The sequence below is a fragment of the Oncorhynchus nerka genome, linkage group LG7 (genome assembly GCF_034236695.1).
Source record: "Oncorhynchus nerka isolate Pitt River linkage group LG7, Oner_Uvic_2.0, whole genome shotgun sequence".
NCBI classification, from domain to species: Eukaryota; Metazoa; Chordata; class Actinopteri; order Salmoniformes; family Salmonidae; genus Oncorhynchus; species Oncorhynchus nerka.
In genome coordinates this window covers 84,960,376-85,031,686 of record NC_088402.1, presented here as the reverse complement: position 1 = coordinate 85,031,686, position 71,311 = coordinate 84,960,376, and the positions used below count along the sequence as shown (strand labels likewise).

General features: G+C 40.4%; 5 protein-coding genes and 1 long non-coding RNA gene across 11 annotated transcripts in view; all 6 read left to right on the top strand.

Moving 5' to 3' along the window:
- Positions 1-2,325: 2,325 nt before the first annotated feature.
- LOC135572591 (uncharacterized) lies at positions 2,326-3,601 on the top strand. The gene is made up of 7 exons (XM_065020921.1): positions 2,326-2,406; positions 2,494-2,670; positions 2,761-2,822; positions 2,905-2,991; positions 3,079-3,120; positions 3,189-3,362; positions 3,441-3,601. The coding sequence occupies exons 1-7, from the start codon at positions 2,343-2,345 to the stop codon at positions 3,474-3,476; spliced, it is 642 nt and encodes a 213-aa protein (XP_064876993.1). The 5' UTR covers positions 2,326-2,342; the 3' UTR covers positions 3,477-3,601.
- Positions 3,602-3,633: 32 nt separating this feature from the next.
- LOC135572590 (uncharacterized) lies at positions 3,634-5,360 on the top strand. The gene is made up of 3 exons (XR_010464432.1): positions 3,634-4,126; positions 4,407-4,518; positions 4,613-5,360. It is a non-coding gene; the product is annotated as an uncharacterized LOC135572590 (long non-coding RNA).
- A 7,604-nt stretch (positions 5,361-12,964) lies between these two features.
- On the top strand, positions 12,965-21,434 carry LOC135572589 (uncharacterized). 5 transcript variants are annotated; one of them, XM_065020919.1, is made up of 3 exons: positions 12,965-13,020; positions 13,176-13,218; positions 13,853-21,434. In XM_065020919.1, the coding sequence occupies exon 3, from the start codon at positions 15,791-15,793 to the stop codon at positions 20,375-20,377; it is 4,587 nt and encodes a 1,528-aa protein (XP_064876991.1). In that variant the 5' UTR covers positions 12,965-13,020; positions 13,176-13,218; positions 13,853-15,790; the 3' UTR covers positions 20,378-21,434. The 5 variants fall into 5 exon arrangements, with proteins under 5 accessions (XP_064876991.1, XP_064876988.1, XP_064876990.1 ...); XM_065020916.1 differs by having other exon boundaries at positions 13,435-21,434; XM_065020918.1 differs by adding an exon at positions 13,435-13,496 and having other exon boundaries at positions 12,967-13,218.
- An 8,629-nt stretch (positions 21,435-30,063) lies between these two features.
- Positions 30,064-40,833, top strand: LOC115126351 (tumor necrosis factor receptor superfamily member 14-like). Its single transcript, XM_065020920.1, has 7 exons — positions 30,064-30,218; positions 38,173-38,306; positions 38,540-38,639; positions 38,736-38,861; positions 38,993-39,148; positions 39,323-39,410; positions 39,537-40,833. Exons 2-7 carry the CDS (start codon positions 38,277-38,279, stop codon positions 39,769-39,771), a joined length of 735 nt encoding a protein of 244 aa, XP_064876992.1. The 5' UTR covers positions 30,064-30,218; positions 38,173-38,276; the 3' UTR covers positions 39,772-40,833.
- A 13,575-nt stretch (positions 40,834-54,408) lies between these two features.
- Positions 54,409-61,040, top strand: LOC115126369 (serine--tRNA ligase, cytoplasmic). The gene is made up of 11 exons (XM_029655975.2): positions 54,409-54,626; positions 55,603-55,673; positions 55,848-55,931; positions 56,031-56,189; positions 56,339-56,482; positions 56,607-56,762; positions 56,950-57,171; positions 57,415-57,544; positions 59,620-59,777; positions 59,890-60,019; positions 60,230-61,040. Exons 1-11 carry the CDS (start codon positions 54,491-54,493, stop codon positions 60,385-60,387), a joined length of 1,548 nt encoding a protein of 515 aa, XP_029511835.1. The 5' UTR covers positions 54,409-54,490; the 3' UTR covers positions 60,388-61,040.
- A 4,570-nt stretch (positions 61,041-65,610) lies between these two features.
- tmem106c (transmembrane protein 106C) overlaps positions 65,611-71,311 on the top strand; it is a 6,520-nt gene continuing 819 nt past the window's right edge. Inside the window, exons 1-8 of one of the 2 annotated variants that reach the window (XM_029655967.2) lie at positions 65,611-65,796; positions 66,567-66,825; positions 66,951-67,014; positions 68,552-68,711; positions 68,831-68,971; positions 69,158-69,207; positions 70,169-70,222; positions 70,335-71,311. The exon at positions 70,335-71,311 is cut by the window's right edge and continues 819 nt beyond it. In XM_029655967.2, the coding sequence (XP_029511827.1) occupies positions 66,615-66,825; positions 66,951-67,014; positions 68,552-68,711; positions 68,831-68,971; positions 69,158-69,207; positions 70,169-70,222; positions 70,335-70,455 (801 nt within the window). In that variant the 5' untranslated portion in view covers positions 65,611-65,796; positions 66,567-66,614 and the 3' untranslated portion in view covers positions 70,456-71,311. Of the gene's footprint in view, positions 65,892-66,566; positions 66,826-66,950; positions 67,015-68,551; positions 68,712-68,830; positions 68,972-69,157; positions 69,208-70,168; positions 70,223-70,334 lie in introns of both variants that reach the window. The other variant, XM_029655966.2, reaches the window with a different exon arrangement.

Here is a 71,311-nt window from a genome sequence, read left to right as displayed (position 1 = left end):
GTCTGGTGATCATTGTCCATTTGGAAGACCCATTTCCTGTCTTGAGATGTTGCTTCAATATATCCACATCATTGTTCTGCCTCATGATGCCATCTATTTTGTGAAGTGCACCAATCCCTCCTGCAGCAAAGCACCCCCACAACATGATGCTGCCACCCTTGTGCTTCACGGTTGGGATGGTGTTCTTCGGCTTGTAAGCCTCCCCTTTCCCTCCAAACATAACGATGGTCCTTATGGCCAAACAGTTCTATTTTGTTTCATCAGACCAGAGGACATTTCTCCAAAAAGTATGATCTATGTCCCCATGTGCAGTTACAAACCGTAGACTGGCTTTTTTATGGCGGTTTTGGAGCTGTGGCTTCTTCTTTGCTGAGCGGCCTTTCAGGTTATGATGATATAGGACTCGTTTTACTGTGGCTATAGATACTTATGTATCGGTTTCCTCCAGCATCTTCATAAGGTCCTTTGCTGTTGTTCTGGTATTGATTTGCACATTTCACACCAAAGTACGTTCATTTCTAGGAGGCAGAACGTGTCTCCTTCCTGAGCGGTATGACGCCTGCGTGGTCTCATGGTGTTTATACTTGCATACTATTGTTTGTTCAGATGAACGTGGTACGTTTGGAAATTGCTCCCAAGGATGAACCATACTTGTGGAGGTCTACATTTTTTTTCTGAGGTCTTGGCTGATTTCTTTTGATTTTCCCATTTTGTCAAGCATAGAGGCACTGAGTTTGAAGGTAGGCCTTGAAATACATCCACAGGTACACCTCCAACTGACTCAAATGATGTCAATTAGCCTATCAGAAGCTTCTAAAGCCATTACATCCTTTTCTGGAATTTTCCAAGTTGTTTAAAGGCACAGTCAACTTAGTGTATGTAAACTTCTGGAATTGTGATACTGTCATGCCCTGACCATAGAGAGCCCTTTGGGGTTCTCTATGGTGCAGCAGGTCAGAGCGTGACTAGAGGGTGTTCTAGTACTATATTTCTATGTTGGTATGAGTATGGTTCCCAATTGGAGGCAGCTGATTATTGTTGCCTCTAATTGGGGATCATACTTAAAAATAGTCCTTTTCCCACCTGCATTTATGAGATATTGTTTTGTTTTCAGTTAGTGCCTTAGTGCGCTCTCTACTGGACGTTCGTTGATTCTTTGTTGTTTTTGTTGTTTCACTTTGTAATAAAGTATGTGGAACTCTATTCACGCTGCGCCTTGGTCCACTCCTTTCCACGAACGTGACAGAATATCCCACCACACAAGGACCAAGCAGCGTGCTATGGAGGCAAAAGTGAGTTGGACATGGGAGGAGTTCCTGGGAGGATGCGAGACCCTTCCTTGGAAGGAGTCGCCAAGGAATCTGGAAGGACAGCGACGATGCCAGGGTCCGCGGCCACAGAAACCCCAAGATCTTTTTTGGTGAGGGGGCACAAGGGGCTGTCGGTCGAGCCGAGGAGAGAGCCAGAGGCAGTTGGTGAGTCAACGGAGCTGTTGGAGGTGTTGGAGCTGCTGCTTATACTCCCCCAGTCTCAGTGTCACGACTTCTACCGAAGGTAACTCCTCTCCCTGTTCGGGCGGTGCTCGGCGTCGCCGGTTTACTAGCCGCCACCGATCCCTTTTTCCTTTTCTGGTTGTTTTGTCTGTGTTCCTTTTCACACCAGGGGCCTGTTGCACAAAAGTAGAATTAAGACATCCGGGATAAATGACTCAGCTGAGCTCAATGAAGCCAAAACATGTGCGTCCAGGTTTAATTGGTTGCACAAAGACCAAGCCAGGATGAGCAGACACGGATTCATTAAGCCAGGTGAAACCAATCCTGGATAGGTGCGCGCTCACGGCTCACTCAAATAGACCCCGCCACAGATCACAGATTAACTGATTTACCATGGCAACTAGAGCCGCGTACTTTTCCCCGTCGGAAGCACAAATCCTCATGGAGGCATACGAGGAGGTAAAAGATATAATTAAGAAGAAAGGCAACACCGCCACAGTGATAAAGCAAAGAGAAAAAGCGTGGCAAAGTATTGCAGACCGCCTGAATGCGTAAGTAGTGCACAATTACACACTCACCGCTCCGCTGAAACATCACAATTACAATTCAAATATTTAATTCACATCTCCAAAAATGCAGTTGTACTGTAATTATGAAACGGTTAAATTTTTAATTGAAATGCACTGCAGATATGAGTGAAATTGTGTAAAGTAACTCCATCACACTGTATAAAGCTATGATAAATTTTTTGATATTTTTACTGAAAACAAGACAAAAATACCAAGTAATTTTTTGCAGTATGACTCCATTAAATGTATGTGTATGTGTGTGTGTGTGTGTAGATTAAACATGAACGGGCCAAAACGGACATGGCAGCAGGTCAAAATCAAATACAAGAACATTCTGCAGAATGGTATGGTCCCTGACTAATATTTAACAAAGCACAAGCATATATTGTACCCAGAAGGTGCCTGCTCACACATTGTCTGTACTGTTTTAGCAGTGAAAAAGAATACCCACAGACAAGGCACGGGTGGTGGCTCACCAAAGGCTGACCTTACCCCAGCAGAGGACATGGCCTTGGAGCTAAATAAAGGCAGGCCCGTCTTAGAGGGGATCCCTGGGGGGAAAGAGACGAGCATAGGTTCCTCCCAAGATGCCACCCGCTTCATTCAAGGTATGTCCTTCCATCTCTACATGGGATACAACCACATTCATATTGAATCAATTTGGACTGTCTGACTTTGGTTTACCTATTGCCTTGCAGTGCCTGGCAGCACTGTGTTCCTGTTAGAGCCACCAGCACAAGCACCAGACGATGCTGATCCAGTGAGTACTCCATCAAAGGCATACTGTAGGCCTGGCATGTCTTGTCTACTAGCTTCAATATGAATCCGATTAAATGTGATAGGGTGAAGGCCCCAGTGCAGCAGCAACAGCACATGATGGAGACGATGATGAGGAGGAGACCATCTCTCTGGATTCCAGAAGGCATGAGGTATCATGTTAAGACTGTGAAAGTACTATTTACTCTACAATGGTGAGGAGTCCTCATCAAAATCAAAAAATCTAATTTCTTTTACAGGACCCAGATGCTATACAGTGGGAAAACCAGCCTGGCAACATAGTGCGTATTAATAAAAGGACACCACATCCTGCCAAATTCCAGCTGCGCTAATTGTATTGTGTTCACAGAGCTCACAAGCTATCAGAAAGTTGTATGGCAACCACCTCCGGCGCCAAATAGAACTGGCAGACATAGACATTCAGTACAAGAAGAAAAAGATGGAAAATCTTGCACTGGAGTCCGAAATAAAAAAGAGGACAATTAGGAAACTGGACCTTGAAATAAAAAAACTTGAGAGGGAGGTGAGATATGCCTTCAATGTACACTGTATGCTAACTGTAACACAAATGTATTAATCATTATTTTTCTTTCCTCCCCAGCTCCAAGAAGATGACACAGCTCAAAATAAAAATTAGGTATATTCTCGTAAAGTCAAGTGAGCCATGACATATGAGCTCTTATTGTGAGCACACAGGACGGTGGCATCTTTCTAAGGTTTTTTTATTTTCCCAGCAATCAGTACAACCAAGTCATCGTTATAAGGCATCGCCCTCTTTTGCCCACCCCCAGCACCAGGTGTGGCCACTAGCCTATATGAAGGCCCAAAATTGTGTGTTCCTTTCTGCTCTGACAATGGCATGCCCATTCGTGCGAGATGTGGTGGATGAAGAAGCACTTGTGCTGAGGAGAGCCTTCAGGCGAGAAAGGGTCTTCAGGGACCGGTTGGACCCACTGGCCTTCCCTGATGACCATCTATATGAAAGATACAGGTTTTCTGCAGATGGCATCAGGTATCTATGCAGACTACTGGGTCCCAGGATTAAGCACCGCACTGCACGGAGCCATGCACTGAGTGTGGAGCAAATGGTTTGTGTGGCCTTGCGCTTTTTTGCTAGTGGAGCCTTCCTGTACTCAGTGGGGGATGCAGAACAGCTGAACAAGGCCACAATTTGACGCACAATAAGGAATGTGTGTCTGGCTATCAAAGCATTAGCAGATGTCTTCATCTCCTTCCCTGGCCACAGAAGACTCTGTGACATCAAAGAGGAGTTCTATAGGATTGCAGGTAAGAGGATCTACAAATTACAGGACAACTGTTAACACATAGTAGGATACTCATTACTTTGTGTGACAGGTTTCCCCAATGTCATTGGTGCAGTGGACTGCACACACATAAGGATAAAAGCCCCCTCAGGTGCCCATGAGGCCGATTTTGTGAATAGGAAATCCTTTCACAGCATTAATGTTCAGGTGAACATAACTTTTGATATTGTCCATTGACGAACACTCTGCATTGCCAGTGATGTGCATTGATTGGTGTAATATTCCTCATCTTATGATTTCAGATGGTCTGCAATGCTGACTGTGTGATCAGCAATGTTGTGGCAAAATGGCCTGGCTCAGTCCATGACTCCAGAATCTTTCGGGCCTCTGAAATCTATCAGTGCCTATCACAAGGTAAGCCACACAACCCCTATTTATAACCATCATGGCTGTGTCAAGAATATCACTGTGTTTATGAGGTAGTAATGATGAGATTTTGTGTTGACAGGTGAATTCTCTGGTGTGTTGCTGGGAGACAGGGGTATGGCTGCCAGCCTTTTCTCCTGACACCTTTCACAGACCCCAGGAAGCACAGCAGGCCTACAACCATGCCCATGCCAGGACCAGGGCCAGAGTTGAAATGACCTTTGGCCTCCTGAAGGCACGCTTTCACTGCCTTCACAAATTAAGGGTCAGCCCTGTTAGGGCATGTGATATTACTGTGGCTTGTGCTGTCCTCCACAATGTGGCCTGCCTGAGGAAGGAGAGGGCCCCCAGAGTGCCACCAGCCATGGACTGGGACAATCCGGCAATCTTCCCTGATGACGACAGTGGTCGGCTGCTGAGGGACCAATATGTGTTGAATTATTTTAGTTTGTATGTGTGCTTTCAATTTTGGTTAAATATGTCCTGCGGTGGCAGAGGAATTTGGTTTTTTGGGTTCGTTTTTTGACGAATTTGGCCTCTTATGATGTTTGTGCGGTATACTGTGTGTAATACAAGGCTGCAGGGAGGCTACTGCATCCATTCATTTGTCTGTTCAGTTGATGTGTATGGAGTTGTCCTGCATTTATTTTAGTGTGCAGACATGCAGGGTGTGTTATATACAGACCTTTGAATGTGTATGTATCATTTTGTATAATATGCTTGGATTCTGTGCTTTCCATCTTGTAGAGTCACTGTGACTTCAGTTTCGAAAGGAGCTGATGGTTTACCTGCTTTGTTTTGTCCTTATTCAATAAAGGAACATAATGTTACACATTGTGTTTTTATATTCATATGGAATGTGTATTTGTTTATATGACAGAGTACTAGGGCCACACTGAAGAAAAAGGATAAAGTCATAAATTTATGAGGCTGGTTCTTTCTGCAGAAAAGCTACATATTGTTTTTACAGTTGATACTTATGACAATGTGATACTTAATATTCTGGCACATCAGCATGTCTTTGTTTATGAAACCATACTGAAGTACAATTTCACGAAATGCCCCACATCTGTCATTTTAACAACTGTCCTCCTTTAAAACAACTGGTTACAATATTATGACTTGTGTTTTTTTCCCCTCTGTGGCCCTAATATTCTATCATTTTATATATATAGCCTTATAGTCTATGGGAAACTGTAAATTATCTAATGATAGCAACATCATCTAAAAATCATTTTTTATCCAAAATCATTGAAATTAATGATCACAAACGTTTAAATAACAGTGGGTCTAGTTATATGTGATAACAATGTATAGTGAGCAGTGAAATAACTATTGGTTTCCATTTGTGGTGACTGCTGACTGACATTAGGGATGAGATTAAATAGATCCTGGAATTTAGCCTGGTCTGGAGCAGGCTAGCTCCACAGAATAAATCTCCATGGTAATTTATACCATAACATATCCTCCTGCCCCCTATCCATCTTTAGTGCAACCGGATTACGGATCAATTGAGCCAGGATCACCAAGATATCCTGGCTTAATCCCTTATCCTAGTTTTGTGCAACAGGCCCCTGGTATCGCAGCCTAGTTATAACAGTTGCTCAGTTCCTGCTATTGTGTTGTTCAGTATTTTTCCATCTCAGTTAAACCTCGTGATGACCACCCCTCCCTATGCCTGCTTAACCGCAACTTTGTAAGATACAGCAAGTCACACCTTGTCCTCAAAATTGTTACATACAAACACAATGACAAAGCATCTGCTGGGCTGTTATCTACAGTATTGCTACATGCAGGTCACACCAGGTTACTCAGTTCTTGTCACACACAAAAACAGGCAAGTAGCAAGCAGTTGTTTAATCTCATAATGATGCTCCAGTGCACAAATGCAGATACCTCACACAACCAACATCAGATAATATTTAATCATATATATGCTAATGGCTATAATGTAAAATACAGAATCCCACATTTGTCATGACAATATAAGCGGATGGATGCGTGGCCATACTATCTATTGGCTGATTTGGCGATCCGGAGTGTAGATCATTGTTTTGAAAGCGTTATGAAATGTGATAGTGTGAAATCCTGTATCTCCAGTGACAATAATTCTATAGCCTAGTTATGATGCGTTCATACACGATGTCCAGATTTTCACAGGCAGACCATTTACAAGTTAAATCATGAGGAGAAATGTATTTTATCATCTGATAAAACAGGCTTTCACCAAATTGATTTGTATTTCTGGGGTAGATTATCCATTTAAACTGTATAGTGGATTATCAGTAGGTTGCCTCCCACTTTTCTCAACGTTATTTGGAAAGTAAGAGTGAAAGTAAAATAGTCCAACTGCGAACCAAGACGGGGTAAGATACAGATGATGTGTGTATATGTAGAAATAGCCTACTTAACATGTACCGTGCAGTAACTGAAAAATAATGACAGATTTGAATTGTGATTAATGACTGTATTTGTAATTTTACGACAAGGCTGATCTCTTCCTTTTGTTTTCAATGTCTGTTCTGCCTCTGGTGACTCAACTGCTTTTTAATTTGAAAGTGTGGTACTAAACACACACAAGTGAGAGGTATAGTCATCTGCACCCAATGCAGCTATAGCCTTCAACATATTCTTACCTCTTTGTTGATTTGATATACAGAATTTTAAAAGGGAGAAAGTGTCAAACAACACCGCCGTTTCTACAAATATGAAAGGATATATGATCATCAAACAATATCAATTTAGATCATACAAGGGAGAAACCTTACCTTATATTCAGGAAATCTTTACATTTTTCAGTTAAGTGCCTGCACCTGCTGTCACCTCAAATTCAAATCCAAATGTTCCAGTTGGGCAGTTCCTGCAAGAACCCCCACAAACTAAGGAGGTTTCTGAGGAGGTCCCACCTCCTTTGGGGTTCTTGGAAGAACATTTGAGGCATTTTTCATAGCCAAGAACTCTGAGGACCTTTTAGGATCTTAGAAGAACGCTTGTTGGAATGCAACATTTTGGAGTGTAGGCATTCATCGTTATTTTGGCCTGCTGCCAGGTGTATGACTGTGCTCCATGCATGGGCATGGTGATGTGTCCACTGTTATGTTTAAGGCTTGGATTCCACCTGCTGGTATGGTGCTAAACTGTTAAGTTACAGACCGGATTCCATAGTTCTATGTGCAGGATATGGACTTTATTACAGGCTGGCTACATGAAACATCCACAACTAAAGGATCATTGTGGTATCTGAAAATACACTTATCCTATAAGTATAATGGTGTACTTACTACGTGCACATGCTAAAAGAAAGTAATGAGGTGGGTAGATAACAAACTGGGCCATTGTAGCAAAGCATTTATAAACTAAAAATCAGATCTCTTAAACATTTCATTCATATTCGTTCTATTATCTATACAATAGGCCATAATTGATTTTGGCCCAATAGGACTGGCATATTCCCACTTTCAAGGAGCTTTCCGTCTTGATTGTGTTGTTTTGCATAAAAACCTTTAGGCCTACCTATAGAAATGTTTGAAAACTCCCACTCTCCCAACCAAGTACATGAGGTGTTACACACACACATCCTGACTCCTGTGATTGCAGACACAATAGGAGTAGTTATGTCTGTTCTCTCTACTAAATAACCTGGCAGTGTTAATTCCAGAGTCCTACCAAAGAATCAATGTGTGGAAAAAAGAGCCTGGACACTCCCACAGACGTCTCTCTCCTATAGGAGAAGCACGCTGGTGGGCCAAGGATGCTGCTCTGAAGAAGGTCTTTGTATTCTTTGGCGACCCACAAAATGCTCTGTTTGTGGATGTAATTCTCACCTTGATGGTTATTGAAGAGATGGCAGGTCAAAGGCCAACTGTACGTGTCAAGGCCAGAGCATTAACAGAGTCTCTGCTCAAGGTACAACACAATCTTCATGCCTCAGAAGAGAACAAAGAAAAGACCATGCCATGATACTATGATAGGGATGCAGAGAGGGTCTACAAGACTACGGTGCACTTCGTCATCATGGATACAGTCACTGAGAGCATCTGTCAGCGCTTGCTGACACCAGGCACGTTGTACACAGACTTTACTCATCTGGACCCCAGCAGGTTCTCAGAGATACAATATAATGGATTGCCCCAGACATCACTTGCAAAACCAAGCAAACTCTTGCTTAAGTATGACAACTGAGCAGCTGTCAGCACTTTGCAGTGTGAGTTGACTAGTCTTGCCAAGGCCCGAGTCCCATCTTTGACATACTGAAACAACATTTTAGTGACACTGTTTTTTCAAGCATGCCCCTTGCTGACTTTTATGCCACATTACCTCTGACTGATGAACAACCATTTGAATATTGGCTCAGACTGAACAGGGCTATGGAGGTTGCTGAAGATTGTATAAAGAGACAGAAAAAAAGTGTTGAAGACCCATCTCGTGAGCTCACAGTCATGTTCATCAGACATTGCCCTAATGCTGAACTGTCGCTTATCTTTAAGTGCAAGCCATTACAGCAGTGGACCGCTGCAGATGTTCATGAGAGGCTGGATGAATACAGGAGGGAGCGGAGGTACTCTCACTTATCTAAGTTGACCCCAGCCATCGCAACAATGAAGCAGGAAGTTGGTGCTGTCATGCCGATCACCATGCCTGCTGTGAGGTCCCACATGGAAGTACCCAATACGTTGCCTTACCCAGCCCAGCCCATTCAGGGCTCAGCTGAGCCCATGGAACGTATCCTTGCCATGCTGGAGCGTGTGCTGGAGCAGAGGCCACAACAGTCTGACCATATGTTCCAAAAAGGGAATAGGAGCAAAGTGAAGTCTAATGGGCCATGTAACGTGTGCGGGGATGCTGGACATGATACTTACTTTCACTGCAGGGCCAATCACCTCTGCTTTCTTTGTCATGTAGCTGGCCACGCACGCTCTCAGTGCCCCAAGGCCGCAGCTCTGAGCACAGCTAGTGGAGTCCCTACAGTAATCACTGCTCAGCTTCCGGAAAACTAGTAGGCCTGCATGTAGAAGGGGAGAGTGTTGGGCCTTTTGTAGAGTCCCCATCAGTGAGAGCTGTTGATTTGGAGTCTGTATATAAAAGTGTTTGTGACGAAATGGAGACTGAGAAGAATATCATAATGCAGAACACACAGAGACTTTCCCCGTATGATGATTTATTCTATGCCAAGGTGTTAATAGGAGGAGAAGTGGAAGTGAGAGCTATGCTTGACAGTGGGTCCATGGCTTGTACCTTGAGCTCTAGGGTCTTACCTGAACTGTTGCATGCAGGAGTGTTGAAAAGTCCATCATTGAGTCCTACAGAGGTAGTCTTGGTTGGTTGTGGTGGGTTGAAGACGAGGCCTTTGGGAGTATGTGAGCTGGAGATGGAGGTGTACGGATGTAGAGTTGCTGTGCCTACACTGGTGGTTGAAGGCCAGAGTGATGACCTCATCAAGGGGAGAGACTGAAAACATCAGCTGTGGAGAAGTACACAACCAGGACTGTGAGAGATACCTGCAGATGGACCTGATGAAGAATAAGTGGAGATGATGAATACAAGTTGTTCAACATGTAAGAACTGTGCTGTATGTTGTTATCAACTTCTACGGTGGTACATCTTGTTGACAGAGGCCTACCATGTTATAGGCCTGGGGTACAAGTTCCTATTCACCCTGTCTGTCACCCAGGTAGCCTGTGTGAGGAGCTTCTCAACTCTCAAATACATACAACATTGACTCAGGAGGACCCTATCCTACAATCTCTTGGAAGCATTTATTCTGATGGCAACTGAAAAGGAAATCCTTATGGTCCTGGATACAGAAGATGTCATTGACAGGGTGACAGAAGAACTGCTGTGACACCTGCTGACAAAAGGGTAGGGAGGGCAGACAGACAGCAGAGGAGAACAAGAAGAGACAGACTGACAAAGTTAGACAGAGTGACAGATCAGAACAAGGAGAATCACAGACAGGCTGACAGACTGTGACAGATCAGAACAAGGTGAATCACAGACAGAGGGACAGTGACAGCAGAGATGCAGAGACAAACAGCACAACAGGGATAAAACAGACCCAGAGTCCCAGTTATAGTGATGAGTTGTATCTCCAGACTCCAGTGGTGTTTTAACATGTAATTGTTTTAAACATGAGCTGGTTAAAAAAGGAGGAAGACCATTTTTCTTCACTCACTGGTACAGTAAAGGTTGGGAATCTCTGTACTATAGTGTCCTACTGATGTTATATGCTGCAGGTTAGGAGTTAGGTTGAGGTTAGGAAAGGGGATAGGTTTAGCGGAAATGCTCTCCTAACCTACTCTGAAAATCATTTACGTTCGTAGTGTCAAAGATGGCAACATTCTCTAATAACTACATGCCTAATTCTGTTTCAAACTTCTCAAAGTTGATAACTAGCTTATTCTTTTTTATTTTATTTGCAAATTGAAGGGATTGTACAGTATTTACATGTACTAAAATACATTAAGTCTACAGGTCAGTTCATCTTGATACTTCAAAACTCCTAAGAACCTCACAAATCCAGTGTGTGGGTCTTCCAGTGAGTTGGGGAGGATTAAGGAACCATGGCACAGTTTGAACGCTTTATTTGGACTGTGAGTGAAACATTTCTGATTTGCGCATTTTGTGGCTTGGCAACTTTAAAACCATCTTCATCTATTCAAAATGTTCCTCCATGAAATATAAATCAGAGTTATTATTATCCTACTAGTTCTGTACATTTTTCTGAAACCTCGTAGAACAAACGTGGTGGAGAAAACGAACTGAAAATGTATTTATCTTGGGACTGGTGTCACACCTTTAAATACAGACTAAACACACCAGGGGGCGCCACCACACTCACAAAAGCCTGTTTAAAATGGTCACACAAAATTACAATAATTATATTTGAAATATGAATATTTGGGTTAGAATTTTGTTACTTACTTCTGTAAGTTTTATGAACACACCATGAGTTCGTGACATTTTCTCTACTTCCAGATACCTATTATATTGGTGCTTGAAAGCATTGGATCCTGTATCACATGTGGTAGAGCTGAGTACAGAAAAGGGGATGAATGTTGTCCCATGTGTTGGCCAGGTAAGAACCATATTTTCTCGTCATATGATTCACCAGACGTTAATACATCATCAACACCAACATATAATTGTTATCCTTCTAAACATTGAACCCTGTTTCACATAATGATCCAACCATCTATAAAATAGGTGATAGAGATTGTATAATGTGTAGGCCTGGTAAGGACCTTGTGTATTTTTATGAGGGGTTAATTATAATAATAACAACAATAATAATTATGATAATAGTAATACCAAAACACAATTATTTTTTGGTTCTCTTTTCAACAGGACATCGTGTACATAGTCATTGTACTAAATCTACATTCACCTCCTGTGTGCCCTGTATTGACTCCACCTTCCTTGATGAGCCCAGTGATAAAACAACATGCAACAACTGTACCACATGTGATCCAGGTGAGAATTCTGTGTTCTGGGCATAAACACTGAGCTACTTTACTATATCAGCTGTTGTTTTAATGAAATACATCAGGCTTTAACTTTAACTTCAGATACCAAGTGACATTTGGTAGCTTTGCTTTATCTTGGCCAGGTCGCAGTTGTAAATGAGAACTTGGTCTCAACTGGCCTACTTGATTAAATTAAGGTGAAATATATATATATATATATACACATTTTTAGAACATGTTTTCTCTATAGGTTTGGGTTTGAAGGTAAAGCAGCCATGTAGACCTTCATCAGACACTGTCTGTGAGACACTGGAGGGGTTCTACTGTCTAGACCCAACTAAGGATGGTTGTAGAGCAGCCCAGAGACACAGCAGCTGTGAACCTGGTCAATACATCAGCCAAACAGGTTGGTCTTCTGTCTCACTCATTATACTAGTGTGTTGTCATAATTCAATTTAGTCAAGTTGGTAACTTCAGTGTGAATAATCATTAACAGTTAATTGAATTCAATTAGTAGGGGGAAAACTAAATGCAATTATGTATTTCTGCAGGAACAACATCTACAGATACTGTTTGTGCTGATTGCACTGGTGATACTTATTCAAATGGGTCATTAACATCCTGTCAGCCACACACACAGTAAGTTCACATATGTTTACATACATCAAAAGTCTAAGGTAAATCAAACAATATACTACAGTACAAATCTACAACAAAACAGAAAGTTGAATGATCAAATTGCTGTTTCAGACTGTTATATTATGTGTTACAGGTGTAAATCCTTAGGTCTTCAAGAACTTAGACCAGGAACTCATTGGTCCAATTCTGAATGTGGACCACAATCCTCAAGAATAGAACCTGGAATCATCATTGGTGTTGTTGTGGCATCAGTCCTAATATCTCCTATTATTATAATAATAAGAATTGTAATTCTAAGGAAGAAAAGAACAACAGTGTATTTTTCTCCAGTGTAGTACAATGAATCAGAAGAAAGTACAGCATCTTGCAGGTGTTAGTTTTGTAAATGGTGAGTTGTCAAGAACTTCAGCCGTATGACTAAAGGTGCTCTATTACTTCACGTTATCAATACAATGATGACAACTAAGATATGATCAAAGTGCTATGAAACTATAGCTTCACTTTCACACGGTCCTTGTTCATTACTGGTTTATTCTCCCACAGATTCAAGCTCTGACCGCACTCATCATTACAAATGCTACCTGAGGTACGTCCATATTCTGTACACTGGTAAATGTGATGTACATTCAATTGCTTCTTGAAGTTGGTTTCTGGCATATTACTGTTGCTAAGTAAGATTTTATGACAGGGTTAAATTGGTGATTCCCCTTGCCACATTATTTGTAAGCCAATGGGTTTTTGGTTTTGAGTTTGTCTTGCCTTCACCTACTCAACATGGCATCTTATTGGCTGGTTTGCGTAGCTTGCTTACGAGGGGGGATGTTCCAGTTAGAATCGTCCCAGTGAACAAGCACCAAACCAGCGGTAAGTTGTTGGTTGCAAAGCACTGTACATCAAAAGTGATTTTTATACCCTCAAGTGATGATTTAAATGTACAATTTCTATCAAATAGTTCGTAAATGTTATTCAAACATCACACATAAGATGCAGCGGTTTTTGGAGAATATTTGTTGTGCATTTTGTTGTAGAGAATTCCCGACAGTATTAGCTAGCAACTTACTGTGTCTGGTGGGGGGGGGTTCATATATTTTGTACAGTGCGTGAGTGCAGAGTTGGATGGTGAGACGGGCATTGCATGACGTGCAATTTTGTGTCGTTCTTATCAGGTACATTGTTAAAGATATTATATTGTAATTGTATTATTTTGGTAACTGCCCCAGTGAACAAGCACCAAACCAGCGAATAAAGCTACATGACTGGTGCTACATATTGGAGTTCCGTGTCGATGACTGATGTACACAACGCCAGAAGAGTACTGTTACAGTGGTGCCGTGACCGTTCTTCTGGATCGGATCATCCTTCGCTGGATTTCCATCCCAGAACTTCGCCGTGGTTGCTGTTGAAGAATCAGATAAGACGTTGCTGGTGCAGTTTGGCGATATCGCATTTCGCCACAAGATGGCGCCACTAGAACGTTTTATTATTGCAATTGATGATTTCTCTTGCTGAGGCTCTTCACAGACAAAGGATAACTTTTGTGTTACTTGTTTATTTGCAATTCTGATGTATATCTGATATAAGTAGGGTGAGTTTTACCAGTGTATTAGATATAGGTTAGATTTTGTCGTGAGGTAAAAAAAAAAATATATATATATATATACACATGTTTTGCTGTTTACATTTTCATTAGGGTGTTGATTTCCCATTGTTAAAATGGAAGGTGTTGGGAGAGGTAGGGGTTTCCTGTCATTTAATCTGTCACCATCTGTGGGTAGGGGTTCAGTCAAAATTCCAGTTAATTCTACACCTATGCCCAAACTGGAGGGTTTTGATGATAGTTTATCCATGGACACGCCCAAGGATGTGTATGAAAGAGGTTTGCCAAATACAGGGAGTGGGGAGGTCTCCATGGATTTTATAGCAGACATAGTCCAACAGATTGGTCATTCCATTGGGGAGAACATTGCCTCCTGTTTGGAGTCAAAGGCAATTGCTGGACATGTTGGGGACAATGTTATGGGGAGTGTATGCAGCTCGAGGGGTATGGATGTGTCAGGCCTGAACCTGGTATTGAAGTCTGATATCAGGGAACCGGTGTATTTTCGGGGGGATGGCTCTGAAAAGTGCACAGTGCATGAGTGGGAGGATATGGTAATGGTTTACATGCGTAAGAGGGGCGTGTCTGTGATGGACCAAGCAGTTGAGTTTATGGGCAGGCTTATGGGAAGAGCCCGCAATGTTGTTAAAGTTGGCATACGCAGCAATCCCTCCATTGAATTATCTAAAGGCCCGAGTCCCATCTTTGACATACTGAAACAACATTTTAGTGACACTGTTTTTTCAAGCATGCCCCTTGCTGACTTTTATGCCACATTACCTCTGACTGATGAACAACCATTTGAATATTGGCTCAGACTGAACAGGGCTATGGAGGTTGCTGAAGATTGTATAAAGAGACAGAAAAAAAGTGTTGAAGACCCATCTCGTGAGCTCACAGTCATGTTCATCAGACATTGCCCTAATGCTGAACTGTCGCTTATCTTTAAGTGCAAGCCATTACAGCAGTGGACCGCTGCAGATGTTCATGAGAGGCTGGATGAATACAGGAGGGAGCGGAGGTACTCTCACTTATCTAAGTTGACCCCAGCCATCGCAACAATGAAGCAGGAAGTTGGTGCTGTCATGCCGATCACCATGCCTGCTGTGAGGTCCCACATGGAAGTACCCAATACGTTGCCTTACCCAGCCCAGCCCATTCAGGGCTCAGCTGAGCCCATGGAACGTATCCTTGCCATGCTGGAGCGTGTGCTGGAGCAGAGGCCACAACAGTCTGACCATAAGTTCCAAAAAGGGAATAGGAGCAAAGTGAAGTCTAATGGGCCATGTAACGTGTGCGGGGATGCTGGACATAATACTTACTTTCACTGCAGGGCCAATCACCTCTGCTTTCTTTGTCATGTAGCTGGCCACGCACGCTCTCAGTGCCCCAAGGCCGCAGCTCTGAGCACAGCTAGTGGAGTCCCTACAGTAATCACTGCTCAGCTTCCGGAAAACTAGTAGGCCTGCATGTAGAAGGGGAGAGTGTTGGGCCTTTTGTAGAGTCCCCATCAGTGAGAGCTGTTGATTTGGAGTCTGTATATAAAAGTGTTTGTGACGAAATGGAGACTGAGAAGAATATCATAATGCAGAACACACAGAGACTTTCCCCGTATGATGATTTATTCTATGCCAAGGTGTTAATAGGAGGAGAAGTGGAAGTGAGAGCTATGCTTGACAGTGGGTCCATGGCTTGTACCTTGAGCTCTAGGGTCTTACCTGAACTGTTGCATGCAGGAGTGTTGAAAAGTCCATCATTGAGTCCTACAGAGGTAGTCTTGGTTGGTTGTGGTGGGTTGAAGACGAGGCCTTTGGGAGTATGTGAGCTGGAGATGGAGGTGTACGGATGTAGAGTTGCTGTGCCTACACTGGTGGTTGAAGGCCAGAGTGATGACCTCATCTTGGGCAGCAATCTCCTAAAGCACTTGATTCGCCACCTGAAGACGGATGGAGATCTCTGGAAGAGGGTTTATACTCCTGTGTGTGACGGGGGTGAGGAGAGCAAGCTAATCAACATGATGGCTAATGTGGAGAGATGGAGAGACAGTGAAGTACCTGACAAAGTTGGAACTGTGAGACTAAAAGGGGCTGTGACTCTAGAGCCTATGCAGGAGCACTTAGTCTGGGGCAGACTACGAAACACTCAGAATCTATCAGCTGGCAGTGCTGTTGTCATTGAGCCCAGCAGTTCAAGGTCAACCCCAAGGTCAATACTGGTAGGGAGGACAGTAGCTCTATTGCGGGGGGATGGGTGGCTCCCTGTTAGAGTGATAAACCCTTCTCAGAAGACCGTGACATTGAGACGAAACGCCACTCTAGCCGATGTCTTTCCTTGCATGGCTCTAGAGGACTTTGACTGTTCGGGTGTGAATGATGGTTCATCAGCAGCTTTACAGCAGCAAGTGCAGAGAACGGCTGATATACTCACTGACTGCCAAGATGACTTGACACTGACTGACGGTTCCAGCCAACTTCACGATACTGACGGACCTGACAGTTCAAGCGAGCCTGAGGTCTTACGTGACTTAGGTTTGACTGATATTGATGTCTCCTCCTGTCAAGCGTCTCCTGCTGGTAAGAAGAAACTCATCCAGCTCATAGCTGAGTACCAGTCTATTTTTTCCAGGCACAAGTTGGATTGTGGAAAAGCTTCCGGATGTCTTCACCGCATTCAACTGAGTGATGAGAAACCCTTTCGGATGCCCTACCGACGCCTTTCACCAAATAATTATGAGAAGCTCAAACAAGCATTGAATGAGATGGAAGAACGTGATATCATAAGGAAGTCTAGTAGTGAGTTCGCCTCTCCCCTTGTCCTTGTATGGAAGAAGTCTGGAGACCTGAGACTCTGTACTGATTTTCGTTTGCTCAATGCTCGCACCATCAAAGACGCCCACCCACTCCCTCACCAGGCTGACGCGCTGGCTGCATTAGGTGGAAATGCCTTTTTCTCGACAATGGACCTTACCTCTGGCTACTACAATGTGGAAGTGCATGAGGATGACCGGAGATTCACAGCTTTTACGTCCCCATTTGGATTGTACGAATACAATCGAATGCCACAGGGGTTATGTAATAGTCCGGCAACCTTTATGAGGATGATGCTAAACATCTTTGGGGATCAGAACTTTCTTAGCCTGCTGTGTTACCTTGACGATGTCTTGGTCTATGCGCCCACTGAAGATCTGGCTATACAGCGCCTGGAAAAGTGTAACTTTCTGCAGAGGTCTGTGAAGTTTCTGGGGCATATCATTAGCGCGGATGGTGTAGCTACAGACCCTGAGAAGGTGAGGGCCATTACAGGAGTAACAGAAGCTGATTTGACGAAAGATGGCACTGACATTCCATCTCAGAAGAAATTGAGGTCATTCCTTGGGATGGTGGTGTATTATCAACAGTTCATTGAAGGTTGCTCGACCATTGCAAAGCCTCTCTTTGGATTGACTACTGGACACAAGGCTCCACGCTGGAAAAAGAAGCGAAGCTCACCTGTCAGGAAGTTGACGGCTGCCGACTGGACAACAGAATGCAGACAGGCCTTATTCCAGCTAAAGCAAGCCTTGCTGGACCAGGTTTTGTTGGCCCACCCCAACTTCGAAAAACCCTTTCTACTCTCGGTGGATGCATCCAGCAATGGATTAGGTGCTGTGTTATCTCAGGTGCAGGAACCGGGAGCTACAGCGAGACCTATAGCCTTCGCGAGCAAGTCCCTCAGTTATGCACAGTCAAGGTATCCTGCGCACAGGCTCGAGTTCTTTGCCATGAAATGGGCTATCTGTGACAAGTTCCACCACTGGCTACGGGGACAGCAGTTCACGGTATGGACGGATAATAATCCCTTGACATACATTCTGACCAAAGCAAAGCTTGATGCTTGTGAACAGAGATGGGTCGCCAAGCTGGCACCGTACGAGTTTGACATTAAATACATCCCTGGAAAAATGAATGTTGTTGCAGATGCTTTGAGCAGAGAGCCCTTCGTACGACCCAGTGCACTCCATCGCCTGACAAGGGTCCCGTACGAGACCTTACTAGCTGAAGCCGACGCTGTGCGCACAGACAGAGTGCAAGATGTGTTTCGCTGGTCCAGCCACCCCTTTGACAAAGCCTCTGACTCCAACGAAGTGGTCATTAGCTGTCAGGCTACTGTTGACCCCCCATCTGGTGCTTTATCAAGACATGAAGTTGCAGCTGTTCTTCATTCACATAGGTGCTGGGTGGGTGAAGTGGGCACACATGCACTGCTGTTGCCACAGCTCCCACAGGCTGTTATGCCATCAGAGCAGACCGATGTCGATGTTCTGCCACACGACCTACTGATGAGTAAGCAGCGTGATGACAACGTGATCAGCAAAGTCATCTTCTTTGTTGAGAGGGGGAGAAGACCATCCCGGAGAGAGCGTGCCCATGAGAGTGTTGAGGTTTTGGGTCTTCTCAGAAGTTGGGACAAGTTGACCATGAAGAGGGGTGTACTGTATCGTGTTTCGAAGAATGTGGTTACAAAGAGGAAAATGTATCTGTATGTGGTTCCAGCCTCCATGAAAGCAATGGTGTTGAAGGGTGTCCATGATGAAGCTGGCCACCAGGGCCAACAGAGAACAGTCTACCTGACAAGACAGAGATTCTTCTGGCATGGCCTGGAGAGGGAGGTAAAAGCCTATGTGAAGTGCTGCAGGAGATGCGTGGTGAGCAAGACTCCTGATCCGGAAGCAAGAGCTCCTCTTGAGAGCATAATAACAACTGAGCCTCTTGAACTAGTGTGCATAGACTTCTGGTCTGCAGAAGATTCTTCAAACAAATCCTTGGATGTGCTCGTTGTTACTGACCATTTTACCAAATTAGCTCATGCCTTCTTGTGTCCGAACCAGTCTGCTAAGTCAGTAGCTCATCAGTTGTGGAACAACTATTTCTGTGTCTATGGGATGCCTCGCCGTATACACTCAGACCAGGGAGCCAACTTTGAGAGCGCTTTAATAGCCGAACTGTTGAGTGTTGCAGGCGTTCAGAAGTCTCACACCACGCCGTACCATCCGATGGGGAACGGGTCCTGCGAAAGGATGAATAGGACTTTGGGAAACATGATCCGGGCCCTGCCAACGAGAGCAAAGCACAGATGGCCTCAGGCGCTGAAGTCCCTTACGTTTGCATACAATTGTACAATCCACGAGACCACAGGCTTTGCCCCTTTCCTGCTAATGTTTGGGAGGACGCCAAGACTGCCTGTTGACATAGTCTTTGGCTCTGTCATAGAGAACCCAGAAGTTGTCGACTATGACCAGTTTGTTCAGTCTTTGAGGAGAGATCTGAAAGAAGCCATGAATGCAGCACAGGCATCTGCAGCGAAGCAGTTGAAGAGGCATGCTGACCTTTATGACAGAAGAGTCAGAGGAGCACCAGTGGAGATTGGGGATCGAGTATTGCTGGCTAACAAGGGGGAGCGGGGAAAGCGGAAGCTCGCTGACCGTTGGGAGGATACTGTCTACCTTGTCACTGGATTGAATGCTGACAGTCATACTTTTAAGATTCAGAACAGCTCCACTGGACGGGAGAAGACGGTACATCGCAACCTGATAATGCCAGTCAACTTTCTTCCTCTTCCTCATGCTGCTGTTGAGGAGGGAACAGACATGTCTGGATTAACAGAGTCTGAGGACATGAATGACAGCCTAGTGGTCTCAGCTGCCATGGACACTGCAGTGGATGATGGTGCTGAGTACAGAACCAGAGTGTGGGTGTCAGAGTTGTCTTCTGAAGGAACAGGTGACACAAGCCTGGAGGGTGATGTGCGATCCTTGGATGCTCAGGATATTCCACCTTTGGTTTCCGTGGATGATATACTGCAGCTGGAAGGTCTGCCTCGATCAGAGAGTCTTCAAGAATCTGACCGAGACTGTAACAGTGTAGTGAGTGAGCTAATTGACCAGTCTGCTTACGATATCCGTACTGACCTACCAAACGCGGACCATTCCTTACCTGATCAGTTACGTACTGACTGTGTTGACGGACACACTATTGCAACAGTACACAACAATGTTACCCCTTATGCAGTTGAAGGTAGTCGGGGTCATATTAAGTCAAGGGCAGGAAGGCTATTTAAACCAGTGTCAAGACTGATTGAGATTATGAATCAGCAGAAAGTTAGCTCTTGAAGGTTAAATATGTGAATAGAGGGTCAATGGTATTGACATCTTTTATTTGTTTTGCTTTTACATCGTTGTGACCATAATTAGAGGTTGCAGGATGGTAATGTGACATATGATAAAGTCTCTTATGGTGGTTTATTTTATTACTTGGATGTTTTAAAGTCACCGAGTGTACTTAACATGTGACAGGCATGTTTACCTATGAGGGCTAAGGGGTTTGATCAACCGCTTTTCACTCTGATTCTCAAGGAGAATAGTCTAATGACTGGAATATTTAGTGACTGATTTAAAGCAGGGTCTGCATCCTTGATATACACAGCTTTACCTTTTAGTTTTCTCTATTATGTAGTATATATTTTTTTTTCTCTGGATTATTCTGTACATATGTTTTGAGTGTCTCTGTATCTGGTATGTTTGCACAGTGCCGTTTTGTATTTTGTTATTTTTCTTGGCAAGTGGAATTCAGTAGGGGGGAGTGTAACAGGGTTAAATTGGTGATTCCCCTTGCCACATTATTTGTAAGCCAATGGGTTTTTGGTTTTGAGTTTGTCTTGCCTTCACCTACTCAACATGGCATCTTATTGGCTGGTTTGCGTAGCTTGCTTACGAGGGGGGATGTTCCAGTTAGAATCGTCCCAGTGAACAAGCACCAAACCAGCGGTAAGTTGTTGGTTGCAAAGCACTGTACATCAAAAGTGATTTTTATACCCTCAAGTGATGATTTAAATGTACAATTTCTATCAAATAGTTCGTAAATGTTATTCAAACATCACACATAAGATGCAGCGGTTTTTGGAGAATATTTGTTGTGCATTTTGTTGTAGAGAATTCCCGACAGTATTAGCTAGCAACTTACTGTGTCTGGTGGGGGGGGGTTCATATATTTTGTACAGTGCGTGAGTGCAGAGTTGGATGGTGAGACGGGCATTGCATGACGTGCAATTTTGTGTCGTTCTTATCAGGTACATTGTTAAAGATATTATATTGTAATTGTATTATTTTGGTAACTGCCCCAGTGAACAAGCACCAAACCAGCGAATAAAGCTACATGACTGGTGCTACATATTGGAGTTCCGTGTCGATGACTGATGTACACAACGCCAGAAGAGTACTGTTACACCAAATTGGAGTAAAATACTGTAATTGTCAGTGGTTTTTGTGCACTAGTATCCCAAAGTATTAAGTGAAAACAAACATAGAAAACAATATTGGCAGCAATGAAAGAAAATGAAAAGGCTACTATTATATTAGAATTATTTCGGTGACAACCTGGTTGATTAATAATATTGGGTTGACAATGCAGATAGTCCGGGTAGCCATTTGATTAGCTGTTCATGAGCCTTTTGGACCAAGACTTGGAGCTCCGGTACTGCTTGCCGTGCGGTAGCAGAGCGAACAGTCTATGACTGGGGTGGCTGGAGTCCTTGACCATTTTTAGGGCCTTCCTCTGACACCGGTTAACCAATGCAAATGAATAGGAAAACATTCAAAGCTTATTAATAGGACAACATTTAGCGTAATTGGGAACACATATGGCGCGGGGAGAAGTCAAAGGATCCTAGTCAGGCTATTGTTTGTGAAATCCAGATTCAATATAGGGCTTCATGTGTATCACACCTCTAGGCGATAGTGGGCTAAATCAATTAGAAATTTTGCTGAAATATGCAGGTTTTGTCATGATCTGTGATCAAAATAGACAGGGGTGTTTTTGGTTCCGTTTAGGCTATAGGTTATGGGTAAGTACGCAGCTGCACTGAAATTAATAGCCTGATTCAATGCGATTCTCCTGAATAAAAATCTGTTCAACTGTTTGGTCTATGGATACCGCTTCTATCTTTTTGGTATTTTTGTATAGGCATAGCCTACCACTAATATTCTAAATTACAGAGACTAACACGGAACCCAAACCGGCTGCGTGCCTGCGCTATCATGCATACATTTAGTACTAATTATTAAGGTGGTTGTCAGCATGACTTTCAACTGCACAATACGCATGAAAACGTTCTGCTGAGTTGGCCCTAGAAAATGTAGCCTAGATAGTATCACTTCTTTATGTCCCTTGTAAAACCGGTTCTACTACCAGCAAGTAAATACACTTCTCTCCACAGTTCTGAGGGAAAAACATTCACCCAAAAGCAACTTTTTACTGAATTACCATAGACATATAATTTACAGTTGACAGTCTTAACATCCCCCACAAAACACATAGTTATAGCATACGACTAGATGCAAATCATCGAACTGAACAAATAAAAGAGCAATAGACTTTTAAACCGTCCTCCTCCCTAACATTCCCTGTCATACAACAGTACATAATGGTTTCCCTCTGAGCTGTAGGCCAAGGTTTCCTTCCTCATAAAACTCCCCCCTCTTCCTGTTTTCAATCTCTACAATCAATGGACAAATGTATTTACAATTAAATTAATCTAACAACAATACAATTATTCGCAGTTTAGCAGTATTATTATGATGAATTTGTCAGACTACTAAAACAGATAGTAAACAATGTAAATCTACGCCTGCAACCATTGGGTACTTTCCACTCTGCCTAACACGTTTCATAAAACAACTGCAGGGACTTTCCTAATCCTTTATCAAACTGAATGGGTGAAAACAAATACCATAATGCTTTCACCTGTCTCCTGTTCAGATCAATGACCATGAAAGAAAGGAGATAGAGGAAGCCACTGTAGACTATTGAGATGCACCCCTACAGTAGGCTGTGGCTGCCTTGTTATCAGTCTTGTGTTTCTCTCCCTCAGGAATGGCTGATCAAGGAGCTGCTCTCACTTATGACTCCACTGTCTGATGAAGTAACAAAGCCGCTTGATGACATTGGATCCTCCTCAAGAGGTCAAAGGGCAGACAAACCTCCCAGGCAGTAACATCCCAGTCTGCTTCAGTGGTCCAGAAATCAGGAGCAAACCAAGACTCAGCTGGATAGGTATGAGATAGCAAACACAGACTCAGAGCTGGATCAGTAAGAGAGTGCATTATCATAATCAACCTCAGACTCAGAGCTGGATCAGTAAGAGATAGCATTATCATAATCAACCTCAGACTCAGAGCTGGATCAGTAAGAGATAGCATTATCATAATCAAACACAGACTCAGAGCTGGATCAGTAAGAGATAGCATTATCATAATCAACCTCAGACTCAGAGCTGGATAGGTAAGAGATAGCATTATCATAATCAACCTCAGACTCAGAGCTGGATAGGTAAGAGATAGCATTATCATAATCAACCCCAGACTCAGAGCTGGATAGGTAAGAGATAGCATTATCATAATCAACCCCAGACTCCGAGCTGGAACACCTCTTGTTATACACTACACTTATGAACATAAGGTTGTCTGTGAGACAGAAGTTTTATATTTAATTCAAACCATCACAACTTAATTAACCTTCCCACAGGCAGTTAAGATGGAATATTCGAGAGCTCACCAGATTGTAGTCCTAAAAAACTGAACTAAGTTACCTCTGGTTTGTTCAGACATTCCTATGGGGAAGGAATAGGGTTTCAGGATAAACGCATAAAATAAGGTCTGAGGTTAAAACAGGCTTAGGAGATCTTATACGTTTTGTTCTATGAGCTAAAATCAGTCAGTTAACATGACCTTCATGGTTTATGAAGCGTTTGTGTGCTTTTTATGGTAACATAAATGCTTAGAAATTCACAAAAAGTGACGTTAGCTGATGATTATCTCATAGAACAAAACTCCTAAGCCTGTGTTTACCACAGACCTTATTTTAGTTTCTCTCCCTTTTTGGCTGTATGACAGTTGATTTCCTCTCAGGAACCCACATTTGTTCTTTGTTATTCTGAAAGTAATTTGTGTAGCGTGTACTTTTCCCCACTCATTCACCCCGTCTCTTTACGTAGTTTATACATATTTGATGGCCTGATTTCATCCAGACTATGTCAAATTCTGAACACAATGCCCATCCTGGCAGATCTGAACCTAATGCGAGCACAATGGCCTCTCACACTAAGTCACCTTTAAGTGCCGGGTGTAACTGAGTCCATAGATGCTCCATATCCATTACTTTGAGGGTTTTATATACATAGCATGACTAAATATGTTTATTTCTGTGTTGCACTGGCAGTCAAGAAATGGAACAGCAAGGCCACAGAACATGGCATATGCAGAGCTGTGGGAGACCACCTGAAGCATAGGTAGAGACAGGGGAATTCCCCTTTACCATGCCACCACCAAACACCTTCAACAGGCTTGGTCTGTTTGATCCATTTGTTTGTTTCAGTTTTCAGTAGTTGAATCATTTGACGTATTGTTGATTTTTTTAAATGAAGAAAAAAAAATGGATTGGTTTAAAGGTGATACTAAACTTATATACCATGCACAATTTTGTCATAGTGGAAGATATCCTGAATTTGTACCATTTTTCATTCTAAGATGGACCAAGATGTACGTAGCTTTTGCAGATATTTGTTCATTAGTTTTGCAAGAGTGTTGATTGGTCGATCATTGGGTTCATTAGTTTCTCAATATGCCATTGATTTAAAAAGTAAGAATTTGATGCAATATCCTACCCAAAATATAAGCTTGTTTTACTCCATTGTTTGCAAACAATACAATTGTAAAAAACAAAAGTCAGTTGGTTGCATAAATAATGACGATTACCAAATGTTACATGAAATATCAAAACCGAATTGAAACGCCTTTGATAAAATGTAATGGCTATAATTCACTTAATGGTAAGGCATGGAATAATGGACGTTTGAAATATGAGCAGGTGATGATTCGAGTCATGGTTATTCAGTAGTGGAATAAAGACAATTAGAACAAATGTTGTACAGAAATACTGTGTGTAAATACTGGAGTGATGTGTGATGTTAATAAAATGTCCATAGACCAAAAAACATTATACTGCGTTCATGTGTATAGGCTGCAAGTACATTGAAATTAAGTTGTTTTCAAGTCGTTGAAACTTTCAACCAAAAACCCAACGGAGATTGGACGTCGGGCATAGTCGTCTTTTCAACTACATTTTTCTAGGTGGGTATAGCCTGCTACATCTTCCATCCTCTCAGGCCAGAGGCATTTTGCTAGGTGGGTATAGCCTGCTACATCTTCCATCCTCTCAGGCCAGAGGCATTTTGCTAGGTGGGTATAGCCTGCTACATCTTCCATCCTCTCAGGCCAGAGGCATTTTGCTAGGTGGGTATAGCCTGCTACATCTTCCATCCTCTCAGGCCAGAGGCATTTTGCTAGGAGGGTATAGCCTGCTACATCTTCCATCCTCTCAGGTCAGAGGCATTTTGCTAGGTGGGTATAGCCTGCTACATCTTCCATCCTCTCAGGCCAGAGGCATTTTGCTAGGTGGGTATAGCCTGCTACATCTTCCATCCTCTCAGGCCAGAGGCATTTTGCTAGGTGGGTATAGCCTGCTACATCTTCCATCCTCTCAGGCCAGAGGCATGATGTATGAATTAATGGTTGGATCAGAATCACAGTTATAATCATTGGCCATTACAGAGAATTAGGTAAAACCACAAGTCTAAATCCTTATCTCCATCCATTACTAATTTAGCAAAGGACTGATTGAGACATGGATTCTGGAATGTCTCACTTGAAGTAACTGGCCAGTGAAATCTTACTTTTAAAAGTTCATATTCTGTTAACTCATACCAAAATAATGATGTTGACTTATCCAAAACTGGTATGTGGCCAAAGAATAAATTGGAGAGAAAAAAAATCTAAAACGCTTGCTATGATGGACGGACTATCACTGAGGATGCACTCCAGTCAATCAGCAGTCCACTTGCATTAATATTTGTAATGACCGGTATGTAACCAACCAACATTACAACATTGAAGAGCTGCTTTTAACATCCTTAATTACCAGGTTTTAGAAACTATTTCACTCAAATTCATATTCATCTGTAAATACTGGGCAGTTACTTTATGAACTAAACATGTTTATATTTCATAAAATAAACAGTAAATCAAAAATCAAATAACAAGCACTGGACAAATACAGTAAGTAAGACATTGAGGAATAAAACAAGTCCAGGACATGGTTTCATTTCAACAATAAGCAAGGTAAGACTGATGAATATAATGAAAAACAAGCAAAGATGCATACGAGTTGGACAACTCCAGTTCAACTACAAATGTACTGTACACCATGTTTACATCCATAAAGCAACCTGTTCAAAGTTGCAATAGGTGACAGTATGGAATCACATACCAAAAATGATTTGATACATAATCAATCGGTAAATCAAATGGTTTATAGTTCAAAATGTCATTGACTATAAGGGCACAAGGCGAGACCCAGATGCAGGGAATGGAGTCCAGAAAACAGGCAAAGGTCAAAACCTGGAGGACTAGTAGAAGAGAATAGAAAAGCAGGAGCACATGGAAAACACGCTGGTTGACTTGAACATACAAGACGAACTGGCACAAAGAGACAGGAAACACAGGGATAAATACACCGGGGCTAATAAGTGACACCTGGAGGGGGTGGAGACAATCACAAGGACAAGTGAAACAGATCAGGGTGTGACATTGACATAAAATACACAGCCCACTTTGCTTCAATACGACTTTGAATACATGGAAATGGTCATCAAAACAAAGAGTTTTAAGGGGTGATCCAACCAATAGAAGTTACTCATCTTTCACAACAATGTTCTTGATTTTGTAAAACAATGGCACGTCGATGATTACTTCAACACATATGATCAAGCCAAGGCGATAGTCAGCACCTTGGTGCTTTAAAACCATTTCACTGAAAGACCATTTGTGTGCACTGAGACATTCAATCTAGTAGCAATCTCAGGACCTTCTGTCATGTCATTGAGCTGTACCATCTTCCCTGGACCTATGGCTAGTCTGTCCTGGCTGAAGGATTCCAATTTAAAGTGTGTTCAGAAACTACACAGACACCTTGACTTCCACATTTGTTACTTCACAGCCTGATTCTAAAATGTATTGTGTTTTTTTCCCCTCACCAATCTACACAGTTCTTTAGACATTTTTGCAAATGTATTAAAAATTAAAAAAAATGGAAATATCACATTTACAAAAGTATTCAGACTCAGTACTATGTTGAAGCACCTTTAGAACCGATTACAGCCTTGACTCTTCTTGGGTATGACACTACGAGCTTGGCCCACCTGTATTTGGGGGGTTTCTCACACTTTCTCTGCAGATCCTCTCAAGCTCTGTCAGATTGGATGGATAGCCTTGCTGCACAGCTATTTTCAGGTCTCTTGAGAGATGTTAGATCGGGTTCAAGTCCGGAATAATCAGATACTTGTACCGAAGCCACCCCTGCGTTGTCTTGGCTGTATGCTTAGGGTCGTTGTCCTGATGGAAGGTGAACCTTTGCCCCAGTCTGACATACTGAGCAGGTTTTTATCAAGGATTTCTCTGTACTTTGCTCCGTTCGTCTTTCCCTCAATCCTGACTAGTCTCCCAGTCCCTGCTGCTAAAAAACATCCCCACAGCATGATGCTGCCACCACCATGCTTCACCGTAGGGATGGTGCCAGGTTTCCTCCAGACGTGACGCTTGGCATTCTGGCCTAAGAGTTCAATCTTGGTTTCATCTAGACCAGGTCATTGTCTGAGAATCCTATAGGTGCCTTTTGGCAAACTCCAAACGGGCTGTCATGTGCCTTTTACTGAGGAGTGGCTTCTGTCTGGCCACTCTACCATAAAGTCCTGATTGGTGCAGAGATGGTTGACCTTCTGGAAGGTTCTCCCAGAGGAACTCTGGAGCTCTGCCAGAGTGACCATCGGGTTCTTGGTCACCTCCCTGACCATGGCCCTTCTCCGCCGATTGCTCAGTTTGTCAGCCAGCTCTAAGAAGAGTCTTGGTGGTTCCCAACTTCTTCCACTTAAGAATGATGGATGCCACTTTGTTCTTCGGGATTTTCAATGCTGCAGAATTGTTTTGGAACACTTCCCCAGATCTGTGCCTCGACACAATCCTGTCTCTGAGCTTTAAGGACAATTCATTCGACCTCATGGCTTGGTTTTTGCTCTGACATGCACTGTCAACTGTGGGACCTTATATAGACAGGTGTGTGCCTTTCCAAATCCTGTCTAATCAATTGAATTTACTACAGGTGGACTCCAATCAAGTTGTAGAAACATCTCATGGATGATCAATGGAAACAGGATGCACCTGAGCTAATGTCTCATAGCAAAGATTTTGCATACTTATGTAAATCAGGTATTTCTCTATATCATGGTTAAAACATTTGTAAACATTCCTACAAACCTGTTTTCGCTTTGTTATTATGGGCTATTGTGTGCAGATTGATAAGGATTTTTATTTATTTTATCCATTTTAGAATAAGGCTGTAACGTAACAAAATGTGGAAAAAGGGAAGGGGTCTGAATACTTTCCCAGTGCACTGTATACATTGTGTTTCCACTAGTTACCCCAGCCACAAAGCTATAGCATAGAAATTCATGAAAACATTAACTTTTTGGTCTTAATTTAACGTTAGGTTTAGGCATTGGGTTAGCAGTACTGTTAAGGTTAGGTTTAAAATCACATTTAAAACACATAAATGTTTTAAATAGGCGAGGTTAATGACTTTGTGGCTGTGGTAACTAGTGACGACCGGTGTTAACTTTCTCATACAATTATTTTAATTTGAAAAAGGAAATCAGCTGTTTTAAACAAATAAGTACATAGGCGACTGCTGCGTGTCATGGGATTAGATCATCTCCCTAAACAAGTGAAAGTGATAGCATTGGCGACTTCGACATGTCATGGGGTAAGTGTATTTTGCAATTCAGCTGTCAATATGTAGCCACGGCTTGTATATGGTGGGACAGATGGAGGTATTTGGGAAGTTCCTCTGAGTACCAGCTCATGTGGGAGTAGAGGGGAACGAGGAAGTGGATGTTATCGCCAAGCAGGCTCTTAAACATCCTAATGTTGACATGGAATTGTCAATCAGTAAAGCAGAAGCCAAGGGGTTGAAAACAAATGACAGGAGTTGTGTATTAAGGAGGGAAAGTGAAGACACCTGTATCATATATAGGAAAAAAGTGGGGGCAGGGAGGTCCTCAGGCTGAGAGAGAAGGGTCACGAACCGGCTCAAAGCCCCGTAACAAAAGGGAGACAACGTGGAGATTTAATTTATTTTTACCTTTATTTAACCAGGCAAGTCAGTTAAGAACAAATTCTTATTTTCAATGATGGCCTAAGAACAGGGGGTTAACTGCCTGTTCAGGGGGAGAATAACAGATTTGTACCTTGTCAGCTCGTGGGTTTGAACTTGCAACCTTCCGGTTACTAGGCCAACGCTCTAACCACTAGGCTACCCTGCCACCGCAATAAGAGAAGGAGATAGAAAACATATTTATTAAATAAGTAACTAAGTACAATATACAATGGTGCGTGTAATCAGTAGTGTAAGTGAGTGTTTTGCATGCATGAATGTGATAATGCAGGGTGTTGAAAGGTGCCAAAGCAAACAACCAAAAGGCCACCAAGATACACAACACAATCTGTAAAGGTGTCTGCATGGAGAGAGTCTCTTCCATGAATCTGGAAGAGGTGTATTTATCCTGGGACACACCTGGCCCAGGTGTTTCCCATGTAGCTGACGACCCTCCCAACTCCGCCCACCGGCATCCTAATAAGGAAACAAGAACAAAGAGAGAATACGGCAGACAGAGTGGGAGGGTCGTCACAGAAGGGAGGAAAGTGTAGTCACAAGGCTACGACTGGGACACACAAGGCTCAACAGTACATATAAATTGGAGGGAAAACATCAGACTGGGAGGTGTGATCATTGTCAGGAGGTGAAGGAGACAGTGGAACACGTTCTATTTCAGTGCTAGAAATATGGGAGGTAAATGGAGCGATTGTTATTAGATTTGAGCAGTAATGGGGTTGGAGAGACAGAATTACGTGAACTGCTGGGGAAATCTTCAGGGAGGTAGTATTTAATTATGTATTTAGCTTCATTGGTGAGATGAAAATATTGGGTAGGATTCATGGTTTCTGGGGTACTTCTAAGAGAGCAATGGAGCATGCGGCTTATTGGCTGAGTCACGTGAGTGAGAGGAGACATTGTTGTTATAGCCTTGTGTCAATTATTATGCAATTATTAATGGCCATGTTAAGTTAATTAAATTGGAAGTTATCAATGCTCTATCAGTATTTAGAACACCATAGGTTGAAGGTAACAGTCAGATTAGGCAACAGGTAAAACAAACAACAGCAAATTAACACGGTCTGTTGTTGACAAGCATATTCAGTTCACATACATTCATATTCATACTTAATTCAGTGATTGAAATTATGACCCCATCCTCAGTAACCAATTCCAGGAGGCTATTGGGGAACACAATTACTTCTTACTTCGAAATTGACAAACTATTCATGTTGAATAAATGAGTCTGTTAATTTGAACTAAGCAAGCTGCTAAATCTTCCAGTTTACATCTTGCCTACATTTTGCCCAGGCTACTGTAGACTATCTGAAGATGTAGTCCTATCAGGGGCTATATGCTACCTGCATCTATCTAAGCAAACCATGGCAACGTTGAATTACAATCATAAACCTAAGCCTTTTAAAATGACAAGCCAATCTCGCAAATGGGCCATTTATAGCTGTTTGTAGTTGTAGTATCGGTGATCAGCTCTGTCTATGTTAGTTACTATGCTGTTACTAAGCAGTAATTTATCACAGCAGTGTTACGACACCTAATATAAAGTGCACATGCTGCTATTGGCCCGGGGGCTGAAGGTCACAAGATGTTTTTACTAAAGACACTAAACTGTACTCCTGTTTCCTGCCTGGTGATATTCTCCAAAACACAAATATTACAGTTGTCTTAACATCTGGCTCATAATAATGGCACAATTGCCAGAAAATAGCTTAAAAGATTTAAAAAAATATTAGTCCAAGTGTTTCTTGCTAAGAGATTTCGAGATCCTCTGTCCAACTTTCATCACTCAAAATCTCCTGTCAGATTTATATATAATTATGCACAAAAGGGATTTATTTACAATTATAAACCGGGTTCAAGCCCTGAATGCTGACTGTCTGAAATCCGTTGTATATCAGACTATATACCATGGGTATGACAAATGTATTTACGTTGGTAAACAGTTTATAATATCAATAAGGCACCCAGGTACTGGGTCATCATGCTAAAGAACAGCCCTTAGCCATGGTATATTGGATAAATACCATACCCCCTCATGCAGTATTGATTAATTATAGCTGTCAAACAAGTTTAACCAACATCCATTGATGGAAAATGATCTGGCAAATTTAATAAGTGCAAATTATATTTTCTCATGCGACATATTCAAATCAGTTTATTACGTCTTTTCATCGTGTTATTATTTTGATGAAAACCCAATTTTGCGTCTAACGTAATTACAAGTTCTGCCGATATTCCTTTGTAATTTGCTCGATAACGTTATGGTGAAAATTTTTTGTTTATTGTATAAATGTGGCAGCACTTGCTGTGAGGTGAAACAATGGGCATGTTTTCAGGCCTCTTGGGCATGTTTTGAGTGGCCATTGGTCTGGAAATGTTTGTGCCCCTCTGTCTCAATAAATAGTACCAACTAACCAGTCTCAACGTTGGCATTGAGGCGACTACGGGATACTGGCTTTCTAGGCAGAGTTCCTCTGACCAGTGTCTGTGTTTTTTTTTTTGCCCGTCTTAATCTTTTATTTTTATTGGCCAGTCTGAGATATGGTTCAGGCCAGCATCCCGGAGTCGCCTCTTCACTGTTGACATTGAGACTGGTGATTTGCGAGAACTAATTAATGAAGCTGCCAGTTGAGGACTTGTGAGGCGTTTCTCAAACTAGACACTCTAATGTACTTGTCCTCTTGCTCAGTTGTGCACCGGGGCCTCCCACTCCTCTTTCTGTTCTGGTTAGAGCCAGTTTGCGCTGTTCTGTGAAGGGAGCAGTAAACAGCATTGTATGAGATCTTGAGTTTCTTGGCAATTTCTTGCATGGAATAGCCTTAATTTCAGAAGAAAGTTTCAGAAGAAAGTTATTTGTTTCTGGCCATTTTGAGCCTGTAATCGAACCCACAAATGCTGATACTCCAGATGCGTAACTAGTCTAAAGAAGGACAGTTTTATTGCTTCTTTAATCAGAACAATAGTTTTCAGCTGTGCTATTATAATTGCAAAACGGTTTTCTAATGATCAATTAGCCTTTAAAATGATAAACTTGGATTAGGTAACACAACATGCCATTGGAACACAGGAGTGAGGGTTGCTGATAACGGGCCTCTGTACGCCTATGTAGATATTCCATACAAAATCAGCCATTTACAGCTACAATAGTCGTTTACAACATTAACAATATCTACACTGTATTTCTGATCAATTTAATGTTATTTTAATGGACCCTTTTTTTGCTTTTATTTCAAAAACAAGGACATTTCTAAGTGATCCCAAACTTTTGAACGGTAGTGTAGATGGAGCCCCATCTGTGCAAAAGCCCACCATTCGATCCCATGAAATCAGTTTTCGTCAATATAGCCACACAGCACATCCCCTGTGCCGTTTCACGCTCAGGAATCGTGAGACAGAACAATATGTCATTGTGAATAGCATCCCCCGAAATGTATAGCGAACAAAAATCAATGCATTGGCAACTCGGGCCTCATAGCCAACATCCATTTGGAGAGCGTAAGCTGGGGAGTTTTTTGTCGTTCAGTCAGTTTCCTCTTGATTGCCTAATAGCATAAATTCTTCACTTCACTTCATTCTTCACTGACAAAGGTATTGATGTCAATTTCTGTGCCTCTGCCTCCCCTCACATTGTTTTCACCATATCAATTGTAATATCAGTCTCTGCAATAGTGTGTGGTTTCATAATGTAACGGGTCTAGAGATTCACCGTAGTAATGATTCAAGTGTAACGGTCAAGTGCGGCCTTTTTCCATGATATTAGGGCGCTCTCTGGTTGAATTTTTATCTTTTGGATTCAAATCATTTTAATTCTGATTTTTAAGGTCAACCACATTACAATCATTTTGAGATACAAAGACAAAATATATATTGATTTTAATTTTTTTGGGGGGGGTTTATGAAATTCTCCCGCGACCCCATTTTAATATCAGGCAAACCCACATGGGGTCACGACCCCTAGTTTAGGGACTCCAGACTCCACACAGACACACAGTGTGCACATGCTGCTCCAGAGCCAGTACTGTTCTAGCTTCACACAAGCATAAGTCAAAACTTTGTTCATTTGTCAATTGTCAAAACTCACCAAATATACCTATATACACTGAACAAAATCATAAATGCAATATGTAAAGTGTTAGTCCCATGTCTCATGAGCTGAAATAAAAATCCCAGACATTTTTCAAACGCACAAACAGCTTATTTCTCACAAATTTGTTTATATCCCGGTTATAGAGCATTTTATCCTTTGTCAAGATACAGTAATCTATCCACCTGATAAGTGTGGCTTATCAAGAAGCTGATTAAACAGCACAATCATTACACAGGTGCACCTTGTGCTGGGGAAAATAATAGGCCGCTCTAAAATGTGCAGTATTGTCACACAACACAATGCCACAGATATCTCAAGTTTTGAGGGAGGGTGCAATTGTCATGATGACTGCAGGAATGTCCACCAGAGCTGTTGCCAGATAACTACATTTTCATTTGCCTACCATAAGCCGCCTCCAATGTTTTTGAGAATTTGACAGTACGTCCAACCGGCCTCACAACTGCAGACCATGCCAGCCCAGGGCCTCCACGTCTGGGGTGCTGGGGAGTGTTTATGTCTGTAATAAAGCCCCTTTTTGGGGAAAAACACATATTTAAATGTAAATATTTATTTATTTTTCTCCCCAGTTTCGGGGTATCCAATTGGTAGTAACAGTCCTGTCCCATTGTAGCAACTCCTGTACGGATTCGGGAGAGGCGAAGGTCGAGAGCCGCGCGTCCTCACAAACACAACCCAGCCAAGCAGCACTGTTTCTTGACACAATGTCCGCTTAACCCAGAAGCCAGCCACACCAATGTGTTGGAGGAAACACCGTACACCTGGCAACCGTGTCAGTGTGCATTGTGCCCGGCCCGCCACAGGAGTCAGTAGTGAGCGATAGGACAGGATATCCCTGCCGGTCAAACCCTCCCCTAACCTGGACAACGCTGGGCCAATTGTGCACCGCCCCATGTGTCTCCCGGTTGCAGCCGGCTGCGACAGAGACTGGACTCAAACCAGGTTCTCCAGTGGCACAGCTAGCATTGCAATGCAGTGCCTTAGACCACTGTACCACTCGGGAGGCCCGAAAAACTAATTCTAATTCGCTTCCTGTTCTTTGACTCCCGCTGGACCGAAGACAATGCAAAGTTTGAAAAATGTCAAAGTATGTGAAGTCCATCTCGCAACGGCGCCTTTGACCACAAGGGGGCTTTGCTATTCCACTCCATTGTGATTGTGAACGTCCCCATTGAAATGCGTTATATCCGGCTCAATTTAACGGAGTGCTTATGGGTAGTTATATAACAAAATGAAAATAAATATATATATATAATTTGCAGAGAACCTCGTTTATCACAAGGCAGCATTTGATTCTATTTGATATTTTGGATGAAAACATTCTAGAACGGGGTGGGCAACTTTGATGGGGGTGGGGGCCACAAAATCTGATAATGAGGCCGCAGTTGCTCGCAGCTCTGTGTACCTACATCCATACCACGCCTCCCCCTCCCATATATTTTTTTAAACGTTTGAGTTAATTTCGTGCAATTCTAATTTAGATATGGGGTGTACAGAACATGCTGCAATTCAGAACAGGTTTGCTGCAATTCTACACATTTTGCCATGGGGCAGAGAGCAAAATGAGCTGTTTTACATCTAATTTCCTGCAATTCTACACATTTTGACATAGGGTGGAGAGAAATGTTTGCAGTTTTGTATATGATATCTGAGTGAGACTGACCAACCAAATCATTGGGAGCCCCCCTGGCCGGAAGAATATTGTTGAATATCTCTGCCATAGCCCTTCTAAGGACAGCCTTTCCACTCCCTATTTAATCTTCTACTTGTGACTGACAGGGATTGAACCAGGTCTCCTACATGTCACAAGAATGTGTTAGCCCACTTAGGGCTAACAAAAAGCCCATAGGGATGATTTGAGGAAGCTAATGCAAGATTTTTTAAAATTTTATTTAACCAGGTAGGCCAGCTGAGAACAAGTTCTCATTTACAACTGCGTCCTGGCCAAGACAAAAACAACAGAGTTACACATGGGATAAACAAACGTACAGTCTGTATACAGTGTGTCTGTCACGGTCTTCCTCCTCTTCATCTGAAGAGGAGAGGCGAGAAGGATCGGAGGACCAAAATGCAGCGTGGTATGTGTTCATGATGAAATTTAATAAAGAAAACACTGAACACTGAAACACACTATACAAAACAATAAACAAATAATGACCGTGACGCTAAACGAGAACTGTGATGACACAAGCAATCAACATAGACAATCACCCACAAACAAACAGTGAAACCCAGGCTACCTAAGTATGATTCTCAATCAGAGACAACTAATGACACCTGCCTCTGATTGAGAACCATACTAGGCCGAAACATACAAATCCCCAAATCATAGAAAAACAAACATAGACTGCCCACCCCAACTCACGCCCTGACCATACTAAATAAATACAAAACAAAGGAAATAAAGGTCAGAACGTGACAGTGTCGAAATGAAGTAAGGAGGTAAGGCAATAAATAGGCCAATAGTGGCAAAGTAATTACAGATTAGCAATTTACACTGGAGGGATGGATGTGCAGATGAGGATGTGCAAGTAGAGATAATAAAACTGTCTTCAATGCCTCGTAACAAAATAGTTAGAAGAAAATAAATTAAGAAATCGCTAAAAGCTTCTGTTTACCTAAGAGAGCACTTTCTTCTATCAGCTCTCCTCTACCTGTCCTGGCTGGCAAAGTACCAGGATGTTGTCTGAATTTTAAAACTGATTCTGAATGCATCTGAGAAGTTGAATATATGAAACATTTGTCAACTTGAAATGATAGTTCTGTAAACTTGATACACAGACTATTAATGCAAAATGTACCATATTGAACCTTAATTTATCAATATGGCAATTGAATATTTAATGTTAAAGCTGAATGCAGTACAGGACTGGAGAAAGCAGGACTTCCCTTCATGTAAACCCACTCATACTATACATGAATATTCACATGCTATGTGCCACTATCATAGAGAAGAGAGAAGTAGCAGGCAGTACTGTGTTCAAGGGTTAGAATAGAGGACAGTGACACCTGCTTTGTTCAGTCTCAAATTCAACTTCATATCATCAGTGAAAAATACACTATATAATCAAAAGTATGAGTGGATCCAGCTATTTCAGCCACACCCGCTGCTGACAGGTGTATAAAATCAAGCACACAGCCAGAGATAAAACATTGGCAGTAGAATAGATTGCAAACCAGGGCTAATCGCCCAACATCAGTGCCTTACCTCACTAATGCTCGTGACTTAATGGAAGCTAGTCCCCACAGCAATATTCCAACATTAGTGGAAAGCCTTCCCAAAAGAGTAGAGGTTGTTATAGCAGCAAAGGTGGACCAACTCCATATTAATGATCATGATTTTGGAATGAGATGATCGAGGTGTAGTTGTCCACATACTTTTGGTCATGTAGTGTACTTTTTGTTTGGTTTTGTCCATCATGAAACACTCCAGCACATTGGCAATCTTGATGCTTCCAACAATTAAATGAATGTGTGCAGTGTGTAGAGTAATTATTTATTCTAAACTTGGAGTTTTTTTATTGTTGACTTTTATTCCATCAACCTGGTAATACATGGTGAGTATTCTAGTTGTCCATCAGTCCAGGTAATAATTAAATGAGGGTATTTTATTAACCTGGTAGCACATGGTGAGTATTCTAGTTGTCCATCAGTCCAGGTAATAATTAAATGAGGGTATTTTATTAACCTGGTAGCACATGGTGAGTATTCTAGTTGTCCATCAGTCCAGGTAATAATTAAATGAGGGTATTATATTAACCTGGTAGCACATGGTGAGTATTCTAGTTGTCCATCAGTCCAGGTAATAATTAAATGAGGGTATTTTATTAACCTGGTAGCACATGGTGAGTTTTCTAGTTGTCCATCAGTCCAGGTAATAATTAAATGAGGGTATTTTATTAACCTGGTAGCACATGGTGAGTATTCTAGTTGTCCAGCTGTCCAGGTAATAATTAAATGAGGGTATTTTATTAACCTGGTAGCACATGGTGAGTATTCTAGTTGTCCAGCTGTCCAGGTAATAATTAAATGAGGGTATTTTATTAACCTGGTAGCACATGGTGAGTATTCTAGTTGTCCATCAGTCCAGGTAATAATTAAATGAGGGTATTTTATTAACCTGGTAGCACATGGTGAGTATTCTAGTTGTCCAGCTGTCCAGGTAATAATTAAATGAGGGTATTTTATTAACCTGGTAGCACATGGTGAGTATTCTAGTTGTCCATCAGTCCAGGTAATAATTAAATGAGGGTATTTTATTAACCTGGTAGCACATGGTGAGTTTTCTAGTTGTCCAGCTGTCCAGGTAATAATTAAATGAGGGTATTTTATAAACCTGCCAGACACTGTTTTAACTTGCAAACAGAGTTTTTGATGAGGCACATTCTATTATTCTTGTTAACCAGTTGTATATCCACCTCGCATGTCTATTTTACGACAACATTTTTGACTATTTCTGTTAAGCACTCATAGATCCACTAATATTCCAATTACTCTTGTAATTAATCTCTCTCTCTGATTCCTAAGGTTTCAATGAAGTCTCCAGTCAGTTCATTATACTTCATCATTCCTAAGAAATTTACAAATCTGGTGTGTGGGTTTTCCAGTGACTTGGTGAGGATTGAGGAACCATGGCACAGTTTGAAAGCTTGATATGGACTGTAAGTGAAACATTTCTGATTTGCACATTTTGTAGTTTGGCATGTTTCACAGAAATATTCCTGACAACACAGTACTTTCAAGTCATTTACACCAATGGGGTGCCACCACTCACAAAATACTGTTTAAAATGGTCCTACATGATTACAATAACTATATTTGAAATGTTAATATTTTGATTAGAATTAGTTAGCTCTGTTTCATTTTTTTTGCTATTTCTTTTCTCTACAACCAGATACCTATTATGTTGGTGCTTGTAAGCATTGGATGCTGTATTGCATGTGGTAGAGCTGAGTACAGAAAAGGGGATGAATGTTGTCCCATGTGTTCACCAGGTAAGGACCCTCTCTTTACATCATATGAATCACCAGACATTAATACATCATCAACACTAACAGAAAAACATGACATTGTGATTCTCTCTTCCCCAGGAAATCATGTACATAAGCATTGTACTGAATTCACCAGCACCAGCTGTGTGCCCTGTGTTGATTCTACATTCCTTGATGAGCCCAATGGTCTCATAAAATGCAAAGTGTGTACCAACTGTGATCCAGGTAAGAGAGGTGCTGTGTGTCTGTACTGAAACCCTGACACAAACACGGATATGTTAGTCTGTGTTGTTATGCTATGAGGATATGTCAGTAGTAATCTGCATCAGATAATAGATGCCATGTTTTCTCTCTAGGTTTGGGTTTGAAGGTAAAGCAGTCATGTAGACCTTCATCAGACACTGTCTGTGGAACACTGGAGGGGTTCTACTGTCTAGACCCAACTAAGGATGGTTGTAGAGCAGCCCAGAGACACAGCAGCTGTAAACCTGGTCAATACATCAGTCACACAGGTTTGCCTCCTTTCAAGTATTCAACATTATTTTGTCATGATTTTTAGTGTGAGTACATCTATAAACAGAGAGTACATGGGGAAAGTTTAAGTACAATGTTTACAAGTTTGTTTTGGGAAGTCTACTTTTTTAATAATTTAAATGTACAGTATGTTTAAACCTCCATTTATGCAGGAACAACATCTACAGATACTGTGTGTTCTGACTGTACCGGTGATACCTATTCAGATGGATCATTAGCAGCCTGCCAGTCACACACTGGGTAAGTGAGGCTTACACAAATAGTTTTTACCCTAAATACAAATTTACCGAACACAAATCTAAAACTGAAAGGTGTATCACCAAGTTATAAATGAATCATTCATGGCCAGTATTTCTCTGTTTATAGATGTGAATCCTTGGGACTTCAGGAAATTAAACCAGGATCTCCTTGGTCGGATTCAGAGTGTGGACCACAACTATCCCATTCCACAGCTAGAAGCAGAATTGGTGCTGTTGCATCCATGACAGTTGTCATGATATTAGCTGGAGCTGTTTTCTTATTATTCATAATAGTGAGAAGAAATGTCTGCATTTTATCTGTTTCTATTGCGTCGGTAAATTATTGTTTAGTGTGTGTGTGAGAATAATTGTTTAGTGTTTGTGTGTGAGTATGAGTGAGTCAGAGAGAGGAGCGTCAAGTAACCTAGCGGGACGGCAGGTAACCTAGCAGTTAGGAGTGCTGTGCCAGTAACCGAATGGTCGCTGGTCGCTGGTTCGAATCCCTAAGTAGACTACCTATTAACACGAATAGCATCTGCTAAATTATTTAAATGTTACAAATTTGAGAGTGCGTGTGTGCATCTATCACTCCAGTGTTTAATTGCTAAATTTGAATTATCTTACCTCATTTGCACACACTGTATATAGACTTTTCTATTGTGTTATTGACTGTATGTTTATTCCATGTGTGACTCTGTGTTGTTGTTTGTGTCGCACTGCTTTGCTTTATCTTGGCCAGGTCCCAGTTGTGAATGAGAACTTGTTCTCAACTGGCCTACCTGGTTAAATAAAGGTGAAATAAGAAAATAGGAATCATCGTCAATCTACACACAATACCCCATAATGGCATACAAAAACAGGATTTAAGATATTTTAGCAAATGTATTATAAAAACTACAGAAATACCTTATTTACATAAGTAGTCAGAGCTCAGGTGCATCTTGTTTCCATTGATCATCCTTCATGTTTATACAACTTGATTGGTAAATTCTGTGGTAAATTCAATTGATTGGACATGATTTGGAAAGACACACACCTATCTATATAAGGTCCCACAGTTGATAGTGCATGTCAGAGGAAGAAGCTGATTAAACAGCATACTCATTACACAGGTGCACCTTGTGCTGGGGACATTAAAAGGCCGCTCTAAAATGTGCAGTTTTGTCACACAACACAATGCCACGGATATCTCAAGTTTTGAGGAAGTGTGCAATTGTCATGATGACTGCAGGAATGTCCACCAGAGCTGTTGCCAGATAACTACATTTTCATTTGTCTACCATAAGCCACCTCCAATGTTGTTTTAGAGAATTTGGCCTCACACCTGTAGACCACGTGTAACCATGCCAGCCCAGGGCCTCCACATCCGGGGTGCTGGGAAGTATTTGTCTGTAATAAAGCCCCTTTTTAGGGAAAAACTCATATTTAAATGTATTTTTTTTTCTCCCAATTTTGTGGTATTCAATTGGTAATAATAGTCCTGTCCCATCGTAGCAACTCCCGTACGGACATGGGAGAGGTGAAGGTCATGAGCCGTGCATCCTCCGAAACACAACCCAGCCAAGCCGCACTGCTTCTGTGGCACAGCCACTGGAGAATTGCGATGCAGTGCCTTAGACCACTGCGCCACTCGGGAGGCCCAAAAAACTCATTCTAATTGGCTTCCTGTTCTTTGACGGACTCTGGCTGGTCTGAAGACAACGCAAAGTTTGAAAAATGCGGCGCCTTCAACTGCAAGGGGGCTTTGCTATTCCACTCCGTGCGAACGTCCCCATTGAAATGCATTCGGCTCGGAGTGCTTCTGGGTAGTTAAATACAGGTTAAATAACAAAATGAAAATAAATATATATATAATTTGCAGAGAACCTGGTTTATCACAAGAAGGCAGCATTTGATTGTATTCGATATTTTGGATGAAAACATTCTAGAACGGGGTGGGCAACTTTGATGGGGGTGGGGGCCACAAAATCTGATAATGAGGGGCCGCAGTTGCTAGCAGCTCTGTGTACCTACATCCATACCACGCCTCCCCCTCCCATATATTTTTTACGTTTTAGAGTTAATTTCGTGCAATTGTAATTATTTAGCAATGGGGTGTACAGAACATGCTACAGTTTTCAAGGAAGTTTGCTGCAATCCTACACATTTTGCCATGGGGCAGAGAGCAAAATTAGCTGTTTTACATCTAATTTCCTGCAATTCTACACATTTTGTTTGCACTCTCCCTAGATAGAATTGTGTGGTTCAGTGGCAGATTTCCAAAAGAAAATTGTCATAATATGAACCACACATACTGTATATCATCAGCAATTCTCACTCAGATGAGATACACAGCTAACTCAAATTGAATTTCATTCATAAATGTGGGCACTAATTATAGTTAATATTCCAATTATCTAGGTCCTCCATTCCCTAACCTGAAGCCTCCTGTCCCCATCAGGAAAGACCAGGACAACATTTTGGCTTTAGGTACAACAGTTTATCTCCTTCTCATGGACTGCACCAGATGTACCAGTTTTTGCTGCGAGATGTTACCCCGCTCTTCCACCAAGACCCTCCGATCCAACAGGTCCCAGGCGTGCTCAATGGGATTGTGATCCAGGCTCTTCGCTGGCCATGGCAGAACACTGACATTCCTGTCTTGCAGGAAATCACGCACAGAACGAATAGTATTGCTGGTGGCATTGTCATGCTGGAGGGTCGTGTCAGGATGAGCCTGCAGGAAGGGTACCACATGAGGGAGGAGGATGTCTTCCTTGTAACGCACAGCGTTGAGATTGCTTGGAGGAATGGGCTAAAATACCAGCAACAGTGTGTGAAAACCTTGTGAAGACTTACAGAAACCGTTTGACCTCTGTCATTGCCAACAAAGGGTATATAACAAAGTATTGAGATAAACTTTTGTTATTGACCAAATACTTATTTTCCACCATAATTTGCAAATAAATTCATAAAAAATTCTACAATGTGATTTTCTGGATTTTTTTCTCATTTTGTCTGAAAATTACAGGCTTCTCTCATCTGCATTTTTAAATGGAAGAAGTTTGGAACCCCCAAAACTCTTCCTAGAGCTGGCCAACCTGAGCAATCGGGGGAGAAGGGCCTTGGTCAGGGAGGTGACCAAGTACCCGATGGTCACTCTGAAAGAGCTCTAGAGTTCCTCTGTGGTGGGAGAACCTTCCAGAAGGACAAACATCTCTGCAGCACTCCAATCAGGCCTTTATGGTAGAGTGGCCAGACAGAAGCCACTCCTCAGTAATAAGCACATGACAGCCCGCTTGTAGTTTGCCAAAAAGCACCTAAAGACTCTCAGACCATGAGAAACAGGATTCTATGGTTTGATGAAACCAAGATTGAATTATTTGGCCAGAATGCCAAGCGTCACATCTGGAAGAAACCTGGCACAATCCCTATGTTGAAGCATGGTGGTGGCAGCATCAAGCTGTGGGGATGTTATTCAGCGGCAGGGTCTGGGAGACTAGTCAGGATCGAGGCAAAGATTAACGGAGCAAAGTACGGAGAGATCCTTGATGAAAACCTGCTCCAGTGCTCAGGACCACAGACTGTGGGCGAAGTTTCACCTTCCAACAGGACAACGACCCTAAGCACACAGCCAAGACAACGTAGGAGTGGCTTCGGAACAAGTCTCTGAATGTCCTTGAGTGGCCCAGCCAGAGACTTGAACCTGATCGAACATCTCTGGAGACCTGAAAATAACTGTGCAGCAATGCTCCCCATCCAACCTGACCGAGCATGAGGATCTGCAGAGAAGAATGGGGAAAAACTCCCCAAGTACAGGTGTGCTGTACTATATCCCGGTTATAGAGCATTTTATCCTTTGTCAAGATACAGTAATCTATCCACCTGATAGGTGTGGAATATCAAGAAGCTGATTAAACAGCATGCTCATTACACAGGTGCACCTTGTGTTGGGGACAATAACAAGCCACCCTAAAATGTGCAGTTTTGTCACACAACATAATGCCACAGATGTCTCAAGTGTTGAGGGAATGTGCAATTGGCATGCTGGCTGCAGGTATGTCCACCAGAGCTGTTGCCAGAGAATTGAATGTTAATTTCTCTACCATAAGCAGTCACAAGTTGTTTTAGAGAATTTGGCAGTACTTCTAACTGGCCTCACAACTGCAGAACACGTGTAACCACACCAGCGCAGGACCTCCACATCTGGCTTCTTCACCTGCGGGATCGTCTGAGACCAGCCACCCCGACAGCTGATGAAACTGAGGAGGATTTCCGCCTGTAATGAAGCCCCTTTGTGGGGAAAAGCTAATTATGATTGGCTGGGCCTGGGTCCCCGGTGTGTGGGTTATGTCATGTTATGCCTAGTCATGTGACATCCTTAGATTAGGGCCTAATACATTTATTTCAATTGACGGAAAGTATTCCGACCCCTTGACTTTTCCCACATTTTCTTATTCTAAAATGGATTAAATTGATATTTTTCCCCATCAATCTACACACAATACAATACATTTTAATTTAATCATTTTTAGAATAACAAAATGTGGAAAAAGTCAAAGGGTCTAAATACATTCCAAAGGCACTGTACAATAAGAAAGGTGTTTGATAGAGATGGATAGAAAGCAGTTGTTTCGCAAGGTATCTCTACCTGAAAATACATGATCTTAGTGATTGATAGTTGGTATTCAGCAGTCATAAAATAATGCCTGATTTACTTTGAAGAACTAAAATAATGATTTCGTCAGACAGCATCTCTATAGAGGTGAGATGACTTGGAATAAAGGCATGAGAAAATATATTAAAGGAAAGTAGCATGAATATTTTGTGCATACACAACATTTATAAATGAGACACCTTAAATCAACGGAATACCAGATAGGGTATGCGCTTTTGAAGAGCTAATGTCACACAGGAGGGGCTGGTGACACAGGCAAACAGGAAAGGGAAAAAGGAATATTTTTTAAACAGCCTTCCTCCATACATTTCAAATGAGAAACAAAGTATTTATCCTTAACCTCATAGAGAAACAGAAAGTATTTATCATTAACCTCATAGAGAAACAGAAAGTATTTATCCTTAACCTCATAGAGAAACAGAAAGTATTTATCCTTAACCTCATAGAGAAACAGAAAGTATTTATCCTTAACCTCATAGAGAAACAGAAAGTATTTATCCTTAACCTCATAGAGAAACAGAAAGTATTTATCATTAACCTCATAGAGAAACAGAAAGTATTTATCCTTAACCTCATAGAGAAACAGAAAGTATTTATCCTTAATAGAGAAACAGAAAGAAACAGAAAGTATTTATCCTTAACCTCATAGAGAAACAGAAAGTATTTATCCTTAACCTCATAGAGAAACAGAAAGTATTTATAACCTCATAGAGAAACAGAAAGTATTTATCCTCATAGAGAAACAGAAAGTATTTATCCTTAACCTCATAGAGAAACAGAAAGTATTTATCCTTAACCTCATAGAGAAACAGAAAGTATTTATCCTTAACCTCATAGAGAAACAGAAAGTATTTATCATTAACCTCATAGAGAAACAGAAAGTATTTATCCTTAACCTCATAGAGAAACAGAAAGTATTTATCCTTAACCTCATAGAGAAACAGAAAGTATTTATCCTTAACCTCATAGAGAAACAGAAAGAAACATAGAGAAACAGAAAGTATTTATCCTTAACCTCATAGAGAAACAGAAAGTATTTATCCTTAACCTCATAGAGAAACAGAAAGTATTTATCCTTAACCTCATAGAGAAACAGAAAGTATTTATCCTTAACCTCATAGAGAAACAGAAAGTATTTATCCTTAACCTCATAGAGAAACAGAAAGTATTTAAACAGAAAGTATTTATCCTTAACCTCATAGAGAAACAGAAAGTATTTATCCTTAACCTCATAGAGAAACAGAAAGTATTTATCCTTAACCTCATAGAGAAACAGAAAGTATTTATCCTTAACCTCATAGAGAAACAGAAAGTATTTATCCTTAACCTCATAGAGAAACAGAAAGTATTTATCCTTAACCTCATAGAGAAACAGAAAGTATTTATTTAATCCTCAGAGAAACAGAAAGTATTTATCCTTAACCTCATAGAGAAACAGAAAGTATTTATCCTTAACCTCATAGAGAAACAGAAAGTATTTATCCTTAACCTCATAGAGAAACAGAAAGTATTTATCCTTAACCTCATAGAGAAACAGAAAGTATTTATCCTTAACCTCATAGAGAAACAGAAAGTATTTATCCTTAACCTCATAGAGAAACAGAAAGTATTTATCCTTAACCTCATAGAGAAAAAGTATTTATCCTTAACCTCATAGAGAAACAGAAAGTATTTATCCTTAACCTCATAGAGAAACAGAAAGTATTTATCCTTAACCTCATAGAGAAAGTATTTAAACCTCAGAAAGTATTTATCCTTAACCTCATAGAGAAACAGAAAGTATTTATCCTTAACCTCATAGAGAAACAGAAAGTATTTATCCTTTCATAGAGAAACAGAAAGTATTTACCTTAACCTCATAGAGAAACAGAAAGTATTTATCCTTAACCTCATAGAGAAACAGAAAGTATTTATCCTTAACCTCATAGAGAAACAGAAAGTATTTATCCTTAACCTCATAGAGAAACAGAAAGTATTTATCCTTAACCTCATAGAGAAACAGAAAGAGAAACAGAAAGTATTTATCCTTAACCTCATAGAGAAACAGAAAGTATTTATCCTTAACCTCATAGAGAAACAGAAAGTATTTATCCTTAACCTCATAGAGAAACAGAAAGTATTTATCCTTAACCTCATAGAGAAACAGAAAGTATTTATCCTTAACCTCATAGAGAAACAGAAAGTATTTATCCTTAACCTCATAGAGAAACAGAAAGTATTTATCCTTAACCTCATAGAGAAACAGAAAGTATTTATCCTTAACCTCATAGAGAAACAGAAAGTATTTATCCTTAACCTCATAGAGAAACAGAAAGTATTTATCCTTAACCTCATAGAGAAACAGAAAGTATTTATCCTTAACCTCATAGAGAAACAGAAAGTATTTATCCTTAACCTCATAGAGAAACAGAAAGTATTTATCCTTAACCTCATAGAGAAACAGAAAGTATTTATCCTTAATCCTTAACCTCATAGAGAAACAGAAAGTATTTATTTAACCTCATAGAGAAACAGAAAGTATTTATCCTTAACCTCATCATTTAGAGAAACAGAAAGAAAGTATTTATCCTTAACCTCATAGAGAAACAGAAAGTATTTATCCTTAACCTCATAGAGAAACAGAAAGTATTTATCCTCATTAACCTCATAGAGAAACAGAAAGTATTTATCCTTAACCTCATAGAGAAACAGAAAGTATTTATCCTTAACCTTAACCTCACCTAGAGAAACAGAAAGTATTTATCCTTAACCTCATAGAGAAACAGAAAGTATTTATCCTTAACCTCATAGAGAAACAGAAAGTATTTATCCTTAACCTCATAGAGAAACAGAAAGTATTTATCCTTAACCTCATAGAGAAACAGAAAGTATTTATCCTTAACCTCATAGAGAAACAGAAAGTATTTATCCTTAACCTCATAGAGAAACAGAAAGTATTTATCCTTAACCTCATAGAGAAACAGAAAGTATTTATCCTTAACCTCATAGAGAAACAGAAAGTATTTATCCTTAACCTCATAGAGAAACAGAAAGTATTTATCCTTAACCTCATAGAGAAACAGAAAGTATTTATCCTTAACCTCATAGAGAAACAGAAAGTATTTATCCTTAACCTCATAGAGAAACAGAAAGTATTTATCAGAAAGTATTTATCCTTAACCTCATAGAGAAACAGAAAGTATTTATCCTTAACCTCATAGAGAAACAGAAAGTATTTATCCTTAACCTCATAGAGAAACAGAAAGTATTTATCCTTAACCTCATAGAGAAACAGAAAGTATTTATCCTTAACCTCATAGAGAAACAGAAAATTTAGTATTTATCCTTAACCTCATAGAGAAACAGAAAGTATTTATCCTTAACCTCATAGAGAAACAGAAAGTATTTATCCTTAACCTCATAGAGAAACAGAAAGTATTTATCCTTAACCTCATAGAGAAACAGAAAGTATTTATCCTTAACCTCATAGAGAAACAGAAAGTATTTATCCTTAACCTCATAGAGAAACAGAAAGTATTTATCCTTAACCTCATAGAGAAACAGAAAGTATTTATCCTTAACCTCATAGAGAAACAGAAAGTATTTATCCTTAACCTCATAGAGAAACAGAAAGTATTTATCCTTAACCTCATAGAGAAACAGAAAGTATTTATCCTTAACCTCATAGAGAAACAGAAAGTATTTATCCTTAACCTCATAGAGAAACAGAAAGTATTTATCCTTAACCTCATAGAGAAACAGAAAGTATTTATCCTTAACCTCATAGAGAAACAGAAAGTATTTATCCTTAACCTCATAGAGAAACAGAAAGTATTTATCCTTAACCTTAGAGAAACAGAAAGTATTTATCCTTAACCTCATAGAGAAACAGAAAGTATTTATCCTTAACCTCATAGAGAAACAGAAAGTATTTATCCTTAACCTCATAGAGAAACAGAAAGTATTTATCCTTAACCTCATAGAGAAACAGAAAGTATTTATCCTTAACCTCATAGAGAAACAGAAAGTATTTATCCTTAACCTCATAGAGAAACAGAAAGTATTTATCCTAACCTCATAGAGAAACAGAAAGTATTTATCCTTAACCTCATAGAGAAACAGAAAGTATTTATCCTTAACCTCATAGAGAAACAGAAAAGTATTTATCCTTAACCTCATAGAGAAACAGAAAGTATTTATCCTTAACCTCATAGAGAAACAGAAAGTATTTATCCTTAACCTCATAGAGAAACAGAAAGTATTTATCCTTAACCTCATTTAGAGAAACAGAAAGTATTTATCCTTAACCTCATAGAGAAACAGAAAGTATTTATCCTTAACCTCATAGAGAAACAGAAAGTATTTATCCTTAACCTCATAGAGAAACAGAAAGTATTTATCCTTAACCTCATAGAGAAACAGAAAGTATTTATCCTTAACCTCATAGAGAAACAGAAAGTATTTATCCTTAACCTCATAGAGAAACAGAAAGTATTTATCCTTAACCTCATAGAGAAACAGAAAGTATTTATCCTTAACCTCATAGAGAAACAGAAAGTATTTATCCTTAACCTCATAGAGAAACAGAAAGTATTTATCCTTAACCTCATAGAGAAACAGAAAGTATTTATCCTTAACCTCATAGAGAAACAGAAAGTATTTATCCTTAACCTCATAGAGAAACAGAAAGTATTTATCCTTAACCCTTAATCCTTAACCTCATAGAGAAACAGAAAGTATTTATCCTTAACCTCATAGAGAAACAGAAAGTATTTATCCTTAACCTCATAGAGAAACAGAAAGTATTTATTTATCCAGAAAGTATTTTAACCTCATAGAGAAACAGAAAGTATTTATAACCTCATTAACCTCATAGAGAAACAGAAAGTATTTATCCTTAACCTCATAGAGAAACAGAAAGTATTTATCCTTAACCTCATAGAGAAACAGAAAGTATTTATCCTTAACCTCATAGAGAAACAGAAAGTATTTATCCTTAACCTCATAGAGAAACAGAAAGTATTTATCCTTAACCTCATAGAGAAACAGAAAGTATTTATCCTTAACCTCATAGAGAAACAGAAAGTATTTATCCTTAACCTCATAGAGAAACAGAAAGTATTTATCCTTAACCTCATAGAGAAACAGAAAGTATTTATCCTTAACCTCATAGAGAAACAGAAAGTATTTATCCTTAACCTCATAGAGAAACAGAAAGTATTTATCCTTAACCTCATAGAGAAACAGAAAGTATTTATTTAGAGAAACAGAAAGTATTTATCCTTAACCTCATAGAGAAACAGAAAGTATTTATCCTTAACCTCATAGAGAAACAGAAAGTATTTATCCTTAACCTCATAGAGAAACAGAAAGTATTTATCCTTAACCTCATAGAGAAACAGAGAAACAGAAAGTATTTATCCTTAACCTCATAGAGAAACAGAAAGTATTTATCCTTAACCTCATAGAGAAACAGAAAGTATTTATCCTTAACCTCATAGAGAAACAGAAAGTATTTATCCTTAACCTCATAGAGAAACAGAAAGTATTTATCCTTAACCTCATAGAGAAACAGAAAGTATTTATCCTTAACCTCATAGAGAAACAGAAAGTATTTATCCTTAACCTCATAGAGAAATATTTATCCTTAACCTCATAGAGAAAGAAAGTATTTATCCTTAACCTCATAGAGAAACAGAAAGTATTTATCCTTAACCTCATAGAGAAACAGAAAGTATTTATCCTTAACCTCATAGAGAAACAGAAAGTATTTATCCTTAACCTCATAGAGAAACAGAAAGTATTTATCCTTAACCTCATAGAGAAACAGAAAGTATTTATCCTTAACCTCATAGAGAAACAGAAAGTATTTATCCTTAACCTCATAGAGAAACAGAGAAACAGAAACAAGTATTTATCCTTAACCTCATAGAGAAACAGAAAGTATTTATCCTTAACCTCATAGAGAAACAGAAAGTATTTATCCTTAACCTCATAGAGAAACAGAAAGTATTTATCCTTAACCTCATAGAGAAACAGAAAGTATTTATCCTTAACCTCATAGAGTATTTAAACAGAAGAAACAGAAAGTATTTATCCTTAACCTCATAGAGAAACAGAAAGTATTTATCCTTAACCTCATAGAAAGAAAGTATTTATCCTTAACAGAGAAACAAGTATTTATCCTTAACCTCATAGAGAAACAGAAAGTATTTATTTATCCTTAACCTCATAGAGAAACAGAAAGTATTTATCCTTAACCTCATAGAGAAACAGAAAGTATTTATCCTTAACCTCATAGAGAAACAGAAAGTATTTATCCTTAACCTCATAGAGAAACAGAAAGTATTTATCCTTAACCTCATAGAGAAACAGAAAGTATTTATCCTTAACCTCATAGAGAAACAGAAAGTATTTATCCTTAACCTCATAGAGAAACAGAAAGTATTTATCCTTAACCTCATAGAGAAACAGAAAGTATTTATCCTTAACCTCATAGAGAAACAGAAAGTATTTATCCTTAACCTCATAGAGAAACAGAAAGTATTTATCCTTAACCTCATAGAGAAACAGAAAGTATTTATTTATCATAGAGAAACAGAAAGTATTTATCCTTCATAGAGAAACAGAAAGTATTTATCCTTAACCTCATAGAGAAACAGAAAGTATTTATCCTTAACCTCATAGAGAAACAGAAAGTATTTATCCTTAACCTCATAGAGAAACAGAAAGTATTTATCCTTAACCTCATAGAGAAAGAGAAACAGAAAGTATTTTTATCCTTAACCTCATAGAGAAACAGAAAGTATTTATCCTTAACCTCATAGAGAAACAGAAAGTATTTATCCTTAACCTCATAGAGAAACAGAAAGTATTTATCCTTAACCTCATAGAGAAACAGAAAGTATTTATCCTTAACCTCATAGAGAAACAGAAAGTATTTATCCTTAACCTCATAGAGAAACAGAAAGTATTTATCCTTAACCTCATAGAGAAACAGAAAGTATTTATCCTTAACCTCATAGAGAAACAGAAAGTATTTATCCTTAACCTCATAGAGAAACAGAAAGTATTTATCCTTAACCTCATAGAGAAACAGAAAGTATTTATCCTTAACCTCATAGAGAAACAGAAAGTATTTATCCATTAACCTCATAGAGAAACAGAAAGTATTTATCCTTAACCTCATAGAGAAACAGAAAGTATTTATCCTTAACCTCATAGAGAAACAGAAAGTATTTATCCTTAACCTCATAGAGAAACAGAAAGTATTTATCCTTAACCTCATAGAGAAACAGAAAGTATTTATCCTTAACCTCATAGAGAAACAGAAAGTATTTATCATTAACCTCATAGAGAAACAGAGTATTTAAACAGAAAGTATTTATCCTTAACCTCATAGAGAAACAGAAAGTATTTATCCTTAACCTCATAGAGAAACAGAAAGTATTTATCCTTAACCTCATAGAGAAACAGAAAGTATTTATCATTAACCTCATAGAGAAACAGAAAGTATTTATCCTTAACCTCATAGAGAAACAGAAAGTATTTATCCTTAACCTCATAGAGAAACAGAAAGTATTTATCCTTAACCTCATAGAGAAACAGAAAGTATTTATCCTTAACCTCATAGAGAAACAGAAAGTATTTATCCTTAACCATAGAGAAACAGAAAGTATTTATCCTTAACCTCATAGAGAAACAGAAAGTATTTATCCTTAACCTCATAGAGAAACAGAAAGTATTTATCCTTAACCTCATAGAGAAACAGAAAGTATTTATCCTTAACCTCATAGAGAAACAGAAAGTATTTATCCTTAACCTCATAGAGAAACAGAAAGTATTTATCCTTAACCTCATAGAGAAACAGAAAGTATTTATCCTTAACCTCATAGAGAAACAGAAAGTATTTATCCTTAACCTCATAGAGAAACAGAAAGTATTTATCATTAACCTCATAGAGAAACAGAAAGTATTTATCATTAACCTCATAGAGAAACAGAAAGTATTTATCCTTATTAACCTCATAGAGAAACAGAAAGTATTTATCCTTAACCTCATAGAGAAACAGAAAGTATTTATCCTTAACCTCATAGAGAAACAGAAAGTATTTATCCTTAACCTCATAGAGAAACAGAAAGTATTTATCCTTAACCTCATAGAGAAACTCTTAACCTCATAGAAACAGAAAGTATTTATCCTTAACCTCATAGAGAAACAGAAAGTATTTATCCTTAACCTCATAGAGAAACAGAAAGTATTTATCCTTAACCTCATAGAGAAACAGAAAGTATTTATCCTTAACCTCATAGAGAAACAGAAAGTATTTATCCTTAACCTCATAGAGAAACAGAAAGTATTTATCCTTAACCTCATAGAGAGAAACAGAAAGTATTTATCCTTAACCTCATAGAGAAACAGAGAAACAGAAAAAGTATTTATCCTTAACCTCATAGAGAAACAGAAAGTATTTATCCTTAACCTCATAGAGAAACAGAAAGTATTTATCCTTAACCTCATAGAGAAACAGAAAGTATTTATCCTTAACCTCATAGAGAAACAGAAAGTATTTATCCTTAACCTCATAGAGAAACAGAAAGTATTTATCCTTAACCTCATAGAGAAACAGAAAGTATTTATCATTAACCTCATAGAGAAACAGAAAGTATTTATCATTAACCTCAGAGAAACAAAAAGTCTTTCCACAATTCCTGGAAAAAGGATGCTGCAATTTCCCAAAACCCTCATACAGACACAGAAATTATTTCCCAAAACCCTCATACAGACACAGAAATTATTTCCCAAAACCCTCATACAGACACAGAAATTATTTCCCAAAACCCTCATATAAAAACCTAAACTCTGTGTGCGGGTTAGTACACTCTTAGAGAGAGAAAAGGTGCTTTCTAGAACTTAAAAGGGTTCGTCGGATGTCTCCATAGGGGAACCCTGCGAATAACCCTTTTTGGTTCCTGGTAGAAACCTTTTGGTTAACAGCTTCTATCCCCAGGCCATAAGACTGCCGAACAATGAATCAAATGGCCAACCAGATTACTTACATTGAAACCGCCTCTTTGTTTTTACACTGCTGCAACTTAATGTTTATCATGCATTGTTACTTTACCCCTACAGTTGAAGTCGGAAGTTTACACACACATAGGTTGGAGTCATTAAAACTCGTATTTCAACCACTCCACAAAATTCTTGTAAACAAACTATAGTTTTGGAAAGTCAGTTAGGACATATATTTTGTGGATGACACAAATAATTTTTCCAACAATTGTTTACAGACAGATTATTTCACTTATAATTCACTGTAACACAATTCCAGTGGGTCAGATGTTTACATACACTGTGCTTTTAAACAGCTTGGAAAATTCCAGAAAATGATGCCAAAGTCCAGTGGTGGAAAAAGTACCCAATTGTCATCCTTGAGTAAAAGTAAAGATAATTTAATAGAAAATCACCCAGTAGAATACTACTTGAGTTAAAGTTTTTATAAAGTATCCAGTTTTAAATGTACTTAAAGGGATACTTAACCAAAATTACATATTGGTTTTCTTACCTTGTAAGCAGTCTACAAACACGGTATGACGGAAATCGATGCTTTGGTTTAGTTTTCCTGGCACTGTTTCCAAATACTGACCTTTTAGCATTTGTGGCACAAATCCCGCTCAAGTCATGGTATGAATATTATCATTTTCATTGCATCATGTTGTAATCATGTAGGACTTTGTTGAGTTTCCCCATCAATTTTAGATACTTTCGGATGATTTGGACATGATGCCCGAAAAATGCTAATTCTTGAGTCTCATCTTTCTATCAAACGAAATCTAACTTCATTTGTCACATGCGCCAAATACAACAAGTGTAGACCTTACCGTGAAATGCTTACTTACAAGCCTTTAACTAACAGTGCAGTTCAAATAGACGAATGTAAAAAATAATTATAAAAAGTAACACAATAAGAATAACAGTAACAAGGCTATATACAGGGGTTACCGGTACCGAGTCAGTGTGCGGGGGTACAAGTTAGATGAGGTCATTTGTACGTGTAGGTAGGCGTGAATTGACTATGCATAGATAATAAACAGTGAGTAGCAGCAGTGTACAGAAGTGAGGGGGGGGATCTGGGGATCTGGGGAATTGTTATATTACTTAGATATACTGTCGGAACTAGAAACACAAGCATTTCGCTACACTCTCATTAACCTCTGCTAACCATGTGTACGTGATCAATATAATTCGATTTTTTAAATTTAAGGGAGTTGTACTCCAGTCTAGTAGGTGGCGGTAATGCAACATTCATTGGATGCCATCCACCGTTAAACCTCATCGAAGAAGGAAGTGACGTAATCGTTTTTGCCGCTGGTACTTTTCACACCGGCTTGCTTTTCTCTGTTACTCTGCACCGTTTTTGACAGTCATCAAAGCGTGGAATCATCATGGTGCTCGATTTAGACCAATTTCGAACCGATAAAGGCGGTGATCCTGAAGTAATCAGAGAAACTCAAAGAAAAAGGTTCAAAGATGTGTCACTTGTGGATAAACTAGTACACGCAGACACAGAATGGAGAAAATGTAAGTTCCGACTGCAAGCTAGCGTTAGCATTCATTGAATCGGATGGTGGTGTCCACTCACATGGCTTGCTAGCTTCATGTATTTATTATAGGTAGTTAAAAGCTGGCCTTGTAGTCACCCAGATACAAATTAAGAAATTGAAGCATAATACGTCAGTATACGTTTTTAGAAAATGTATAGTGAATTATCTGCCTGGATATTCTCAGCTAAACTCTGGTTAGTTGGTAGCCTGCGCTAGCTAGTCACCGGTATATAGCAAATGACTGTATAGCCAGTTAGCTATCCAGCTACGTTAGTTCACTAACCACAACCAATACATTTTCTTTCCCATGTCTTTAGTTAGGCTATACCTGATATGTCGTTCAATGTTGTCTAACATTAATTTAGCTAACTAAAATAATGTATGCTTCAGTAACTAAACTATCAAGGAAAACCCAAACGATGGTTAGCCACGTCATCCTATCCACACTGACTGTAGCTCCAATCTGATGCAATCCCCGTCCAACATACCCATAACAAATGCATCAAAACCTCTCCTCTCAACGTCCCACAGCTGTTATTGGGTCTTGGCTAGAAGGGATCCAGCTTTTGCCAGAATGTACTTTTCGTAGTAGGTTTAGGATAATTTACGTAGCTGGTTAGGATAAGTAGGTGAAGGTTAGGAAAAGGGTTAGCTAAAATGCAAAAAAATTATATAAACTTTTGTTGTAAATTTGACAAGCTGGATCCCATCTATACATGACCCTGTTATTGGAACAAGATGGAAAATAGCGTGGATGCAGATTTGACTGAGATTGAATGTTGGACTACTCAAGTCTACATTGTTATGGTTATGGGGGTCTCTTCATTGTCGCCTGTGAGCGTCACTGACGTTAAAGCTACTTGTCGTGATACCTAGGCTCAAGACACAACCATCATTAAATTGATTCATGACGTCAATATGACGCTGACCCTTGCCCTTTCCATGCTCATCAGGTCGTTTCACTGCCGACAACCTCAACAAGGCAAAGAATTTATGCAGCAAGACAGTTGGAGAGAAAATGAAGGTACAGCCTGTGAAACTGCTGGTGAACTATATAGGCTTTATGTAACCTACATGGCTACATGCCCCCCCCCCCCCCCCCCCCCCCCCCATCAGTCTGAAAGCGTTATGTTCTATACTATATGCAGATAGTTTCTTTCTACCAGTTCACCCTGTTCTGTGCCTTTTCTGTATACAGAAGAGGGAGCCAGTTGGGGATGATGATGATTCTGTCCCAGACGACGCCCAGAATTTGGAGGCCCTAACGGCAGACACACTATCGGTAGGTCAACTCGCTAGCCAGCAGTTCATCTATATGCTGATTGACTTGTGGGTCCCATACTCATGGGTATGTTTCATGTCTATTTTCCCCTTTTTCTAGCCCCTCACGGTCACCCAGATCAAGAAGGTCCGTCTGCTTGTAGATGAGGCAGTGCAGAAATCTGACGGTGAGAGGGTAAAGCTGGAGGAAGAGCGCTTTCAATACCTGCGAGAGATCGGGAACCTCCTGCATCCATCTGTGCCCATCAGTAATGATGAGGTGGGTGTCATGGAATTTTGAATTCCCATCAGCAATAGGGAGATAATTCTCATGCCTTGTCCGCTGCCTCTGTCTCATGAATGAATTTTGTTTTGCCTCTTGTTTACTTGTCTACTCTGTAATTTACCTTGTCGCTCTCTCCCTGCCAGGATGCTGATAACAAAGTGGAGCGCACCTGGGGAGACTGTACTGTGCAGAAGAAGTATTCCCACGTAGACCTGGTAGTCATGATCGATGGCTACGACGGAGAGAAAGGAGCTATAGTGGCTGGGAGCCGTGGCTACTTCCTCAAAGCAAGTTCTTAGTCACTGTCATATGTAGCCAATACACTCACAGGCCGATTCATAACAGGTGTAATTATGTTAAACTCAGTGTATAGTTATCCTTACTGACTGTTTCCTTTTTTTGTGTTTGTAGGGGCCGCTAGTTTTCCTGGAGCAGGCATTGATCAATTATGCTCTGCGGATGCTCCACAGCAAGAACTACCAAATGCTCTACACCCCCTTCTTCATGAGGAAAGAGGTCATGCAGGAGGTGGCTCAGCTCAGCCAGTTTGATGATGAACTTTACAAGGTATGATGGATTTGAAACTAATCTTCCTTTCATTCCTATTGCGGGATAAGGGCCCCAATATGTTTTTTTTTTCTTCATGTCTCTTAGTTTTGTTGCATGTTAAGACAAATATGCATTTTTGATGTTCATTTTGATATGTGGGTTTTTGTATGTAATGTATTCTCTGCCTTCCCTCCTTGTCTCTCAGGTGATTGGGAAGAGCAGTGAGAAATCTGAGGATGCGGCCATAGATGAGAAGTACCTGATTGCCACCTCAGAGCAGCCCATCGCAGCCTTCCTGAGAGACGAGTGGCTGAAGCCAGAGGATCTGCCAATGCGCTACGCCGGCCTCTCCACCTGCTTCAGACAGGAAGTGGGTTCCCACGGGCGTGACACCCGAGGCATCTTCAGGGTGCACCAGTTTGAGAAGGTAAGTGGACATTTTCTCAAAGTAGACATGGTGGGTGTGTCATGGTCAGTGTGGAAAAGGCAACAGCTTTGTTATAGTGCTTTGCATTTTATAGGCCTAATTGGGGAAGGATAAAGTCTGGATATTATTGACAATTTACAGATCATGTCAAGTGATACTCATTTCCAGAAAAGGTCATTTTTTGGGGGGCTGGGCCTCTGCTAACGATTGTGAAATACTAATGAACATGCTCTCTGCCCCCAGATAGAGCAGTTTGTTTTTGCCTCTCCTCATGACAACAAGTCCTGGGAGATGATGGATGAGATGATTGGGACGGCTGAAGAGTTCTACCAGACACTAGGGATCCCCTACCGCATCATCAACATAGTCTCAGGTAGGTCCTGCAGATAGTCCTCCCCAACACGTCTGTTCCTCTCTGGGACAGAGACTAATGATCACATAGCAATTCCATACGCGGTTGGTTTTGGATCTTCCTGTAAGTAAATCCATAGAAAGGTCCTTTTTGGAGGAAGAATGATTGGCAGACCTGTATCCAAAATGATTGAGAAATAAAGGATTAAGTTTGGGAATTGTGACATTTTGGGCTTACCCAAGGTTTCTGTACGACAACACAACAATGAGGCTGTAGTTGCTACAAATCCTGTCTTGATGTCATTTGAAACATTGTGTGCTCTGAAATACAAGTTTTAGATTAAATGGATAGTGCTATATTCTGCGTGCAGTTTAAAGGGAGTTGAGGGTAGTTTTGTGCGCCAATGCTAACTAGCGTTAGTGCAATGACGAAGTCCTGTTTCCCCTCTGAATTTTTTTTCAGCAGTGGTGGCAAAGGGTGAGGCGGTTCATTGTTGCTACTAGCGTTAGTGCAGTGACATGTTACCTTTTGCCAGTCATTGTGCTAACTCTACTTAGCATTGGCTCGCAAAATCGCCTTCAACTTACTTCAAACTGCACGCAGGGCCATACCTGGGGTCCAAACCATACATTGGTATCCATAAGACCATTTGACTCTGGGTAAGTAAAATAGGGCATACAAGTCCAATGCAGCTGTTTTTCTTTCTCAAAATCAAATGATTTCTGGTTAACCAATTAAAGTACCTTACTGTGATTTGTTTTCAATTAAAATGGTCAAAAAGAAACAAAAGTAGCTTCTTAGCAAAGAGCAATTTCTCAAGCAAGAATTGTGCTTGGACTGTCTGGGAGTGGTCTTGGACTGTCTGGGAGTGGGGATGGAAAAACTGAAAACTAGCTGTTATTGGCAGAGGTTTGGAACTCTTTCTTATTGGTCTAAACTAATTTACCACTAAAGCTCCATCACACCAAAACTGGCTAAAATTTCAGGTGATCTTTTCAAATAGCTCTTACACTAAAGCATCCTCATTTTCACAATATTATTCTAACCTCGGAGTGTGTAAAATATAGATAAAACACAGGGATATCACGTTTTTGACTGCACTGGGCATTTAAAGTGATGCTTTTGGCAATTAAGCCCCTTCTACATCACCGGAGTCAGATGAACTTGTGGAGAAAAAATGTCTGCGTCCTGTATGAAGGAAGGTGGAGGTAGTTTCACGAGCCATTGCTAACTAGCTTTTGCTCAATAACCGGAAGCCTATGCTAACTAGCTTTTGGTCAATAACCGGAAGCCTATGCTAACTAGCTTTTGGTCAATAACCGGAAGCCTATGCTAACTAGCTTTTTCTCAATAACCGGAAGCCTATGCTAACTAGCTTTTTCTCAATAACCGGAAGCCTATGCTAACTAGCCTTTTGCTCAATAACCGGAAGCCTATGCTAACTAGCCTTTTGCTCAATAACCGGAAGCCTATGCTAACTAGCTTTTGCTCAATAACCGGAAGCCTATGCTAACTAGCTTTTGCTCAATAACCGGAAGCCTATGCTAACTAGCTTTTGCTCAATGACCGGAAGCCTATGCTAACTAGCTTTTGCTCAATGACCGGAAGCCTATGCTAACTAGCTTTTGCTCAATAACCGGAAGCCTATGCTAACTAGCTTTTGCTCAATAACCGGAAGCCTATGGTATCCATGAGTTCATATGAATCTGGGGAAGAAGATAAAGGACTTCATTGCCAAAATCCTGAGGTATCCCTTATTGCCAGAATCTTGCACTATTCCTTTAAGTATACATCATGACAATAACAGTCACTCATGAATGTTAACTTGCCATTTTTAATAAGACCCTTCTCATTGTAAGGTATTACAATGACCTTTTATCCTGTGTGATTTATGTGACACATAACGGACATTTCCCTTGCAAGCTGTCTTACTACCTACATGTCTTTTATTTTTCCCACCTTTATTTAACCAGGTAGGCTTGTTGAGAGCAAGTTCTCATTTACAACTGCGACCTGGCCAAAATAAAGCAAAGCAGTGCGACACAAACAACACAGAGTTACACATGGGATGTCTGTGTTTGTCTGCTCCCACCCAGGTGCTCTGAACCATGCAGCCAGTAAGAAGCTGGACTTGGAGGCCTGGTTCCCAGGCTCCGCAGCCTTCAGAGAACTGGTCTCCTGCTCCAACTGTTTAGACTACCAGGCCCGTCGGCTGCGTATCCGCTACGGACAGACCAAAAAGATGATGGACAAGGTGAGCGTACCCAGTCTTTAAATAGAATCTGGATTTGCTTCCATAATCAAAAAGTCATAGTAAGATGGAATATTTGAACCAGTTTTAAAACCACACTTCCTGTGTTCTTCAGACTGACTATGTGCACATGCTCAACGCAACCATGTGTGCCACCACACGTGTAATGTGTGCTATCCTGGAGACGTACCAGACCGAAGAGGGTGTCGTGATTCCAGAGGTACTCCGGAACTTCATGCCTCCAGGTGAGAGACAGTATTATTATTTATTGTGAAGGGGCCTGCAATACTTTTGTCCTATGCATGGAAGATGGTGGTCATGAAAGGTTGTCTTTCTCACAGAGTACTTATTTTTCTAAATGTCTCTAGAGTTGTAGTTCTATGCATATTTGATGCCTAGTATTGCCATAAACTGTGTGGACGTAATTTTCATTCGTCTCCTATTCATTTTCTTAGGTATGACAGAGATGCTGAAGTTTGTGAAGCCTGCGCCTATTGACGTGGAGACGTCCAAGAAGCAGAAGAAACAGCAGGATGGAGGGAAGAAGAAGAAACAGGGAGGTGGAGACCAGCTCCAGAACCAAGTGGAGAACATGTCTGTCAACGATTCTTAGACACCATCATCATTCCTATTCTTAAGTTCCCGTCACTTATTATCACAGAGCCCTGTCCTACTGTAGAACCAGAGTACTTTGGAAAAGGGAAAGGCCATTGGCGTTGTTAGGGAAACAGCTTGGGGGTAATGTTGGGTCTGCTGCATGCAATTATCGTCACTAAGATCCAAACAAAGTCTATCAAGTCTGAACTCTGGAATTCTGTGAAATTTCGTTTGAAGCAAACTTGCGACATCTTGTATATAAGGTGCTTTAAGAAATAGGGTTGGGGCGGCAGGGTAGCCTAGTGGTTAGAGCGTTGGACTAGTAACCGGAAGGTTGCAAGTTCAAACCCCCGAGCTGACAAGGTACAAATCTGTCGTTCTGCCCCTGAACAGGCAGTTAACCCACTGTTCCCAGGCCGTCATTGAAAATAAGAATTTGTTCTTAACTGACTTGCCTGGTTAAATAAAGGTAAAATAAAAAAGAAATAGGGTTGCTTTGATGTTCTGAACTCAATTTTAATTATCTTATTGCATATCACCATAAATCGCACATGTAATCTGGACCCATTTTTTTCCTACATTGAGGTCATTTGCTTCTAATTACGTCTGTATGTACTATTGTAAGACGAGGCATTGATAAAGTGGTGCGCTGTAACGATACAATCTGAATGACACTTTCCTGATGGTTTTTCTTCTCCCTCCGATCTGAGATGTCAGTGCCTGCAATAGCAATACCTGCAAAACAGTCAGATAGCGTCTGAAGGTTATTCCATTAATGATATTAAGTGAGAAGTTAATTTTGGTTAGTCATTTACCTCCCGAGACTTTACACACAAAGCAAGCTCGCCACCTGACGTCAACAGTGCTAAAATAGTGTGGAGTTAATTAAAAGGGTTAAGATCCCAAATTTAACAAAGCGTTGTATTATTGCGTAACAGGGCCTTTACACGTCATTTACACCCAGGGATCATGAACCAGTTGATTTAGTGGTGTAACATCCTGAAACACTAAACTTTCATCTGTTGTTCCAGGAGCACAGCCCTGCCAAAGATGAGTGATATCAGACAATAATGAAAGCAGAGTGCACACTATTAGAGGTTTCATACATGACAACTGACTTCAAAACAGTGTGCGTAATATTTTTCCTAATGTAATATTCATATTCAGTGGTTGAGCAAGGCCCTGTCCTTTGCCCTCCATTAGATGTCTGACACAGTCGACAGAAAAGCTGCAGAAGAAGAGCAAAGTTAGTTTTTGTCCTTGAGCGGGATTGACATTTTGGAGCACAAAACCAAGGTGAGAACCTACTCCGTAAGCAACATGGCATACAAAATACACATTTCAGTAATATTGTCCTGACATTAACATCTTGTGCATTTTGAAAGGTAAAAATACATGTTTTCTGGATGTAAAAATGTCATTTGCAGACATTGTAAATAAGTATTTTTCAGTTATTGATTCTATGGTCAAATTTCAGCTGCTAAACATTCGCATTACTACACAATTGTACTTTTTTCACACATTTTAATAGAAAAGAGGAGCCAAATTAAGATTGCAACAAAGTATGTATTATTACTCCCATCTATCATGCAATTATGCTTGCTTTTGCTAAATCTGGGAGCAATGATGTTCAAAGTAGTACAACATACATAATAAACCAACAGACCACTTCAACTACAATAACATTCTGAGTAATGGTTAGAGATTTTATTTTCTCGCTATTGTGATATGTTCTCGTTTATCTATCCTTAGTTGAATGCACTGACTGTAAGTCACTGGATAAGAGCAGGCTGCTGAATGACCAAAATGTAAACGTAAAAACAAACACTTGCAAAGCATGCTGGCTATTAATGAGCTCTGCCCCCAAACAAGTACAATTTGGTTGGTGCGGACCAGGTCCAAATCTGAACGAATCATAGATGTTAAAGGCTATGTTTCACAAGTTTGAACATCACAGTACAGTTTTGTACAGTAGAACACAGAAGAGTACACTACAGGACAGTTCAGTTTTATTCAGTAAAGGACGGTACAGTACAGAATAGTTAATTAAGTAGAGTACAGTAGAGTACAGTTTTGCTTCAGTAGTACATTACAGTAGAGTAAAGAAAGATACATTATAGTACACTTTTCTTTACTGTAGGCTACTGTGCTCCACTGCATTGTCCTGTACTGGACTCTACTGTACTATACTCTAATTGTCTGTACTGTGTATTGTAATGTGCTGTGCTCTACTGTACTGTGCTGTCCAAACTTGTGAAACATAGAAATCTTAACCAATTCTAGATGTCTATGTTTGGGCTAAATCGGAACGTCTATATTTGGGACAAATATGGGCTGGATCGGACGTCTGTGATTGGTTCAGATTTGTTTCGGACCGGTAAATCCATGGACGTTGAAATCAAGGACTGCACCAAAAAAAGACGCTGCCTAACGTTAAATGCTTAGTTGCGTAGGGTCCAACTCCAAAGGAATAGCCTAGGGTTTAACTCAAAAGGAAGAGCTTAGGCTCCAACTCCAAGGTCAGAGCCTAGGGTTCAATGCCAAGGTGAGAGTTTAGGGTTAATCTCCAAGGGAAAATGAAACTGCCTCATTATGATGAAGTCTAAAAAGGAGAAATGTACACTTGGTTTACAGAAGTAATTGGGCCCCTTACATTTTCTGTGTTTCTATGGTGTTGTGTAATACAACTGCCCCATCCTCCCTCTTCCAATAATCTTCCTTTCGCTTTTCATCACTCTCATTCTTACTTCCCTCTTTTGTCTTGTGTTCCCCAGTTTATGCTGTACAGATGCCCCCTCTTCTCTGTGTCCTTCTGTGCCGTCCTCCCGACTCCACCCAAAGTCTTTGGCTTTGTGTTTAAACACCCAGCTGCAGACATGTACCAATGCTACATGTTCCAGAGCTAGACATTTGTGAGTACAGGGAAATAATTCAGTCTTGATTTCAGGGCACATCACTAAAAGCATCTATGGGTTGTAGATTGCAGATCTCTTATCTTTTTTATTTCCTTGCTCCTCTCCCCAGTATCACCTGCTGGTGTTCATTATCGCAGATGCGTTTCGTAGAGAGAGGAGTCTCAGAGGAGAACGGCTGCATCTGACTGTGGAGGCGCTGAGTCACAAGATTAGATTAAAGAGACTTAGTTGGTTTAAAACTAATAACAGTTTTGTAGTTTGTGTCAACTGCTTGTTTTTATACGGTGTATTTTACAATTCAATATTTTCTACTTCATTTCTGTACCTTTAAAAAAATAAAGTTCTGCAGAGGGAGAATGTAGAGCTGCGGATGAGACTCAATGCATCAGGAGATGTGAATGAGGAAGCAGTAGGCCTACACACACACACACACACACACACACAGTCTTGTACAGCTAACCTTGTTTGGACACACAATTCAGTCCCATTCAAAATCGTATTTTCCCTAACCTCTAAACCTAATCCTAACCCGTACTTTTCCCCTAACCCTAACCTTAATCCAAAACCCTAACCCTAGCCCTTAACCCTAAACCTAATTCCAACCCTAACACTAATTCTAACCTTAACCTTAAACCCCCTAGAAAAAGCATTTTACCTTTTGGGGACAAACAAAATGTCCCAAAATGTGTGTTTCCTATTATTGTGGGGATTTCCCCATAAGAACAAGAATACAGCCATGCATTCATCACACCAAACTGAAATCTGTTGAAAAACCTTTTCTTAATTTCACTAATTTCCAGTAACATTTCTCCTCGGTGATGACACAGCCCCTTTACTGAGAACACAGGAACTGAACATGACATACACATGAAGAGGAGTGGACTATAATGCTTAAGGTGTCCGGATACACAGGTTTGTTTTGCTCATAGCAGAACTCGGCTAGGCGAAGTCTGTGCTCGCATACTCCCTTAAAATACCTTTGTTTGAAAAATGAGGGAAAAAATGGCAATGTTTGTCCCTGTTGAGCTGCCGTAGCCAGTACACTTCCTCAAAATAGTATGAAGTAAGACAACTCAAGAAATATGTAAATAATTTAGACCTTTTGTCTAGGAGATCTTTGTGGCAATTTTTTTTTTACATCTAACCAAGATGTTGGTGCAGTATTTGCATGAAAACTAGTTGTCTGTCATTGAAAGACAACAAGCACTTCATTCAGGGATTCCTACTGTTGACCAATCACCGGCGAAGGGGGGTAGACTTCGGCAACTGAACTTCGACAAACCCGAAGATAACAACATTTGTGTCAACAGCTGAAAAAAACACTGCCGAACACCAAAATGAACAAAAATGTCACAAAATTCCAAAGCATAGTGGAAACAGTTCGCACAAACTGTTTAGACTGGGAAGCACATGGTAAGCTTTTACAGCATGCTTCCCAGTTGAAACAGTAAGGTTTACCTTATGCTTCCCAGTGTTTTGAGGAAGTTTACTTGATGCTATGTTGTCTCAAGATGGGCAAACAGTAATGCCGCTTTTTCTTTGTTTTTTCAAGCTAATATATTTTAAGGGAGTATAAGAGCGCAGATGTTCACTTCGCCTAGCCAAGTTCTGCAAGAAGGAAACCAAACCTAGTATGGTGAAACCTTTATGCAACACACATGTTGAAGATGTACCACATGACTCTAACTATAATGTCTGAATAAAACAGTAAATACTAGTTGGATACTGTATGTGTTGTCTTTAATATACTTTATTTTCCAAGGATCATGCACTTTCTCTCTACATTTAGTCTATGGATATACATCACAGGAGGCTGCTGAGGGGGAAACAGCCCACAATAACGTACAGAAGGGAACAAATGGAATGGATTTGATACCATTCCACCTATTCCACTCCAGCCATTACCACGAGCCTGTTCTCCCAATTAAGGTGCCACCGACCTCCTGTGATATTCAGTACCAGTCAAAAGTTTGGACACACCTACTCATTCAAGGGTTTTTCTTTAGTTTTACTATTTTCTACATTGTAGAATAATAGTGAAGACATCAACACTATGAAATAACACATATGGAGTAATGTAGTAACCAAACAAAGGTTTGCACACTCTTAATAAACTAAAGAAAAACCCTTGAATGAGTAGGTGTTCTAAAACCTTTGACCGGTTGTGTACATTACTTTATTTCAATATTATTTTTATGTAGGGATGTGCAAAACGGAAACTTCGCAAACTTCTTCCAAAATAAAAAACTGTAGGTGTAAATCCTGGTTTGCACTGTACCTTTAAGAAGATTTTCAAGCGCCAACTAGAATTAAACCGATTGCAAGCCCATCAACAACCGGGGTGTAAACATTAATCCTCACAGTTTCAAAAAGTGCCGTTTTGTAACTAAAACTATTGGACAAATTCAGGTAGATCCCGCCCCGTTTAGTTCAGTTTGCTTCCGTTTAAGAAACGCTTTGCAACATAATCTGCGGAATGAATACACCCCTGCACAAGAAGGAACTGCAAAGTGAGTGTCACGAGCTGCTGGCAAAACAACACGATCAATGACTTGATAGCCTTGCCTGAATGTTCTTAGAAATATCGTCAACCAAATATATAAAGGTAAGACAACTATTACGTCTGAAGACGCAAGCCTAGTGCAGGTTGTGCACCTTGGTAAACGTTGACAGCTAGCTAGGTAACTTTGCTTGCTATAGCTAACAGCTCGATAGCTAAGTTAGCTAGCTACTTACCTTACGTAACTTTACCGCTAGCAAGATAGCTCAAACATTCTCGACCGCAGTGGCACGAAGCTTGCTGTTGTTATTGTGCTTTGATTCGACTAAGTAACTGATAGTTGTGTTGTTGTTGGACATAATACGTTACTAGCCAATGTGTAGCTAGCTAGCTAGTTAGCTAGCTATTGTATTGTGTCAGTGTTCATAGCTATGTTTTTACATTTTTATGGTCATTGTTCATGCCTATCCACATACTTCCACGTTTGACATTAAGAGGCCACGCCCTACGCCATTTATTCCGATTGCCATATCTGTGCTACAGGGTATAGTAGTAGTGCCTGGGACATTATGTGCTTTGAGGCCTGGCGTACTGGCCAACTTCTGTCTAGTCTGGAAATCCCAGACCTACTGTAGGGCAACACAACTGGGACATTGTTTACATTGTGGGAGGCAACCTATCTGCAGTAGGCTAATAATTTTAAATACAATTGCCAAACGTTGATTATTAGCCTAAATAAGTCCTGCCCTTTACTCAACTTTTATTTTTGCTGTGCCCTAGGGTCTGTCCTTTGAAAAAAGGCTGGCTTGATTATCTGCCAGCCAGCTCATGGGCACTCAATGGTCCCGAAGCGAAAGCGACAGCAGTCTTCTGCTCGTCCCGGAGGTTGGGACAGGGTGGCAGACTGGGGATGATGATGATGACTCGCTGGATGGACTGGACAGACAGGAGGACATTGCTCGGTTCCCTTATGTAGAGTTTACTGGCAGGGACAGTATTACCTGTCCAACATGCCAAGGCACTGGCCACATCCCCTCAGGTGAGGCATTTCCTGTCTGGATTCCTGTCCTGCTGGGCATTGATTGCTGTACTGATGTGGTAGGGATCATTATGATGGTGTTCTCCCATTTGACTTGTCCCTCTTCTGTGGTCATTGTCTTTCAGAGCAGGTCAATGAGCTTGTGGCTCTGGTTCCCTACAACGACCAGAGACTTCGGCCCCAGAGAACGTACGTTTTACAGCTAACCCATTTTTCTCACCAGCTTATATCTGGATCAGTCACATACAGTTGAAGTCAGAAGTTTTCATACACTTAGGTTGGAGTCATTAAAACTCATTTTTCAACCACTCTACAAATTTCTTGTTAACAAACTATAGTTTGGGCAAGTTGGTTAGGACATCGACTTGATGCATGTCACAATGAATTTTTCCAACAATTGTTTACAGACAGATTATTTCACTGCATCACAATTCCAGTGGGTCAGAAGTTTTCAAACACTAAGTTGACTGTGCCTTTAAACAGCTTGCAAAATTCCAGAAAATGATGTCATGGCTTTAGAAGCTTCTGATAAGCTAATTGACATCATTTGAATCAATTGGAGTTGTACTTGTGGATATATTTCAAGGCCTACCTTCGAACTCAGTGCATATTTGCTTGACATCATAGGGAAATCAGCCAAGACCTCAGAAAACAAATTGTAGACCTTCACAAGTCTGGTTCATCCTTGGGAGCAATTTCCAAACGCCTGAAGGTACCAAGTTCATCTGTACAAACGATAGTACGCAAGTATAAACACCATGGGACCACGCAGCCGTCGTACCGCTCAGGAAGGAGACGTGTTCTCTCTCCTAGAGAGAAAAGTGCAAATCAATCTCAGAACAACAGCAAAGGACCTTGTGAAAATGCTGGACGAAACAGGTACAAAGTATCTATATCCACAGTAAAACAAGTCTTATGTTGACATAACCTGAATGGCCGTGTGAAGCACAGGGGTGGCAGCATGTTGTGGAGGTGGCTTTGCTGCAGGAGGGACTGGTGCACATCACAAAATAGATGGTATCATGAGGGAGGAAAAATTATGTGGATATATTGAAGAAACATCGCAAGACATCAGTCAGGAAGTTAAAGCTTGGTCGCAAATGGGTCTTGTGTTCCAAATGGACAATGACCCCAAGCACACTTCCAAGGTTGTGACAAAATGGCTTAAGTACAACAAAGTCAAGGTATTGGAGTGGCCATCACAAAGCCCTGACCTCAAAGCTATAGAACATTTGAAAAAGCCTGTGCGAGCAAGGAGGCCTACAAACCTGACTCAGTTACACCAGCTCTGTCAGGAGGAATGGGCCACAATTCACCCAACTTATTGTGGGAATCTTGTGGAAGGTTACTCAAAACGTTTGACCCAAGTTAAACCATTTGAAGGCAATGCTACCAAATATTAATTGAGTCTATGTAAACTTCTGACTCACTGGGAATGTGATGAAAGAAATAAAAGCTGAAATAAGTCATTCTCTCTCCTATTATTCTGACATTTCACTTTCTTAAAATAAAATGGTGATCCTAACTAACCTAAAGACGGGATTTTTACTAGGATTAAATGTCAGAAATTGTGAAACTGAGTTTAAATGTATTTGGCTAAGGTGTATGTAAACTTCACCTTCAACTGTACATAACCATCACATTCTGTCATTTTTAGTTGGTTCACAGTTTGTTTTTTTGGGTAACATTGATTGTCAAAGTAAACGGTAAGTGCTATGTTTGACAGGAAGCTGTATGTGGTCCTCTCGGCGGTGCTATGTCTCCTGGCTTCCTCGCTGGTAGTCTTCTTCCTCTTTCCTCGCTCTGTCATGGTGGAGGATGATGGGATACGCTCTGTCACCGTGCAGTTTGATCACGTCAACACTAAAGTCCTCATAAATATGACAGTAAGTCAGTAAATCGCGTGAGGATGTACTCTGTTAGTTGGAGATAGATGGTCATTTGACTGCCTGCTGTTTATGGTGTGTTCTGCTGACTGTTCATTTTCCCTGGTCCTATTTGTCAGAGCTCCTTGAACTTCACCAACTCAAACTTCTTCACAGTGATGGTGGATAGTCTAAGCTGCCAGGTTCTCTATATGAAAACTGTCATAGGCACCATGCAGCTAGATAACGTCATCACCATCCAGCCCCTGAGCCAGACACAGGTAGGGCCTGCTGCAGTCTTAGACGCAGTGAACCATCACTTGGGACACATTCACTCCATGTTACATGTAGTTTAATGATTGACTTGTATACGTTACTTGCTTCAAATATACGTATTGTTTGCATTTCCTGACAATTTCATTTGACTTCTAGTCTTGACTATTTTAAAACTTTTTTTTTTACTACAGGTGAACTTCACAGTCAGTGTTCAGATCAGTGGAAGCACCTCCTATGTTTAGTAAGTTAAAGGGACCTGTAAAGACCTATATTTAGTTGTTTTTGTTTCAAGTTCTGTAATTGTTAATATATCAAATTTTATTTGTCACATGTGCCAAATACAACCGGTGTAGATCTTACTTACAAGCCCTTAAAACCTCTTAAGGATCCACCCCTTTAAAAAAAAAAAAAATCCCCCTAAAATGACATACCCAAATCTAACTGCCTGTAGCTCAGGATATGCATATTCTTGGTACCATTTGAAAGGAAAAACTTTGAAGTTTGTGGAAATGTGAAAGGAATGTCGGAGAATATAACACAATAGATCTGGTAAAAGAAAAAAAACTGTATTTTGTATTTTTGTTTTAACATCTTTGAAATGCAAGAGAGGCCATAATGTATTATTCCAAGATTTTGTTCACTAGAATGCAGCAGTGTATGTGCTTTTTTTGTGTCACTGAGCCTATGAACCATTGCATTTCTGTTCAAAATGTTGTATCAAGACTGCACAAATGTGTGTCATTTGTTTATTAATAACTTTTCAAGTTCAAAATTGTGCACTCCTCAAATATTAGCATGGTATATTTCACTGTAATAGCTACTGTAAATTGGGCAGTGCAGTTAGATTAACAAGAATTTAAGCCTTCTGCCAATATCAGATATGTCTATGTCCTGGGAAATGTTCTTGTTACTTACAACCTCATCCTAATCACATTAGCTCATCCATCCCGTTGATGGGACACCGATCCCGAATAAGTTTTTAATTAACCAACAATGCAGTTTTAAGAAAAGGGTTAATAAAATATTTACTAAATAAACGAAAGTAAAAAAAGTATCACAATAACGAGGCTATATACAGGGGGTATTGGTACTGAGTAAATGTGTGGGGGTACAGGTTAGTTGAGGTAATTTGCACATGTAGGTAGGGGTAAAGTTCTATTTGTGATTGTGAAGAGGTTCTAACCACTCTTTCCACCCTCCAGTGCCTTCTGCACCATGGCAAGCATCAAGGTTCACAATATCTTGGTTATCATGCAGTAAGTATATCCTACCTCGTAATTGTGAAACCGTATCACTTCCATCTCTACCTCTTGCCATTTTGTCTTATATTTCAAAGTTTTTAATCATAACTGTGTTCTTCGTTCCCAGGACATCTGTGAAAACCTCCTACATGATGCGCACGGCCCAGAATACCCTGGAAGCCTATCGCTACATTGACTGTGGTTCAAACTCCACGGTTCACCAGCCCCCACGCCGACTGTGGCAGTAACCCTCCCTTCCTCCCTCACCACTAAAATCACCACCAGCCAGTGGTGAGGCCAAGAGTCCAGCAGCAAGGGACAGCGGGACCAAGATGCTGGGAGCCAGGTGACAAGAACCAGGGAATATTTCCAATCATTTCAGTCCAAGCATTTGTTTTGACTTCAGGATCATTAAGTTTGATCACTTGCCTTCATAAATGCAACAAACACCAGCTCTTCAGTAAATTATATTTAGCTGTTGTGCATGTTGCTGAAATTCAAGGCATGACTAATTTACATCCTGTTGAAGCTGCAACAATCTTGACTTTAGGAGGGAATTAGTTATCCTTTTGCTTGAGCACAGTTACCGGTGTTACTACTGAATTATGACTACGTATCCTGCTGTGCTAGTCCTTGAGCGTTCGCTCACATTTTTAAGTGTCCTTTGGTGTGGGTCCTATGATTTCAGGGACTTGGCACAGTAGGAATGTATAAAGTGACCGATATTTTATTGCGCAAGAAGGGAGATTTGCTTTCTGCTATTTATATCTGGCACAGGGCTAGTCGGGATGTGCCTAAGACAATTTGTTTGCACCTCAAAAATGGTACATAGGGCTATTGTTTGTATCTCTGATTTTCTGCTTTTTAATAAGGGATAGTTACTGTCAGCAGCTCCTATCATAAGTTAATACACTCCGTTTGGGTGTTGCCCACTGATTTACTAAGCATTTATACTAGTACAAGATTAAACATAAGAGTAGTAATATATGATTCTAAAGTCCATAAAAAGGCAGGTTTGTTTTTCTTCTTTGGGATCGAACATTTTACTGCCCTTAATTATGGGGGGGGGACTACAAATGTTTTGCTAGAGCATGATTAGCTGGT

Excerpts from the sequence above, each read along its gene's own strand:
- LOC135572591 (XM_065020921.1), top strand. The coding sequence starts at position 2,343 with ATGAACGGGCCAAAACGGACATGGCAGCAGGTCAAAATCAAATACAAG. Across the intron at positions 2,823-2,904 it reads CACCAGACGATGCTGATCCA|GGTGAAGGCCCCAGTGCAGC; the intron begins GTGAGTACTCCA and ends TAAATGTGATAG. Across the intron at positions 3,121-3,188 it reads AAAACCAGCCTGGCAACATA|AGCTCACAAGCTATCAGAAA; the intron begins GTGCGTATTAAT and ends TTGTGTTCACAG.
- LOC115126369 (XM_029655975.2), top strand. The coding sequence starts at position 54,491 with ATGGTGCTCGATTTAGACCAATTTCGAACCGATAAAGGCGGTGATCCT. Across the intron at positions 55,932-56,030 it reads TAACGGCAGACACACTATCG|CCCCTCACGGTCACCCAGAT; the intron begins GTAGGTCAACTC and ends CCCTTTTTCTAG. Across the intron at positions 56,483-56,606 it reads GCCGTGGCTACTTCCTCAAA|GGGCCGCTAGTTTTCCTGGA; the intron begins GCAAGTTCTTAG and ends TTGTGTTTGTAG.
- LOC135572589 (XM_065020919.1), top strand. The coding sequence starts at position 15,791 with ATGGAGACTGAGAAGAATATCATAATGCAGAACACACAGAGACTTTCC.
- LOC115126351 (XM_065020920.1), top strand. The coding sequence starts at position 38,277 with ATGGCACAGTTTGAAAGCTTGATATGGACT. Across the intron at positions 38,640-38,735 it reads TTGTCCCATGTGTTCACCAG|GAAATCATGTACATAAGCAT; the intron begins GTAAGGACCCTC and ends TCTCTTCCCCAG. Across the intron at positions 38,862-38,992 it reads GTGTACCAACTGTGATCCAG|GTTTGGGTTTGAAGGTAAAG; the intron begins GTAAGAGAGGTG and ends TTTTCTCTCTAG.